The 72,089-nt window shown below is 35.4% G+C and overlaps 1 protein-coding gene across 1 annotated transcript; it reads right to left on the reverse strand.

Moving 5' to 3' along the window:
• Window positions 1-8,242: 8,242 nt before the first annotated feature.
• On the reverse strand, window positions 8,243-39,150 carry LOC139864104 (uncharacterized). Its single transcript, XM_071852686.1, has 2 exons — window positions 38,753-39,150; window positions 8,243-8,627 (listed from the first exon to the last, which is right to left on the reverse strand). The coding sequence occupies exons 1-2, from the start codon at window positions 39,148-39,150 to the stop codon at window positions 8,243-8,245; spliced, it is 783 nt and encodes a 260-aa protein (XP_071708787.1).
• Window positions 39,151-72,089: the final 32,939 nt, after the last annotated feature.

Genomic DNA, 72,089 nt, shown 5'->3' on the forward strand with positions numbered 1-72,089 from the left:
CTATCGGGCCCAACAAGCCCCCATCCAAAGTACCGGATGCTTTAGTACTTCGAAATTTATATCATGTCCGCAGGAGGATCCCGGAATCATGGGGATATTCTTATATGCATATTGTGAATGTCGGTTACCAGGTGTTCAATCCATATGAATGATATTTTTGTCTCTATGCATGGGACGTATATTTATGAGAAATGCAAATCTTGTGGTCTATTAAGATGATGGAAATGATTATTTATGTTAAACTAATGAACTCACCAACCTTTTGGTTGACACTTTAAAGCATGTTTATTCTCAGGTACGAAAGAAATCTTCCGCTGTGCATTTGCTCATCTTAGAGATATTACTTGGAGTCATTCATGACATATTACAAAAGACGTTGCATTCGAGTCGTTGAGTTCATCAAGATTATTATTAAGTCAATTATAGTAAGATATATTACGAAATGGTATGCATGTTGTCAACTTTCGATGTAATGAAAGATTGTCTTTTCAAAAACGAATGCAATGTTTGTAAAATGTATCATATAGAGGTCAAGTACCTCGCGATGTAATCAACTGTTGTGAATTGTTTATAATCGATACGGACTTTGTCCGGATAGATTAGGATGGGTCTTCACAGTAAGACTTGGTGTTTCCAAGCATCACTTTAGTGTTAGATGAAATGTTTTATGAGGCTATATCGTTTGGCCTTGTGGAATTGCGGGTAGCGCGTGATCGCTAGGAACTTTCGATAAGACAATAAACCGTAAGGTTTGTCGGGTAGGAATGACTTCGGGTCATTATTATGGAGAAATGGGTGACATCGGGTGTATGGAACCCAAAGGTCGAGTTTCTAAATCTCGGTAGAATGCGGTGGGAGTCTGCATGACACTGCGTCAGGTGCCCCTTTATACCTACAAAGTGTGATGTTCAACTCCGGTGATGGTGTGATCATTTTGTGCTTAGGGTGACCGTGAGATACCCTTGGAAGCATCGGAGATTATAATAGTGATCGATGGGTGATAGTAATTCGACGGTGGTGAAAGTCGAAGTTTAAGAGCATTGCGGCCAATACTTCTTATGAAGTGACGGATGAGCGAATCTTTTTGCTCTTAAGTGATAGACGGGTAAAGATAACAGGTGAGTGACAGACTTAATGGTCGGTTAGACCGGAGGTTATGATGAAGTGTTGATATTGTGGTCGATGCATTTACTATATCGGATTGGTCACTCTTCTCCATGAGAGTGAGCAATTGTCGATAAAGGTCCGTTGAGTGGAAGGTCGGGTGATCTCGACTCAGAAGCATGACTAGTTAAACGGAGTGGCATATGCTTAGGCTTAGAGGCGTATGTAGGACTTTGGTGAAGTTCGCTTAGCGAACATTTAAGGCAGTTGATTGTGATTGTGGTATGAAGGTGCGATGTCGTCGCGTGTACCACATTTCAAGTGAATGTGTATGTCGGCTCTGAGATCCTGTAGTGAATTCGTGGTGATTTAGAGTGTATGACCAACGATGAGAATGGTCATATGTTTCATGAAATAACAATTCGGCATGAGGTTATCATCTTGGCAGTGAGAAGGTGGAGTTGAATCCTAAGTGGGGGAGTTTTTACTTCCGTCCGAGGAAGCATTGGTGGTGTTATATATAGTGAAGTGGCAGAGTGTACCGTGCTAAGCCTCAATAGGTATTCGGAGTTCCTAACAAGGAAGAGTGGAGGGTTGTTGATGTCGACTCGAAATCGTGCATTATGATTGTGAGTTACAATTCTGTAACATTACGCGTGAAGATTGTAAAGATGGGGATCAAAGGAAGTGTAAGTCTTCTTATGTAAGGTGGTCGTGTAGTACCAATGTGCGGCATGAGGCCAAATGTGAAGTTTGAGATCTCGGAGTGAGAAAATGAAGTGGTCATTGCAGGTGCTCTCAATATGAAAATCTGGGTTGTCGTGAAACTTGGATAGTATTATTGAATGGGTACGAGTTCGATATCGCGGAGGATACTGTATTTCCCCTGTCGAAAAATGTGATCGTGGAAATTGTCAGTGGATTATTCCACTTTATGAATGATTGTGAGGCGGGGAGTGCCGGTTCTGATTGTCTCACATAGAGACACACGGTTGTTGTTTGTTGCGTGAGTGTGTTCCCTAGTGATGTGACCCATTAGTTACATCAAAATGTCGAGGCCATCCTTAACGGACGGTCTAGGTGCGAGGATTCACCAGGCATTGGTGGATATTATTGTGGGTCGTGCGGTGAATTGCGAATTTGTTGTGATGATAATTCGTTGTTGACGGGATTCTAGTACACGAATAGTTTCCATGCTAGTACTAGGAAGCCGCAATTGTAAGGATGTGTTGGAGGGTTTAGGGGAGAAACCTTGTATCGAGTGTTGGTGTTTCGTCTAACTCATGGTATATTATTGTCGTCTTGAATTAATTCAGTGACGAATGATCGTTGGCGGAGCAAATGATGGGAAAGTTGTGTTCCTAGTATGAGTAGTTGGTGATACCGAAATTTCTTCGTCGAGGAAATAACCCGGTTGTGGCAACGGGGGGAAGTTGGTTCCTGAATCAGAGAACATTCATGAATGACCAGTTGAGTAGTACGTTTATAAACCGATGAAGTACGAAGTTTTAATGAGGCATGGATCCTTCTCGATTTGGATTAATGCAAGACTTGGTTCACGGCGTAGTGGACCTAGTAGATTGCGTTGAGTGATATAGTTATGGATGCAGCTTGTTGTGAGTTTTAGTCGAGAGAACTTGAAGGGTTAATGGTGTTTTCCGTATTTTGACGTTGAGTGTACGAGATACCGCTGGTTGTAGTAATGCACGCTAGTGATTATTAGCATGTGGTGAAATTCTCGGATTAACGGAAGATATTATGGATGTCGAGCCTGGTTGTGTTTCGGCGGATCGTAGGGCGTGGTCCCTATTGTATGTAAGGGTTAAGGCAATGTAGTAATTACCTCTTGGTAAACGATGAGGATCACGGGGACGTGATCTATTATAAGTGGGGGAGAGTTGTAACTCCCCGTTTTCCTTTGGCATGTTGCTTTATTCGACGTACGAAGTCCAAAGGTGCGTATTCGATCTTTATTGTGTTTGACTTTACCCACGTTTGTTTAATCTAGTCATAAAACGAAAAAGGGCCTGAAAACCAAAACTTACGGCTGCAATTTATGGCCTTACGGCCGCAACTTTTGAACAGGGAGACATGTTTCTGAAAACAGCCAAAGTTACAGCCGCAATATTGGGGATTACGGTCGCAATATTGGTGATTACGGCCACAATTTTGTGGATTACGACCGTAATATTGGTGCTGGCAGGTTACGAATTTAACCCTAAATTTGGGGTTTTTAAGGGGTGTTTTGGTCCTTTCATTTAGGGGTCGGGTTTTTGGCCACAAAACTGACCCAAGGCTCATCTAGAGCTCATTTCTTATCCATTCAAACACTCCCAATCTTAGAGAGAGAGAAGAATTCCTAGAGAGAGGAAGCTTGAGTGGGTGAAGATGGTGGTGATTCTTGCCCAAATTGGAGTGGATCTTGGTACATCTTGATGTTCCTAACTACTAGGATTCATTTTGATGCTAAGGTAAACCCTAATCTGAATTGTAAGTGTTTAATTCTTATTTTGAGTTAGGGTTTGAGTTAGTGTTGGGTTATAAACCCCATTTCTCATGAAATTGAGGGTTTTATTGTATGTATTGTGTAAGTAAACACAATTATTGTGGATTTAGGTTTTGATGACGAATTTGAAAGTATTTGTCATGGTTTGGGTGTTAAATCACTAAGTTGTAAGTGTGTTGGTGTTTTGATGTTCTTAAGAACATGTTTGCTAGTCAAAATGGGTGTTGACTTGGTTTGTTGTCAAAATGAGTTTTGAGCCAAGTTTTGGTGAATCAAGTATGTAAATACTTGATTTAGGTGTTAATTAGTGTTTTAGAAATATAATCACTAGCCGTTAGTGATTTTGGGCATTTTTGGGACTTATGTCAAAATGTGTTGACTTTGATTGGGTCAAATTTGGTAATGAGACTAATTTTGAATTAAATGGATGTTAAACACTTTTGTTAAGTGTTAAATGGCGTTTTTTAATGAAAGTAATCGTGGGAAGTGATTTTGGGTTAAAATGGCCTTTTAACAAAAGTTAAAGGTAGTCAAAGCAATATGGGTCAATATTGCAAGTGTTATGATTTTGGTGAACATGGCGTTTGAAATGGTCACTACCTAAGTTGTAACCTAGTGTCGGGACCTAGGTTGGTTTAATTTGGTGTTAAGTATAATTTGGATTAAATTGTACTTTGTAGTGTGGGTTTGAATTACCACCCGTAGTGGTAATTGGTGGAGTCCACTTTAGGTGTCTAAATGGGCGGATTGTGGAGGTAGGTATAAACCCTTAGTTAAGGGTGTTGGCGTCGAATTCTCATGTAGAGAATGTATGTTTATTATGTGTATACCTATATGCGTATTATAGATAAAAGCTTGCTCGATTGCGTTTGGTGGAGATTTCACGCATGGTTTGTAATGCTCGAGTTCATGAGGTGAGTGGAATAATTTTGCGTATACGTATAAAATGTATTTATTTGTGTAGCGTGAGATGTGAAGTGTCGACGTGTTAAGACACCATGTTTCACGTGACGAGTGAAGTGTCGATGTGCTAAGACACCACTTCAGGAATTATGAAGAGTGAAGTATCGACGTGTTAAGATGCCACTCTAAGAAATGTAACGGGGTGAAGTATCGATGTGTTAAGATGCCACCCGAGGTGAAGTATCGATGTGTTAAGATGCCACTCGAAGTAATATGACGAATGAAGTGTCGACGTGTTAAGACATCACTGGGGGTGAAGTGTCGACGTGTTAAGACACCACACGGGGTGAAGAATCGACGTGTTAAGATGCCACCCGTGGGGTTAGTGTACAACGTGTTAAGTGCACTAATGGTTATTACGAACACCGATGGTCTTTCGCGAGTACCATTCCCTTGTACGATTGGTTAACCATAGTTATGTGTTGTAGTGTAGCATATTATGTTTTTCGAGTTATATGCTATTGTTTGTGCTAGCTTGCATATTGGGGATTTAGCATTATACTTTGCGATGATATGCTAATTATATTGCTAGCGGGTATGCGGTAATTGTGTAAGTGATTGCAAGTAAGTAGATTATATATGTATATGTATAATTATTGCATTCACTAAGCTTTATGCTTATCCCTCTCATTGTTTACCTTTTTACAGGTATTGTGATTGCGAAGATAGCTAGTTGTTAGTCTAGATGCGTAGGAGCGCTTGGGCCCGATGGGGTAGCTTTTGGATATTTGGACGCGAATTGGGGATTCGGTAGCCCCCGGGATTTATGCTCTTGGTATCGGGTTGGATTATTGAGTATTAACCCATATTTTTGTATGATTGGGTCATTGTTACAAATACTTTTGTAATGCGTCATTTGTATACCAAGGGTCGTTATAAATTGTTAAACGTATCGAAATGTTATGTAATATGAACGTATGAATTGGACCTAACTTATATAAAAAAAAAATATAGTGCTATGTTTTTGGTAAACGGAATCGGGGTCCTTACATATAGCCGCCATTTCTCTGCGTTCTTCAACTAAGTTTAGATTTTCACGCAGTTCTTCGCTATTGCTACTTTCCTCAAAGGAAGCTATGCGCATAGTTGGCACATTTATTTCGGCGGGTATTACAGCCTCGGACCCGTACACCATGCTGAAAGGTGTTTCATTAGTTACGCCTTTTGGAGTTGTGCGGTGTGCCCACAATACGTTAGGCAGCTCATCTATCCAACTCCTTCGACACAATCCAAGCCTTGCTTTGATTCCTAACACAATGTCCCGATTTGTGACTTCACATTGACCATTCGCCTGAGGGTGTGCAACTGATGTAAATGTTTGCTTTATATTCAATTCCTGGCACCAGTCACTGAATGGATTACCTTCAAACTGGGTACCATTGTCGCTTATTATTTCATTTGGTATTCCAAACCGACAGACGATGTTTTCCCATACGAAATTTCGGATTTGCTTGCCTGAAATTGTTTTCAGTGGTTTGGCTTCTACCCTTTTTGTAAAATAATCAATGGCCACTACCAGAAATTTTACACCCCCAGGTCCTGCGGGAAATGGCCCCACTATGTCGATTGCCCATTTGCAGAATGGCCATGGAGACGCGACCGGTATCATTGAATGTCGCGGAGCCTTGCTTACCGATGCGTGAAGCTGACACGACTGACATTTACGTATCACTTCTGCAGCATCTCTGTACATTGACGGCCAGTAGTATCCGAGCCGCATTATTTTGGATGCAACTGTTTTGTGTCCTGAGTGCAAAGCGCACATTCCCTCGTGCACTTCCCGTATGATTGACTCCGCTTGAGTTAGATTAAGACACCGCAAATGAGGTCCCAAAAAAGACTTTCTGTATAGAATTCCCTTGTCTAACAGATACATTGGTGCTTTCATCTTAATCTTTCTTGCTTCACTTGAATCTATCGGTAATGTACCTTTGTTTAGAAATTCTATTATTGGTGTCATCCAACTCTGCTCCTCTTCTTCATCTGCAGCCGAAACACTGCCTTCTTTAATAGATTTGACTTTAACTTCTTCAACCCAAATTTCTTTCTGAAAATGACTGAATGTTAATGCGGCTAACTTACTAAGCGCATCCGCCTTTTTATTCAACGTTCTTGAAACCTGAGTTATCTGGAATAAATCGAAGTCCACTGCCAGCTCTTGCACAAGTTTTAGGTATTTTTGCATCGATTCATCACGTGCCTCAAATATTCCGTTGAATTGGTTTTCAACTAACTGCGAATCAACATATACTGACAGTTCTTATCTCCAGATACTTTGCTACCCGCATCCCAGATAACAACGCTTCATACTCAGCTTCATTGTTTGTGACGGGGAAGCTAAATCGCAGCGCAAAGGTATATTCTTCTCCCTCTGGACTTTTTAGGACTATGTCTGCCCCTGCGCCTTCTGGACCACAAGCCCCAGCGGAGGTGGTATTTCTTTTGATTCATGCGAGACTTCGATATCCCCAGCTGTTTCAGCCAGATAATCTGCTAAGACTTGTCCTTTTACCGCACTTCTTGGTGAGAAGCTTATCTCATGCTCTCCCAATTCAATAGCCCATTTGGCCATGTGACTAGAATTTTCTGGTTTATATAGCACCTGCTTTATTGGCTGATATGTTAGGACCATTATTGGATGCGCTTAGAAATATCTCCTTAAGGGTCTAGCAGTATGCACAAGTGCATAAACTAGTTTTTCAATTGCAGGATAGTTTAATTCGCTTCCTTTTAAAGCTTTGCTAACAAAATATACAGGCATTTGTACCTGTTCCCTGTTCGCTATCAATACTGAACTTATTGCTTCTTTCGATGCCGCTAAGTATAGTATCAACGTTTCTCCCGCAATCGGCGCAGTCATTGTTGGCAACTCTTTCAGCAACTTTTTCATTTCCTGAAACGCCGATTCTGCTTCCTCCGTCCACTTGAAATCCGTTTTCTTTAAGCAATTCTTCAGTGTTAAAAGGGGAGTGATCTCTCTGCGGATTTTGATAAAAACCTTGTTAATACCATCAACTTACCTGTTAAACTTTGCACCTCCTTTTTATTTCTAGGTGACGGCATATTCTCAATTGCCTCTATTTTCTTTGGGTTTGCACGTATCCCGCGCTCAGTTATTATATGAACAAGAAACTTTCCTTCTTCTTCTCCAAAACTGCACTTCGACGAGTTGAGCTTCATATTAGTCTTTCTTAGCGATGCAAACGTTTCTAATATGTCTTCCAGTAGACCTTGCTCTGTTGTGCTCTTTATGACTAAGTCATCAACGTATGCTTCTAAATTTCTGCCAATCTGACCTTTCAAAGCCTTGTCTATTACGCGTTGGTACGTTGCTCCGGCATTTTTTAAACCAACTGGCATCTTGGTATAGCAATATATGCCCTGGCTTGTGTGAAAAGCAGTTTTATCCTCATCGTCTGCTACCATCTGTATATGATGGTATCCTTTGTACGCATCCAAAAAACATTTGTATCGGAAGCCAGCTAATGACTCAACTTTCCAGTCTATTTCTGGTAGAGGATAATTGTCCTTGGTACATGCTTTATTGATATCCATGAAGTCAACACACATGCGCTAAGACCCGTCAGGCTTTTTTACCAGTACAGGGTTTGCTACCCTTGTTTGGTACCTTACTTCTCGTAATATGTTTGCTTTGACCAACTTATCGACTTATGCCTTCAACCATTCCCTTCTTTCTGGTGCCATGCCACGTTTCTTTTGTCGCACTGGCGTCAAACTTGGATTTTCATTGAGTTTATGCTCAGCAATTTCTCTTGGCATGCCCGTCATGTCTGCTTCTTTCCATGCAAAGACATCCGTATTAGAAGCTAATATATTATGAAGCTTAAATTTTGTCTCATCTGACAATCCTCCGCCGATTTTAATTTTTTGTTCTGGATGTCGCGGATTTGCGATGATCATGCAGCTTCGAAGCTGCTCTGCCTCACTTGGCTGTTTTTCTGCTTGTTCCACAGCCGCGACGCTTGCATCTTGTTTTTCTGACCTTATCGTTGCAATTCCTAATGGTGTTGGGAACTTGATGAAAGGACCCGTCCTAATCCATTTAGACGAATACATTACATTTGGTTACATCGTGAGGTACTTGACCTCTATATGATACATTTTACAAACATTGCATTCGTTTTTAAAAGACAAACTTTCATTACTTCAAAAGTAGACAGCATGCATACCATTTCCTAATATATCCATATAAATTGACTTAACAATAATCTTGATGAAATCAACGACTCGAATGCAACGTCTTTTGAAATATGTTATGAATAACTCCAAGTAATATCTTTAAAATGAGCAATTGCATAGCGGAAGATTTCTTTCGTACCTGAGAATAAATGTGCTTTAAAGTGTCAACCAAAAGGTTGGTGAGTTCATTAGTTTATCATAAATAATCATTTCCATCATTTTAATAGACCACAAGATTTTCATTTTCCGTTCTCATAAATATACGTCCCATGCATAGAGACAAAAATATCATTCATATGGATTGAACACCTGGTAACCGACATTAACAAGATGCATATAAGAATATCTCCTATCATTTCGGAAAATCCTTCGGACATGATAAAAACAACATCGAAGTACTAAAGCATCCTGTACTTTGGATGGGGTTCGTTAGGCCCAATAGATCTATCTTTAGGATTCGCGTCAATTAGTAGATCAGTTTACTAATTCTTAGGTTACCAAGCAAAAGGGGCATATTCGGCTTCGATCATTCAACCATATAATGTAGTTTCAATTACTTGTGTCTATTCCGTAAATCATTTGTAAAAGGTGCGCATGTATTCTCAGCCCAAAAATATAAAGGGTAAAAAGGCAAATGAAACTCACCTAATGTATTTTGTAGTAAAAATACATATGACTATATTGAACAATGCAGGGTTGGCCTCGGATTCACGAACCTATATCATGGATATATATTAACACACATAATTTTAATAGAACAAAATTATATATATATAAGAATTTATTAGTTGTATCATTTTTATATTAGTAACATATATGTTTATATATGTTACATATATTTATTTTATATATTTAAAATAGTTAAAATACTAATTTGTAATGTTATATGTATTTAATACATTTTGTACATATATGTATATATATCTTTTGTTTTTTAAAATTATATTAATACTAAAATAATATTAGAAATGATAAAATAATAATAATGATAATAGAGTTAAAAATGATACTTTTAATATTAATGATAAAATGATAACTTTAATAAAAATAATACTTTTAATAAAAATGATAATTTTAATAATAATGTATACTAATAATAATAATTCTAAAAATAATGATTTTACTAATGATAATAATAATTAGATTTAATAATGATAATATAAAAAAAAAATTTGTTATACCATTTGTTATCATAATAACATGTCATCGTGATCATCATGTATATCATCATCACAACATCACAAGCATCATAATCATCATTTGAAATCATTCATCATCACATCCTAATATCATCATCTTTCATCCTATGCATCATTAATACTATCATCATCTTCATGTAGCTTATTATTAATAACATCATACTTCATTATCTACCATACGTACCATCATCTTATATCATCATCATATGCTTATATCAACATCATTCTTCGACATAAACTATCCTTACGTATAAATCATCATCTATTTATTTTACTTATGTCTAGACTTATTATTATCATAGTTTTGAATCAAACCATCGGACCAGGAAACTGAATGGTGAGTTTTTGAAACCCGTGGCCCAAGTTTGGAATTCTAGCCCAACAATGCAAACAAACCTCACGGGCCAACTAACTACATCTAGCCCAATATGAATTTTTAGAATAATTGGAATTTTGCCTGGAACTGTTACGATAAAAAAATAAAACTGTGAACCTCAACCGTAATCCAATGCTCTCGTTCACCCTAATGGCTTTTACTAGTTTTCATCATCTATCATCTTCATTATCATTTGCGTTTCAATTTCACCATTCGAATCATTATCATCGTTATCATCTGATAAGAAATCATCATCAAATATCATTGATCTTCATAGTCACTGTATCAATATCTTCATTATGACCACGATCATCATCCGTTATCAATAAAGCTCATCAACATATCTGTATCCTCATCATACGAATACCATCATATCATCATCATATCGACATCATCACATAAGATCACAACAATCTTCCATTTTCATTATGATCTCATCGTGACATCATTACAGTCATCGTAATAGTAAACAGGAAAAGCAAGATAACAGCGAGTATAGCAGCCTTGATCGAGCAGTTTAGTTGTTGGGTGGTTTTGTTCGAAGTTTATGATTATATAGGCTGTAGTTCTCGAAGTAAAAAGATAATGATTATAAATAAGGGTGATTTGGGTTTCGTTTTGCAGCACAACATTATCTTTAATCTATTACTAAAAGAAGCCCAAAAGAGATACGAACCTCAGCCCTACAACAAATGAGATGCTGGCCCAATCAGAAAAAGTAGGGTGAGATCTCGTGAAGGAATACAACTGGAATAAAGATTCATATTTGCACATGGGTAAGAGGAGAGTTGGTATTTTTGCTGACCCACAGACTTTCCACCAAAACCATCACTTTCCTTTTAATCAATAATGCATTATCATCTCATCATCATTGTCAATTGTTACAGTATAAATATCAATTCTACCTGCTTTTCGTGACAGAACAGATAATCAGGAAACAAAATTATGCGAGCTGTTGTGACATAATTTCGAAAAAGAAAGAAGTGGTGAGTTGTAACTTGTTCTTTAGACAGGAAGGAGAGAAAGAGAGAGATATATGGAGATGATGGTGATTCAATGATGGTCTACATGATGAAGATGGTGATAGGGTGGAACCATGGTGAGGGTCTAGGTTGTTATGTGATTAAGTGGTTCGAAACAGAAAGCAAACAAGAGAGGGAGATAGAGAGAGAGAAGAGTGAGAGGGTGAATGTGATCGAGTTTTTCACAGTTACAAAGAAAAAAAATGCAGTAGTATCCATGTGAAGGCAACGTGGTTTGTGATGGTTTACAAACAAGAAGAGGAGAGAGACAAAGGGAGGAAAGGATGGTAGTTGTCCATTATTTACGGTGGTGATTGGAAGGTGGCGGTGGAGATGGCAAAAGATGGTGGCGAGTTTGTTGTGGTGGCCGGTGAATTGGTGTTGATTCCATGGTGTGGTTGTGAAGGGTGTTGGGTCGAACACGGGATAGAAAAGATCGAGTGGTGGCTGTGGGAGAAATAAAATGATTTTTATAATCAAACAAAGACAAACCGCTATATATTAATTGATGGATCTAGTAACCGACAATTGTAAATACACACATTCACGTGTATATCTATAAAGTGAGAAATGATTTTAGAATTAATAAAATGCTAGAGTTTAAGTAATTTGTTTGTAGAATAAGATACACAGGCCGTGTACTTAAACTGGTGTTAAGCGATGAAATGCGTGGGGCTATCGTGTGAAGGGTTTATGTTGGTGTTCAAGTTACCATGATAGATGAGTAATGAAAGAAGTGTTCTTGAGTTTGATTTTAAATAGTAGTAGTAGTTTAGGTGGTGAAGTGATTTGCAGAATAGAAATAGGAGAAGGAGAGTAATATATATATTTTTTCAATCTATATATCACCTATCATATATCATTTTCTTATACTTTATAGAGGTCAAAAGTAAATAGTACTATGCACATAATGAGATGAAACTTTAAGAAAACAGTAAAGCCATCGATTGATTTATTTGTTTGATTATACCGACAATTTTCACGGACTGTGTATTGTGCACTATTTAAAATTAGTGGCGGATAAAAGTTTTCGGAAAAAATCCCAAAATTTTAAATTAACTATATTTATTTATTTTAGTCATTATGGTATAAAATTTAATCATTAATTCAAAAAAATAAAAATTACATCAACTGTCCCTCTCATTTATGGAAGAAATATAAAAAATGTTAAAACTTAACAAATAGTTCCTAAATACATTTTAAATAAGCCTAAAATTTATAGAACTCATTTTCGGATCACCGATTATTTTAAAATAATATTAGTTCTTATTTTACTCATGTAATATCCATCGAATGTTAATTAAGTGAAATTAGTCGTTTACTAAATAGATTCGAAATTGCAAAATATATATTTAATATACATTATTTATATATATAGACATGTTTTTAAATAATAATTATCATAGTATCATAATTAAATTTAATAAGAACAATATATAATATTTCAGATTAATATATGTAAATATATATATACACACACACATATCTATCTACAATTAAAGGTTCGTGAATCATCGGAAATAGTCGAAGTTAAGTGAATATATCAAACAGTTCAAAATTTTTGAGACTCAACTATACAGACTTTTCTTATCGTGTCAAAATATATAAAGATTAAAGTTTAAATTTGGTCAAAAATTTTCGGGTCGTCACAGTACCTACCCGTTAAAGAAATTTCGTCTTGAGTGTGGTCATCATGGCTAACAATAAAAATGTTTTCATGACGAATAGAAGTTGATAAATAGAGTTTTATCATTACCGAGTAATATAGATTAAACGATTCGGTTACTTGAAGCGTATGAGTGAAGCTATCGTAAAAGAATTGAAATAAGCAAGGTAAAGATTAGTATTAACTTTTGACAGAGTCAGGGTTGAATTCCGGAATTCAAGGTATTTAAAGAAAATCTTTGAATCTATAATATATGATTCTTCGATGAATAAGGAAATCAAGATCTCTTTAATTAAATGCAGTAATCAGCCCTGATTGCCCTGTCGGATATTTTCATTATAAATTAACCTCATCTGTTCCACTACTTTCACAATTCCTATACTTTCTTTCTTATTTCACACATCTAAAAGATTGTGAAAATGCTTAATCCAGTTCTAATCCTTAATATTTTTCTAATTAACATTTCTGTCATCCTCTTTTTTAATCTTCCACCAGAAGAATTTGTTTACTTATACTATTATCTTGGGGTGATACAATTCTTAATTATACCGTGTCTTTATACTGCTATTCGTATTAATATCCATTGTTTGTAATTTCCGCGTTGTTGTTGGGTTTTATATCTCCCCTTATATTTCGATGTCCCTGCTTCTGTCTCCTATAATCATTGTCATCCACAGTTAATGCTCTCTCTTGTTTGCTGCGATTTATACCCCCTTTCTCTTTCGGAGCTTCATGCTTTTGTTTTCTTGTCGTAGGTAATGGTCCAGAATTCATAGATATGGAGTTTCGATTGAATCTGCCTAATGTTCTAAGAGAGAAATTGTAATGACACGATCTTGATTGTTAAATTACCAGAATTCGAGAGAAAAGATAAAACTATCAAGAAAATAGGTTCCTGATATGTTTATAGAATAGATAGAATGTAACAGTCGTGTAACATGGCACATAATGATGTTATGATCTGTGTATCATCAAGTTCCATTAGAAACTCAGCATGACTTACTGTAATATAATCACGTTGATCAAGTGTCATTATATTATACTAACTCATGCTTCAGCTCTCAACATTACTTCAAAAATATTCATAGTTTAAACTCGAAAGTTTATAGAATATATAAACTAACAGTTTCTATATGATGTAACACTGATAGCACGAAGAGATTTAATGATTTCAGATAAGAATAGTTATGAAAATATCTTCAGAAATATGGAGGATATTTATAATGAAAGATACTATGATATCTTGGAATTTCTAATATCGAAGGATGGTGAAGAAAATTTGTCCGCAAGAGTTTGGAGTCAGAAGTAAGGTATTCGCTAAAGATTTCATTAGAAACAAAATCATCAGGATTCTTAATGTACTAGTTTAGTCCTTGTGATTTATTCAGAGACTCCTTCGTAGTTTGCTCAATCAGTTTTTTAGTTTCAAACTTTTTCTGAGCTTTGCCAACATACAATTCTTTATCATCAACTTTTGGCTGTTGAGGTCGTTTACAGTTTTTGTTGCTGCATTCAACTTTTCAAAATTCAGAGCATTAATTCGCAGACTGGGTGCTTTTCAGAATTTTAGAATGGAAGATCATAATTCTAAGAGATAATTGTTATATGTACACATATAACTGTTCATGTAGACATGCTGTGAAATTTCAAAATACTGATTACTGATTCTCGGTAATTGGTATGGCAATTATCGTTACAAGATGCGGATAGGGTTTTGATAAATATAATGATTTTTTGAAAAGTCAAAAATCAACGAAGTTGTTGGTAAGTTTACTGCTAATGTGGTGAGATATAAACGGCTTCTTCGGTAACGATGATGAATAAGGTAATCATATATCAAAATTATAATAAGGTTGATTCGAATGAAAAGTCGAAGTTGACTTGTTGAAGCTGTGACAAAATTTGCTACTTTGAAAGGAATTACCAAGTTATTTTGGGTAATAATAATACTAAAGGAATTAGCACAGATACGTGTTAAACGTTTACTCAGGTTCCAAGAGTTTTCAAGTGCATAACTATATGCATCAATCTCTCCTTACGTAGATGAAGTGCGTTTGGTTCATCCTCTCGATTGAGGTGTTTTCAAGAATTATGAAAGGTTTGAACGCAGATTGTAATCGTCAAGATACAAATGAGGTTTAAGATGAAATCAAGTGGCAAACTTGGAGAAATGTTTTCATATGTTATAATCAATATTTTAATTCATTTTAATTATCCAATGTTATTAGTCTATAGTCGATAGTCCACAGTTAACAGTCCAATACTTCATATATAGTTTAATATACAATATTCGAAGTAATTAATACGTATCGTGATCCGTGTACATGTCTCAGACTCGATCACAATTCAAAACTATATATATTATTGTAGAATCAACCTCAATCTTGTATAGAGAACTCGATCATTACTGCATATAGAGTGTCTATGGTTATTCCAAATAATATATATAGATGCGTCGATATGATATGTCAAAACCTTGTATGCGTGTCCCGATATTTAAAATGCGTAAAATAACAGTATTTAAATGAAGATAAATAAAGTGCGTAAAATAAATAACAAAAATTAAATGACGATAAATAAAGTGCGTAAAGTAAATAACATAAATTAAATGACAATAAATAAAATTGCGAGAATTAAATTGCGATAAAATAAATTGCGATAATTAAAATGTAATAAGGAATTAGCAGTTAGCTAGGAACAGTTAGCTAGATTTTGTTAGCGTGGATTCTTAACCAAATTTCTCATAGTTAATTTGTTTGTTTCTAACAAATTTTATTTTTGCCCAATGTTTTCTTTATTATGCCACTTGTTAGATTCTGGTAAGTCAAAATCTAAATATGAAATTGAATGAAAAGGGTTATTCTGCGGTGAACGGATACGTATATCTTGTGGATGTAAGTAGGATAGTAAATGATTGTTGAATCAGATTCGAAGAATGTACAGTGTAACTTTTTAATGTGAAATCTAAATATTTCTCGGTTATTACCTACCCGTTCAAATATTTTCACCATTAACAGTTTGTACAAAAGAATTTTTAATTACAATCTTTATGAAAATATACTTACATATATATATTTTCTTCAGATGTAATATAGATTTAATAAGTTAATATGATATTAAACTCATTCGATTTACCGTTAGAACATGAATATATAATCTCTAAAACATTAGAGATTACATAATCGCCATGTCAAACGAAGATAAAATAGATAGAACGATACGTAGAATGAAGATAATCGATGTAGAACAGATATGTAGATTGATGATTATGCTTGAGACGTGTGATGTTGAAACTTAGGTTGTTGGTGGCACTGGTGTTGATGCCGGTGATGTTGCTGAAGCTGGTACGTTTTGCACCATATTCTCCAAATTGATTACTCGAGCGCGAAGCTCGTTGACTTCTTCCATTATTCCGGAATGATTGTCGGTTGGAACGAGCGGGTGAATAAGGTTTAAATTTGTGAATAGACTATAATCGTGATGAGCTACCCTGGAAATGAGGCTGAAATTGGTGTTTCGGATAAGTTCGCTGGTAAGTGCATCAGGTTCTTCGTCAAGAGGTGAATTTGGTTGATGGAAAGGATCACCTTCTTTTTGTCTCCAATTATTAAGTAGGCTACGAACCCATCAAATGAATTGGTTGATTCGTTCTAGTGACACTGCTTTCTGAGCTTAGGTGAAACTCCATATCGAAATAGCTGTCGGAATTCGAGGAATTCGAACTGGTTGAGGGATTCATTTCGTACGATCAGATGAAGGATTTTCGATAAGAAATAGATTATAGGATGTAGATTAGTACCCTGCAATACATAATTTACATATGCATATATAATACTAAAATCCCATAAGTTAAGGAGGAATCTACGGAAGCTGTCAGACAAAGGTAACAATAACAGATACGCTAATATTTGAATTTATCTATACACTGTCTATGCAATAGAGGTAGTAAGACGTGTCTAGACTTTAAGGATGATAAGCAAATAAATTTTTTTTGACACAAAATGATAAGCAAAACTTTTGACATGCAAACACGGTCAAAGTCCAGACCCACTAATGTATCTAAACAACTATCTGTTAGACACACTAATGCAAGACCTGGTTCGCTAAGACCACCGCTCTGATACCAACTGAAAGGACCCGTCCTAATCCATTTGGACGAATACATTACATTTGGTTACATCGTGAGGAACTTGACCTCTATATGATACATTTTTACAAATATTGCATTCGTTTTTAAAAGACAAACTTTCATTACTTCGAAAGTTGAGGGCATGCATACCATTTCCTAATATATCCAACTAAAATTGACTTAACAATAATCTTGATGAAATCAACGACTCGAATGCAACGTCTTTTGAAATATGTTATGAATGACTCCAAGTAATATCTTTAAAATGAGCAATTGCACAGCGGAAGATTTCTTTCGTACCTGAGAATAAACATGCTTTAAAGTGTCAACCAAAAGGTTGGTGAGTTCATTAGTTTATCATAAATAATCATTTCCATCATTTTAATAGACCACAAGATTTTCATTTTCAGTTCTCATAAATATACGTCCCATGCATAGAGATAAAAATATCATTCATATGGATTAAACACTTGGTAACCGACATTAACAAGATGCATATAAGAATATCCCCTATCATTCCGGAAAATCCTTCGGACATGATAAAAACAACATCGAAATACTAAAGCATCCTGTACTTTGGATGGGGTTCGTTAGGCCCAATAGATCTATCTTTAGTATTCACGTCAATTAGTTGACCGGTTTACTAATTCTTAGGTTACCAAGCAAAAGGGGCATATTCGGCTTCGATCATTCAACCATATAATGTAGTTTCAATTACTTGTGTCTATTCCGTAAATCATTTATAAAAGTTGCGCATGTATTCTCAGCCCAAAAATATAAAGGGTAAAAAGGCAAATGAAACTCCCCTAATGTATTTTGTAGTAAAAATACATATTACTATATTGAACAATGCAGGGTTGGCCTCGGATTCACGAACCTATATCATGTATATATATTAACACACATAATTGTAATCGAACAAAATTATATATATATATATATAAGAATTTATTAGTTGTATCATTTTTATATTAGTAACATATATGTTTCATATATTTATTTTATATATTTAAAATAGATAAAATACTAATTTGTTATGTTATATGTATTTAATACATTTTGTACATATATGTATATATATCTTTTGTTTGTTAAAATTATATTAATACTAAAATAATATTAGAAATGATAAAATAATAATAATGATAATAGAGTTAAAAATGATACTTTTAATATTAATGATAAAATGATAACTTTAATAAAAATAATACTTTTAATAAAAATGATAATTTTAATAATAATGTATACTAATAATAATAATTCTAAAAATAATGATTTTAATAATAATAATAATAATAATAATAATAATAATTAGATTTAATAATGATAATATAAAAAAAAATTTGTTATACCATTTGTTATCATAATAACATGTCATCGTGATCATCATGTATATCATCATCACAACATCACAAGCATCATAATCATCATTTGAAATCATTCATCATCACATCCTAATATCATCATCTTTCATCATATGCATCATTAATACTATCATCATCTTCATGTAGCTTATTATTAATAACATCATACTTCATTATCTACCATACGTACCATCATCTTATATCATCATCATATGCTTATATCAACATCATTCTTCGACATAAACTATCCTTACGTATAAATCATCATCTATTTATTTTACTTATGTCTAGACTTATTATTATCATAGTTTTGAATCAAACCATCGAACCAGGAAACTGAATGGTGAGTTTTTGAAACCCGTGGCCCAAGTTTGGAATTCTAGCCAAACAATGCAAACAAACCTCACGGGCCAACTAACTACATCTAGCCCAATATGAATTTTTAGAATAATTGGAATTTTGCCTGGAACTGTTACGATAAAAAAAATAAAACTGTGAACCTCAAACGTAATCCAATGCTCTCGTTCACCCTAATGGCTTTTACTAGTTTTCATCATCTATCATCTTCATTATCATTCGCGTTTCAATTTCACCATTCGACTCATTATCATTGTTATCATCTGATAACAAATCATCATCAAATATCATTGATCTTCATAGTCACTGTATCAATATCTTCATTATGACCACGATCATCACCCGTTATCAATACAGCTCATCAACATATCTGTATCCTCATCATACGAATACCATCATATCATCATCATATCTACATCATCACATAAGATCACAACAATCTTCCATTATCATTATGATCTCATCGTGACATCATTACAGTCATCGTAATAGTAAACAGGAAAAGAAAGATAACAGCGAGTATAGCAGCCTTGATCGAGCAGTTTAGTTGTTGGGTGGTTTTGTTCGAAGTTTATGATTATATAGGCTGTAGTTCTCGAAGTAAAAAGATAATGATTATAAATAATGGTGATTTCGGTTTCGTTTTGCAGCACACCATTATCTTTAATCTATTACTAAAAGAAGCCCAAAAGAGACAAGAACCTCGGCCCTACAGTAAATGAGATGCTGGCCCAATCAGAAAAAGTAGGGTGAGATCTCGTGAAGGAATACAGCTAGAATAAAGATTCGTATTTGCACATGGGTAAGAGGAGAGTTGGTATTTTTGCTGACCCACAGACTTTCCACCAAAACCATCACTTTCCTTTTAATCAATAATGCATTATCATCTCATCATCATTGTCAATTATTATAGTATCAATATCAATTCTACCTAATTTTTGTGACAGAACAGATAATCAGGAAACAGAAGTATGCGAGCTGTTGTGACATAATTTCAAAAAAGAAATAAGTGGTGAGTTGTAACTTGTTCTTTAGACAGGAAGGAGAGAAAGAGAGAGATATATGGAGATGATGGTGATTCAATGATGGTCTACATGATGAAGATGGTGATAGGGTGGAACCATGGTGAGGGTGTAGGTTGTTATGTGATTAAGTGGTTCGAAACGGAAAGCAACCAAGAGAGGGAGATAGAGAGAGAGAAGAGTGAGAGGGTGAATGTGATCTAGTTTTTCAAAGTTACAAAGAAAAAAAATGCAGTAGTATCCATGTGAAGGCAACGTGGTTTGTGATGGTTTACAAACAAGAAGAGGAGAGAGATAAAGGGAGGAAAGGATGGTGCTTGTCCATTATTTACGGTGGTGATTGGAAGGTGGCGGTGGAGATGGCGAAAGATGGTGGCGAGTTTGTTGTGGTGGCCGGTGAATTGGTGTTGATTCCATGGTGTGGTTGTGAAGGGTGTTGGGTCGAACACGGGATAGAAAAGATCGAGTGGTGGTTGTGGGAGAAGTAAAATGATTTTTATAATCAAACAAAGACAAACCGCTATATATTAATTGATGGATCTAGTAACCGAAAATTGTAAATACACACATTCACGTGTATATCTATAAAGTGAGAAATGATTTTAGAATTAATAAAATGCTAGAGTTTAAGTAATTTGTTTGTAGAATAAGATACACAGGCCGTGTACTTAAACTGGTGTTAAGCGATGAAATGCGTGGGGCTATCGTGTGAAGGGTTTATGTTGGTGTTCAAGTTACCATGATAGACGAGTAATGAAAGAAGCGTTCTTGAGTTGGATTTTAAATAGTAGTAGTAGTTTAGGTGGTGAAGTGATTTGCAGAATAGAAATAGGAGAAGGAGAGTAGTATATATATTTATTCAATCTATATATCACCTATCATATATCATTTTCTTATACTTTATAGAAGTCAAAAGTAAATAGTATTATGCACATAATGAGATGAAACTTTAAGAAAACAGTAAAGCTATCGATTGATTTATTTGTTTGATTATACCGATAGTTTTCATGGACTGTGTATCGTGCACTATTTAAAATTAGTGGCGGATAAAAGTTTTCGGAAAAAATTCCAAATTTTTAAATTAACTATATTTATTTATTTTAGTCACTATGGTATAAAATTTAATCATTAATTCAAAAAAATAAAAATTACATCAACTATCCCTCTCATTTATGGGAGAAATATAAAAAATGTTAAAACTTAACAAATAGTTCCTAAATACATTTTAAATAAGCCTAAAATTTATAGAACTCATTTTCGGATCACCGATTATTTTAAAATAATATTAGTTCTTATTTTACTCATGTAATATACATCGAACGTTAATTAAGTGAAATTAGTCGTTTACTAAATAGATTCGAAATCGCAAAATATATATTTAATATACATTATTTATATATATAGACACGTTTTTAAATAATAATTATCATAGTATCATAATTACATTTAATAAGAACAATATATAATATTTCAGATTAATATATATAAATATATATATACACACACATATCTATCTTGTAACAACCCCAAATCCATTTACCGAAAACGAAGCACATTTTTTTTTATAAGTTAGGTCCCATTAGTACGCAATAATTTCAACTTTGTTTTAACCAAAAACATAATATCGTGACGTTGCGTTTAACAACATACAATGACCCTTGGTTCCCAAATGACACCTTACAAAAACATTTGTAATAATAATCCAATCGCACAAAAACGGGTTAATACTCAATAACCCAACCCGATACCAAGAGCATAATCCCGAGGACTATCAAATCCCCCCATTCCGCGTCCGAATATCCAAAAGCTAATCCTCCATGCTTAAGCAACGTCTATCAATCCTAGTCTAGCAACTAGGTAATTCCGCATCAATAATACCTATAAAAAGGTAAACAACAAGAGGGGTAAGCAAAGCTTAGTGAGTGCAATAATTATACATACACATATATAACCCATCTATTTGCAATCGCACCCACCAAATACCTCATACGAAAATATAACTCAAATAGCATGCCGTCATACTCATAATGCTAACAACTCGTACACTATCACAACGCCACATTAGCATATACTTAACACAATATATATAAACGTATAGCATGCTAAACAAAATCCAACAACATAATATGGTTAACAATAATGCTATGGTGCTACCGGCTCGTGGTTCACACCATATGCATTTGAGTCTCACTCGTTTATAGTGCTACCGGCTCGTGGTTCACACTTTTTTATAGTGCTACCGGCTCGTGGTTCACACTTCGATGCTACCGGCTCGTGGTTCACATCTCATTTTATAGTGCTACCGGCTCGTGGTTCACACTTGTTTATAGTGCTACCGGCTCGTGGTTCACACTTGATGCTACCGGCTCGTGGTTCACATCATGCTATGGCACTACCGGCTCATGGTTCATACCATAACATTCACAAATAAACACGCCATATACATATACGCATAATTATTCCACTCACCTTGGAATGTCCGCACAAGTCATGTATAACATGATCTCCGTCCTCAAATCTGAGCAAGTAACCACCTATATCACACATAGGTACAATATACACATAAATAGCCATTCTCTAAAAGAGAACTCGACACAAACATCCCTTAGCCGAGGGATCAAACCTTGCTCGCCAAAACCCGCCCATTTAACACCTAATGGACACAAACCAATTACCACTTCGTGTGGTAATTCAGACCAACACAACAAAGTACAATTCAACTCAAATCATACTTTACCCCAATTAGACCCAACCTAGGTCTTAACACTAAATTACTACTTAGGTAGTAATAATTTCAAATGCGAATTACACCAAAACCCCAACACGTGCAATATTGACCCATATTGCTTTTGACCATGTTTGACTTATGTTAAAATATCATTTAAACCTCAATTTACTTCTCGCGAGTAATTACATCCAAACACCGTTTAACACTTAACAAAAGCGTTTAACATCCATTTAATCCAAATTAGTGTCATCCTCAAATTTGACCCAATTCCAATTTACCCATTTTGACCAAAGTCATAAAACGCCCCATAATCACTAACGACTAGTGATTTTATTTCCAAAACACCAATTAACACTTAAATCAAGTATTTACATACTTGATTCACCAAAACTTGACTCAAATCTTAGTTTGACACTAAATCAAAGTCAACACCCATTTTTGACCAACTAACATGTTCTTATGAACATCTATGCACAAACACATTTATAATCTAGTGATTACACCCAAAATCATGACCAAATTCGTCACCAAACCCTAACCCACCAATAATGGGTCAAAACCCATCTACTAACCACAACAAACCCATTTCACAACCATTAAAGGGTTTCTAACAAAATCAAGCTCAAACCCTAATTTGAATATCAAAATCAAATAATGAAATTCGGAGTTAGAGCTTACGAATACTACCAAAACGTAGCCAAGAACGAGATGAACAACTTTAATACTCGCGACTTGACCCGATTCACCCTTCTTCTTCCTCAAACCAAGTTCTCTCTCTCTAGAACTCTCTTTCTCTCTCTAAATTGAATGTGTGTAGTTGAGAGAGTGAGAAATGAGATAGGGTTGAGCTTTGGATCAGTTCTTAAGGCCTCAAACCGTCCACAATGTGAAAAGACTAAAACACCCCAAAATATACCCTTAGAAACGGGTCAAGAAAGTCAATTCAGCGACTTTGTCGCGTTTCGCGACAGTTTGTCGCGTTTCGCGACACCTAGGACGCGACAAACTCACCCAATACGCAATAAAGTGGTCAGGTGGGGGATTTACAAGCCGTCGCGTTTCAACCTAATCTATCGCGTTTCGCGACGCACCAGAATGCGATACAAGTGCTCCAAACGCGATACCTTCAGCTCTTCAATCGAATTTCAGTTTCCAGCTTCAAATTAAAAGTTCAGGGACTGAGGTTGACAAATTCTGATTCTGATGTAAATTCTGAAAATGCATAAGTGTTAGGTTCACTTTTAGTGGCGCTTTCTGATGCACACATTTACTGACACTTTCAGGAACATTTTCTGATGCACAAAATTCAGGATCTTACAACTCTCCCCCACTTAAACTGGATCACGTCCCCGTGATCTCCGTCACTTAACCAACCGGACCCACACTCAATGGTCCTCCGACATACCTCCAAACTCGATGTCCATAACAATTTTCCATTAACCCGAATATCTCACCACACGCTAATAATCACTAGCGTGCATTACCGCAACCAGCGGTATCCCATACGCTCTACGTCCAAAATACACACTTAGGAAATACGGAAAACACCATATATTCCTTCAAAATCTCTCGGCTATAACTCGCAAGAAACTACATCCATAACCATATCACCCAACGTGATCTACTAGGTCCACTACGTCGTGAATCAAGTCTCGCATTAATCCAATCGAGAAGGATCCATGCCTCATTAAAACTTCGTACTTCGTCGGTTCATAAACACATCACATCGTCGGTCAATCATGAATGTTCTCCATATAAAGAGCCAACTTCCTCGTCTCCACCATCAGGCCATTCCTTCAACGAAGAAATTTCAGTATCCCCAAATAATCATATTGGGAACACACCCTTCCCATCAATCGATCCGCACACGACCATCAGTCTCTGGATTAATCCAGGACGATAACAATACACCACGCGCTAAACAAATCATCAACACTCGACACAGGGTTTCTCCTCCAAACCCCTTCTGCGCAACCACACAAGACGGCCCCCTAGTACTAGCATGGAAACTATTCATGTACTAGAATCCCGTCAACAACGAATTATTTTCACAACAAATTCGCAATTCGTCACACGACCCATAAAATATTCACCAACGCTGGGTGAATCCTCCTACCTAGACCGTCCATTAAGGATGGCCTCGACATTTCAACGCAACCGACGGGTCGCATCACTAGGGCACACACTCTCGCAAACAAACAACAACCGAGTGTCTCTATGTGAGACAATCGAAACCGACACTCCCCGTCTCACAATCATCCATAAAGTGGAATAATCCACTAACAATTTTCCAAGAACACATTTCCCGATAGGGAAAAATACAGTATTCACCATGATACCGAATTCGTTCCCATTCAATTATACTGTTCAAGTTTCACGACAACCCAGATTTTTTTACTACGAGAGTACCCGCAACGACAGCTTTATTCTCTCACTCCGAGATCTCAGACTTCACATTTGGTCTCATACCGCACTTCGGTACTACACGACCACCTTTCATAAGAAGACTTACACTTCCTTCGATCCCATCATCACAATCTTCACGTATAACATTCCGGAATTGTAACTCACAATCGTAATGCACGATCTCGAGTCGACATTAACAACCCGTCACTCTTCCTCGTTAGGTACTCCGAATACCTATTTAGGCCTAGCACGGTACACTCTGATACTTGGGTATACAATACACCCCCGAATCTTTCTCGGGCTGCAGTGAAAACTCCCCCACTTAGGGTTCATCTCCACATTCTCACTGCCAAGATGATAACATCCCACGGAATCAAAATTCCACATCACACATGACCATTCTCACCGTTGGTTATAAACACCAAATCACCGTAAATTCACTTTAGGCTCTCAGAGCCGTCATACAAAATTACCAGAGATGTCGTACACGCGACGAAATCGCACCTTCATACCACAAATCACAATCGACTGCCTTAATTGTTCGCAAAGCGAACTCCACCAAAGTCCCACATACGTCTCTATGCCTAAGCATACGTCACTTCGATAATCAGTCGTGCATCTCAGTCGAGATCACCCGACCTTCCACTCAACGAACCTTTACCAACAATTGCTCACTCTCATGGAGAAGAGTGACCAATCCGACACAATAATTGCATCGACCGCAATATCAACACTTCATAGGAAGTATTTAATGTAATGCTCTCTAACATCGACTTTCGCAACCACCGAATTACTATCACCCGTCGATCACTATTATAATCTTCGATGCTTCCAAGGGTATCTCACGGTCACCATAAGCACAAAGTGATCACACCACTACTGGAGTTGAATATTACACTAGCAGTTATAAGAAGGCACCTGACGCTGTGTCATGCAAACTCCCTCCATAATCTACCAAGATTTAGAAACTCGATCTTTGGGTTTCAGACACCCGATGTCACCCATCTCACCACAATAATGACCCGAAGTCATACCTACCCGACAAACCTTGCGGTTTATTGTCTTCTCAAAAGTTCCTAGCGATCACTCGCTAGCCACAATTTCCACAAGGCCAAAACGATATAGCCTAACGAAACCCTTCATCTACACTAAGGAGATGCTTGGAAACACCAAGTCTTACATCCTTCCATACCTCGATAAAACCACTACTACAAGGGATGTTCCATTAGGAATGTTACCCTATAATCCACAACACACTAACGCAACCGTCGTCATACGGGTCCCACTCCCATGAGCTTAATGACCCAAAGACTTCCCGATTCACCAATTCCAAGGCGACTCACAATAAGAATCCTAACACGATTCTCTAACCACACACTCTACCGAGTGTAACTCAAACCACAATCATTAGACTTGTCGCATTCCATTACGGAATTCAAGTCCTCGTCGCACACACGCACACGTAAATTGGTCATCCTAGTTACGATGGGTAACTAAAACCAATAACAATCTCAACAGTGCACCCACTACTTAGGGTGACTAAGCACGCACTAAACTCGTGAGTTTGCTCACTCACCTTAGCTAATCGAAACCACCGTAACAACTTCCCGACTCACAAAGAACCCGATGTGACAACAAGCACATCACCCGGGACCACTATATCCTAAGAACCAATAAAAGATTCCTAACTCGTCCCGACTCTACCCCAACCATGCCACGTTTCCTCCATTCGGTACTCGTCATGTCATGCTTGATGTCAAGATACACTTTCGTAATAATGGTGATCAATCACTATTATAAATGCATACCTTACCATTTTTACATGGTCACGCAAAGTACTTTACCTGGACTGACGCAACATTCACACAAGATAACACGTGATGACTCCTAGTACCCGAATGACCAAAGTCCTTACCGCGAACTTGATCACTCAAAACTGCCAATTATTCGAATCTCTCCAATAGATTCGTCCCTAGGACACCGCACAATTAGATACCTATATATATATACACATATATACAATATAATAATAAATATACACAAGTACACCGCAACACAAGTTAACCTACAACCTATGTGACTATCACTAAACAACGTTCAAGTCCGCCTACTTACATTTGGCACTAGCTATCTAAGGCATACATTTTCTCACGAAATAAGGCCCTACATAATCACAATTTGGACAAACACAAGTCCTAGTTAGTCACCTACTCTAAGGCACTAACAAATATTAATCCAGCCTGTATTCCTACAAGTCCCGCAAATAACGCACATCCGTCAAAAAGTCTAAGACTAGGCACCTATTCCAAGGTCACCTAATTCCTTTAAACCATGCTCTGATACCACTTGTAACAACCCCAAATCCATTTACCGAAAATGAAGCACATTTTTTTTTATAAGTTAGGTCCCATTAGTACGCAATAATTTCAACTTTGTTTTAACCAAAAAAATAATATCGTGACGTTGCGTTTAACAACATACAATGACCCTTGGTTCCCAAATGACCCCTTTCAAAAACATTTGTAATAATAATCCAATCGCACAAACACGGGTTAATATTCAATAACCCAACCCGATACCAAGAGCATAATCCCGAGGACTATCAAATCCCCCCATTCCGCGTCCGAATATCCAAAAGCTAATCCTCCAAGCTTAAGCAACGTCTATCAATTCTAGTCTAGCAACTAGGTAACTCCGCATCAACAATACCTATAAAAAGGTAAACAACAAGAGGGGTAAGCAAAGCTTAGCGAGTGCAATAATTATACATACACATATATAACCCATCTATTTGCAATCGCACCCACCAAATACCTTATACGAAAATATAACTCAAATAGCATGCCGTCATACTCATAATGCTAACAACTCGTACACTATCACAACGCCACATTAGCATATACTCAACACAATATATATAAACGTATAGCATGCTAAACAAAATCCAACAACATAATATGGTTAACCATAACGCTATGGTGCTACCGGCTCGTGGTTCACACCATATGCATTTGAGTCTCACTCGTTTATAGTGCTACCGGCTCGTGGTTCACACTTGTTTATAGTGCTACCGGCTCATGGTTCACACTTGTTTATAGTGCTACCGGCTCGTGGTTCACACTTGATGCTACCGGCTCGTGGTTCACATCATGCTATGGCACTACCGGCTCGTGGTTCATACCATAACATTCACAAATAAACACGCCATATACATATACGCATAATTATATCACTCACCTTGGAATGTCCGCACAAGTCATGTATAACATGATCTCCGTCCTCAAATCTGAGCAAGTAACCACCTATATCACACATAGGTACAATATACACATAAATAGCCATTCTCTAAAAGAGAACTCGACACAAACATCCCTTAGCCGAGGGATCAAACCTTGCTCGCCAAAACCCGCCCATTTAACACCTAATGGACACAAACCAATTACCACTTCGGGTGGTAATTCAAACCAACACAACAAAGTACAATTCAACTCAAATCATACTTTACCCCAATTAGACCCAACCTATGTCTTAACACTAAATTAATACTTAGGTAGTAATCATTTCAAATGCCAATTACACCAAAACCCCAACACGTGCAATATTGACCCATATTGCTTTTGACCATGTTTGACTTATGTTAAAATATCATTTAAACCTCAATTTACTTCTCACGAGTAATTACATCCAAACACCGTTTAACACTTAACAAAAGCGTTTAACATCCATTTAATCCAAATTAGTGTCATCCTCAAATTTGACCCAATTCCAATTTACCCATTTTAACCAAAGTCATAAAACGCCCCATAATCACTAACGACTAGTGATTTTATTTCCAAAACACCAATTAACACTTAAATCAAGTATTTACATACTTGATTCACCAAAACTTGACTCAAATCTTAGTTTGACACTAAATCATAGTCAACACCCATTTTTGACCAACTAACATGTTCTTATGAACATCTATGCACAAACACATTTATAATCTAGTGATTACACCCAAAATCATGACCAAATTCGTCACCAAACCCTAACCCACCAATAACGGGTCAAAACCCATCTACTAACCACAACAAACCCATTTCACAACCATTAAAGGGTTTCTAACAAAATCAAGCTCAAACCCTAATTTGAATATCAAAATCAAATAATGAAATTCGGAGTTAGAGCTTACGAATACTACCAAAACGTAGCCAAGAACGAGATGAACAACTTTAATACTCGCGACTTGACCCGATTCACCCTTCTTCTTCCTCAAACCAAGTTCTCTCTCTCTAGAACTCTCTTTCTCTCTCTAAATTGAATGTGTGTAGTTGAGAGAGTGAGAAATGAGATAGGGTTGAGCTTTGGATCAGTTCTTAAGGCCTCAAACCGTCCACAATGTGAAAAGACTAAAACGCCCCAAAATATACCCTTAAAAACGGGTCAAGAAAGTCAATTCAGCGACTTCGTCGCGTTTCGCGACAGTTTGTCGCGTTTCGCGACACCTAGGACGCGACAAACTCACCCAATACGCGATAAAGTGGTCAGGTGGGGGATTTCCAAGCCGTCGCATTTCAATGAAACAACCCAACCCGTATTAAAACCGGCCCATAAAAATTTTTCCTTTTAATACGCGTTAAATTATACTTTAGGTCCCATTACACATATTCCAAAACGTATTTGTTATCAAAGTAAGTTCATCGAACTTAAAACATACATTAATGATTTAAACTCCTTAATACAATGGTTCATTAATTAAATCGTAAACCGGTTATAATCATTATGACCCGACTAGTTACGTTTACACAAAACCGAGCATGGTGATTTGGGACTACGCTACCCAAATCCTAATCGAGTCCAAAAGCAAGATCTTCTAAAGCAACCTAGCCGAGATCTCTAATTCCCAAGCTTACCCGAGCCGCCAAGCATGCGAACCTATAAAAATATCAACAACGAGAGGGTAAGCTAACGCTTAGTGAGTGAGAATATACTACATACATATACATGCATAAAATGGACACGCCACAAAATAGCAAATACCGCGTACCGGAGCATCCAAACATAAAGGAAAGCTAGTCTAAGCATACCGTAAGATCACTAAGCAATGAGCTAAAGATACATCAACAAAATATAAGTTTGCCAACAACGATGTGAACAATGCCAATAAGCTACACCCGGAGGGTTAGCTACAACACGACAATATAACATTATATGTATACAATATATATGTATATATATGTATATATCTCTCGAATAACATAATTTGCTTACGCTTACAACACAATAACCATGGTTAACCAATCGTACAAGGGAACGATACTCGTAAGAGACCGTCGGAGTTCGTAACATCCATTAGCGTTACTTAAACACCGCGTAATCACTAATCCCCCTGGTGATGTCTTAAACACCGCGACTAATTCACCCCCATGACAATGTGGCGTCTTAAACACCGCGACGAATCCACACGTCAATCAAAATAATGAGTGGTGTCTTGAACACCGCGACAATTCCACTCCCATGACAATGTGGTGTCTTAACCACCGCGACAATACCACATGCCAATCAAACAATGAGTAGTGTCTTAAACACCGCGACACTACTACTCGTTACTTAGAATGTGGTGTCTTGAACACCGCGACAATACCACATTCATACTACACAAATAAATACATTATATACGTACACACATAATTATTCCACTCACAATATTAACCCTTCGCCATTGGGGTTATATAATCCACATCACACGCCCATGTGATAGAGTACACGCAAGGTGTGCACCTCGTCAAAGATGGTCAACCAAAACGCACAACCGTGCCAATTGGACCTACACACAAGTCCATCAATCCACCTATATGTGAAGTGAGCTCTATAACCGAGAACCACTTCACCCGACCCGCACCCATCCTACACATACATATGCATATAGGATATTAACACTCACCTTAAGCCTTGATGAATGCAACCAAGTAATCCGCAACTCGTTAATGGAAAGTACCTATTCCATTATCACAAATTCAACAACACACTTAGATTGGATTTACAAACCAACCCAATTTGACACTTGGTGCAAATTCGACCCAAATGTAATTCCAAGTACAAACCGCGCCCAAACTAACCAATAATTACTAACACGGGTGAAAATGGTCCTAATATGCCAAGTAAACCCAAACACAAGTGTTAAACACATGTCTCACCCATTTTGACACCAAAACCCTAATTTTGACCCATTAAGTCAAAATCTCTCCGTTTACAAGTCTTGACACCAAAACACATTTAACTCGGTTTAATACTTCAACTTAATCCATTTTAAGTTTATAAACCTTAATAAATCAACAATCGGGTCAAAATCATCACCAAACCCTAATTTTGGCTCTAGTCAAAATTAGTCAACTCCAAGAACCCTAAATGTCCCCAAAACCTCAATAATCACTAATACTAGTGATTATACACCATTTACAAGTCTTACAAGCATGAACTTGCACACCAAACCCAAAACCCGACATTAACAACAAAAAACCCGAATCTTGGTGTTAACCTTCAATTAACAACTAAATGGGTTTCACCTATGAATCATACAATCAAAAGCCCTAAACTTGAATGATGAACACGAAAATGAATTTCGGAGTTAGAGCTTACCACTAGTATCACCGTGTAGCTAAGAACGAGGAGAACACACTTGTCAACTACGCCAAGGATCAACTCCCGATCCTTCCTTTCCAAAAATCCTTTTGAAATCAAATGGGTGTTTGAGTTTGAGAGGAAAAAAGAAAAGAAAAGGGAAATTAAAATGAGAAATGAAATGAATGGATGAGGTTAAATCCTCAAATCTGGCTCAAACTCGAAAAGACCAAATTGCCCTTGAACTTCATTTAAATTTACAAGAATCTGGTGCCAGTTCACACCATTCGCCGCGCCGCGGCCTAATTCGTCGCGCCGCGACGATTGCCTCGAACTGGTGACTTTGTTAACAAGCTTTCTGATCTGGATTTATTTGAAACGCCGCGTCGCAGCTCCCTTTGTCGCGCCGCGACACCCAACGTAGCCTGACACATTTTCTCGCATACAAGACTTTAACACCCAAACATGTATCGAACCCTTCATACGCCTGTCGTACATACACAATACACCTATAAATCATGTACGGGGAAAAACGGGGTGTTACAACTCTCCCCCACTTAGACTCGATCACGTCATCGTGATCCTTGTCATTTAACCAAACGGACCACACTTCACGGTCCTCAAACATAAGTCCAAACCGACTTTCCTAAGCAATTCTTCCCACTGAATTGCCTTTAATAACTAAATCGTCACCCGTGATTTATCAAATCCACAATCCGAGCACTAAAACCATGCTCATTCCCTAACATCGGGAAAACTCAACCAATCTCGTACAGAGATATCAACCCCTTAGCGTACCCTTACCGAGTACAACGCTAGAAGCAACCAAGTCTCAACCTAAGGTCAACAATCCGAAACGATGAAGACCGAACCAACGAATCCTGACGGATAACACCAATCACTAAACATCCCTTGTAGTGCGCAATACGATCAATACGCAACTATCGTAACATCATAATCAAAAGGCTAAAACCGATAGCGCCCAAAACGACTATGAAAACGCCAAATCCAAAGGTGTACAAAATCGACTATCGTCACACCCGTAACAACACGTGAGCGAAACACGGCTATCGCATCACTAATCATACCACATGGTCCTCGCGACCCCACCATCGGCGTATAAAAACACCCGATCGATCACACAACACGGTCCTTACGACCCCACCATTGGTGTATAAAACAACCAACAGATCAACATCACGGTCCTTACGACCCCACCATCGGTGTATAAAACAACCGATAGATCACACAACACGAAGGCTGGCCGAAAACACACGCGCCTTAGTGAATCCGAACTACACGCGATTCACTACCATGATGAAGTCAGCGAACCCAAATATCATGCTTCACTAATCAATAATCCCATGATGAAGTCAGCGGACCCCGAAGGTCATGCTTCACCAATCTCAACACCGGATGAAGTCAGCGGACTCCGAAAGTCATGCTTCACCGATATAACACCTCGCTCATGATGAAATCAGCGGACCCCGAAGGTCATGCTCCACCAATCGCATACTCCCATGATGAAGTCAGCGGACCCTAAAGGTCATGCTTCATCAATCACCAATACCATGATGAAGTCTGCGGACCCGAAAGTCATGCTTCATCAATCAACGCCCTTTTGGCCTCGAACGACGAGTAGCGTAACATCGCGCTCTGCTACGCCATAGTGAATCCTAACGGATACCACTAACCATTCACATACACGAGCAAGAACCACCTATATCAAACATAGGCACAAAACAATTATTCTCTAGAAGAGAATCCGACACACACCTCCCTTAACCGAAGGATTTCACCTTGCTCGCCAAACACGTCCATTATCTCTCAATCGAGATTTACCACATTACCACCTCGGTGATAAATCAAATCCAAACCATAAGTACAATTTATCCGAAATTGTAATCTACCACAAATCGACCAAAATCAGGTCTCGACAACATTTTCCGGATCTACCAAAAGCATCATCCGAAATCTCACACTAAAACTTCCTCGTGCGGGAGTGTAACTCCCCCATTTGGAACTACATCCCATATCCACAACTCGTACAACCGTACAATGCTACCTAAGGTAGACTTTACAAAGATTGGGCTCACACGACCCGTCACCATATCTTGCTCCAGCCTTGAGCACACAAAGGATTTCAATCAATCCTTAAACACTTCGAGCAAAAAGTGTACCACGATTACACAAACCATACCTTCGCAATCATCCAATTGCTTTAGTTTGTCAAATTCCACCTAGTCACTCATGTACCTAAGGATTTCACTTCGGTACCCTAAGTACAATGTAACCGCAACATAATCGGAGTCGAACACCACGCTAGTAGGTATAAAAGAGGCACCTAATGTCGCGTCATAAAGACTCCATTACCAACATACATCGAGATTCAAAACACTCGATCTCAAGGGTTTCAGCCCACCCGTCGAACCTCACGGTTCATCGACATCAACACAAAAGCGAACACGCGCTTAACAACCGAACACCAACCCATTTCCATGGCTTGGTAGAAACATTTTACAAATATCAAGGAATGCTTGGTTACACCAAGTCTAACGCCCTTCGCCCGTCAATCAAAACGTCGTCATAGGGTACTTCCATTAGGAACGTCACCCATATCAATAACATGCACAACACAATGCATTTAATAAACTCAACTTCAAACGGCACTTAATAAATAATCAAAATACATATTTATTAAAAAGAAACGTACCTTAACGTCTCCTTGCCGGCCCCGTCCCCGCTAACTTGGGACATTCCGACTTACGATGTCCTTCTTCTTGGCAATTGAAGCACACCATGCCATCGCCTTTTGGTACCGAACATTCCCACAACTTGTGACCCCTTATGCCACAATTGTAACATCTAGACGCACTAGAATCCAATATACCCGTCCGTGTACCACCCGTGCTCACACTCGGACCCTTAGTCCTCTTACTCAGAGCACCATGCGAAACAACCCTTCTCTCGCTCGAAGGTTCACCCTTCTTTGATCGTGAATACGACTCGAAACCTCTAGCCACGGCGAATAATTCCGTAAACGATTTCGCGTGACCCCGGCTAATCTCATTCTTCAAGTCATCATTCAAGGTTCGATAGAAATCCTCCATCAACAACCGATCATTCCCTAAATACTCCGGGCAAAAATGAGTCTTCGCCATAAAGGTCGTCTTGAGAGTATTCAAATCCATAGATCCCTGTTGCAAGTTTCGCAACTCATCACGCAATTCCGACAAGTCGGCCGAAGTTCGGAACTCCTCGAAGAATTCCTTCTTAAAATCGTCCCACGATAATGCCATAAACGGCTCACCACCGACAAGATCAATCTTACCATCCAACCAATCCTTCGCCCTACCCCGCAATAAACTAGTAGCGAGTCTTGTCTTTTTCTCGGGAGGGCATTCAATAGTACGAAAACACTCTTCAACATCCGAGATCCAAGTTGTGCTTACTAAAGGATCCGGTTTCCCGTCGTACATCGGAGGTTTAGTCTTCATGAAGCTCTTAAGACAATGCTCCATTTCTCCACCATTTCAAAATTCAGAATACTTCCTATCCGTTTCTTCTCGAAACGCACTCATTTGCTCCGCAACGGTGGCCGCAACTCTAGCGTTAAACTCAGCGTCGTTCGTCTCGATCCCATTTCCCGTCGCCATTCTAAGGAATGCAAAGCGGTTAGACCATGAACGTGTAAATCACACGCACAACACCGCCCCATCTTGCTAAACATTTGTCGTACATCACTTGCTAGACACGATTTGCACCCGTAATAAGGTTTGCAAGTCCTTATTACGCATACACGCTGTATCGACTCGTTAGTACAACAACCGTCTCGCTCGATGATATATGCAAACACAACAAAATTCTACGCGATATAAACACACGCGAGAATTATTATCACATCACAATAGCATATTAATAATATTCGCATTACTAATATAAACGTTAGTCAACCTATAAACAAGGCACTAGCTAGAACCCATTCCGACCCGTACTCCTACAAGTCCCGCAACAAATTAAGCACACACAAAAGTCTAAGTCTAGGCACCTATCTCAAGTCACCTAAATCCCTTAGACCATGCTCTGATACCACTTGAAACAACCCAACCCGTATTAAAACCGGCCCATAAAAATTTTTCCTTTTAATTCGCGTTAAATAATACTTTAGGTCCCATTACACATATTCCAAAACGTATTTGTTATCAAAGTAAGTTCATCGAACTTAAAACATACATTAATGATTTAAACTCCTTAATACAATGGTTCATTAATTAAATCGTAAACCAGTTATAATCATTATGACCCGACTAGTTACGTTTACACAAAACCGAGCATGGTGATTTGGGACTACGCTACGCAAATCCTAATCGAATCCAAAAGCAAGATCTTCTAAAGCAACCTATCCGAGATCTCTAATTCCCAAGCTTACCCGAGCCGCCAAGCATGCGAACCTATAAAAATATCAACAACGAGAGGGTAAGCTAACGCTTAGTGAGTGAGAATATACTACATACATATACATGCATAAAATGGACACGCCACAAAATAGCAAATACCGCGTACCGGAGCATCCAAACATAAAGGCAAGCTAGTCTAAGCATACCGTAAGATCACTAAGCAATGAGCTAAAGATACATCAACAAAATATAAGTTTGCCAACAACGATGTGAACAATGCCAATAAGCTACACCCGGAGGGTTAGCTACAACACGACAATACAACATTATATGTATACAATATATATGTATATATATGTATATATCTCTCGAATAACATAATTTGCTTACGCTTACAACACAATAACCATGGTTAACCAATCGTACAAGGGAACGATACTCGTAAGAGACCGTCGGAGTTCGTAACATCCATTAGCGTTACTTAAACACCGCGTAATCACTAATCCCCCGGGTGATGTCTTAAACACCGCGACTAATTCACCCCCATGACAATGTGGCGTCTTAAACACCGCGACGAATCCACACGTCAATCAAAATAATGAGTGGTGTCTTGAACACCGCGACAATTCCACTCCCATGACAATGTGGTGTCTTAACCACCGCGACAATACCACATGCCAATCAAACAATGAGTAGTGTCTTAAACACCGCGACACTACTACTCGTTACTTAGAATGTGGTGTCTTGAACACCGCGACAATACCACATTCATACTACACAAATAAATACATTATATACGTACACGCATAATTATTCCACTCACAATATTAACCCTTCGCCATTGGGGTTATATAATCCACATCACACGCCCATGTGATAGAGTACACGCAAGGTGTGCACCTCGTCAAAGATGGTCAACCAAAACGCACAACCGTGCCAATTGGACCTACACACAAGTCCATCAATCCACCTATATGTGAAGTGAGCTCTATAACCGAGAACCACTTCACCCGACCCGCACCCATCCTACACATACATATGCATATAGGATATTAACACTCACCTTAAGCCTTGATGAATGCAACCAAGTAATCCGCAACTCGTCAATGGAAAGTACCTATTCCATTATCACAAATTCAACAACACACTTAGATTGGATTTACAAACCAACCCAATTTGACACTTAGTGCAAATTCGACCCAAATGTAATTCCAAGTACAAACCGCGCCCAAACTAACCAATAATTACTAACACGGGTGAAAATGGTCCTAATATGCCAAGTAAACCCAAACACAAGTGTTAAACACATGTCTCACCCATTTTGACACCAAAACCCTAATTTTGACCCATTAAGTCAAAATCTCTCCGTTTACAAGTCTTGACACCAAAACACATTTAACTCGGTTTAATACTTCAACTTAATCCATTTTAAGTTTATAAACCTTAATAAATCAACAATCGGGTCAAAATCATCACCAAACCCTAATTTTGGCTCTAGTCAAAATTAGTCAACTCCAAGAACCCTAAATGTCCCCAAAACCTCAATAATCACTAATACTAGTGATTATACACCATTTACAAGTCTTACAAGCATGAACTTGCACACCAAACCCAAAACCCGACATTAACAACAAAAAACCCGAATCTTGGTGTTAACCTTCAATTAACAACTAAATGGGTTTCACCTATGAATCATACAATCAAAAGCCCTAAACTTGAATGATGAACACGAAAATGAATTTCGGAGTTAGAGCTTACCACTAGTATCACCGTGTAGCTAAGAACGAGGAGAACACACATGTCAACTACGCCAAGGATCAACTCCCGATCCTTCCTTTCCAAAAATCCTTTTGAAATCAAATGGGTGTTTGAGTTTGAGAGGAAAAATGAAAAGAAAAGGGAAATTAAAATGAGAAATGAAATGAATGGATGAGGTTAAATCCTCAAATCTGGCTCAAACCCGAAAAGACCAAATTGCCCTTGAACTTCATTTAAATTTACAAGAATCTGGTGCCAGTTCACACCATTCGCCGCGCCGCGGCCTAATTCGTCGCGCCGCGACGATTGCCTCGAACTGGTGACTTTGTTAACAAGCTTTCTGATCTGGATTTATTTGAAACGCCGCGCCACGGCTCCCTTTGTCGCGCCGCGACACCCAACGTGGCCAACCACATTTTCTCGCATACAAGACTTTAACACCCAAACATGTATCGAACCCTTCATACGCATGTCGTCCATACACAATACACCTATAAATCATGTACGGGGAAAAACGGGGTGTTACATTCAACCTAATCTATCGCGTTTCGCGACGCACCAGAACGCGATACAAGTGCTCCAAACGCGATACCTTCAGCTCTTCAACCGAATTTCAGTTTCCAGTTTCAAATTAAAAGTTCAAGGACTGAGGTTAACAGATTCTGATTCTGATGTAAATTCTGAAAATGCGTAAGTGTTAGGTTCACTTTTAGTGGCACTTTCTGATGCACACATTTACTGACACTTTTAGGAACATTTTCTGATGCACAAAATTCAGGATCTTACATATCTACAATTAAAGGTTCGTGAATCATCGGGAATAGTCAAAGTTAAATGAATATATCAAACAATTCAAAATTTTTGAGACTCAACTATACAGACTTTTCTTATCGTGTCAAAATATATAAAGATTAAAGTTTAAATTTGGTCAAAAATTTCCGGGTCGTCACACTTGACAAGGCCATGCACCGTTGATGGGATAACTGCCAATTTTTGCAAAGTTGTGCGTCCTAAAAGCGCATTATATTTTGAGTAAGACATTACAACAGAAAATTCTACTGTTGTACTTCTTACTAACTCCTTATTATCATCATCGACCAGCTCTAGTTCTAATTCAATGATCCCGATTGGCCATGCGGACTCCCCAGAGAATCCTGATAATGCGGTGTTAGGGGCTACTAGCTTGGCTCGCACAGCCCCTGGCAGCAAGCGAAAACAATGTTCGTACATTATATCAACACCACAACCGGTGTCGATGTGCATTCGCTTGATGATGTACCCGCAGCTTTTAACGCGTCCCTTAATTGTGATGGGTGCATCCGAGGATTCTTGCGCTATGGCTGGGAACATGATGGGAGTGTTTTCCCATTCTTCAGATACTTCTAGCTTGCGTCTCTGATTTGCTTATCCGCTGGTTACCATATTTATGGTTTTATCCGTTTCCTTTCCCCCATTCTTCTATTGCCACGTATATTCTTTTTCACCTTTTGGCTTATCATTTGCTGCTCTTGCATTTTTCTTCAGGTGTTGCAATCTTCCTATTTTGAGTTCAGCAACTACCTTTTCGATTAAATGCCGACATTCGTTGGTTTCATGACCGTAATCTGATGGAATTCAACATAACAACATGTTTATAATGTCAACATAATCACAAAGGCATTTTATGATAGTTAAAGAAAGCGGAAGCATGATAGTTTATAAAAACAAGTTTATATGTTAAACCATTTTGAATGAATTCCATATTGTTATCGAGTCTTGAAACATATGCTTACATATAAGAACAAGGAAGTAAGATATATACCTCCTCAAGTGTGTTTGAGGGCTGTTTTCAAAAGAGCAAGATGATGATGAAAATGATGAATGAAAGCCTCTAACTTGAAGCCTCAAATGTGAAAATACGTCAAGCTTTTGATGCACCAACACCACCTTTGATAAGTTAGGATTTTAGACACTTGAATGACCAAAATTACCAAGCTAAAACCTCTCCTTTTTACTCAAATATTTCGGCCAGCAAGCTGTTAGGAGAACAAGAGAGAGTTTTTGAAAAGCTAAGTGTGTTTTTGAGTCAAAATCTTTGGTTAAAGAGAACTAGCATGCACTTGAAGGATGTGTCTTTAAAAGTAACAAAACAAGCATGGGTTGGACCTCCTTGGAGTCCCCAAAACCGTCCACCACCATGGGAGGTTTTAAAAAATTAATTATTTTATAAAACTTGATATAAAACCATGCATTTTATTAAGTTACTTGCATAATTTATAAACCTTTTATAAAATATAAAACAATATAATTATTTAAACCTATAAATAATTAAATATAAATTATCCAAATAATTTATCTCAAGTGATAATATATTAGAAAACCGATTTTCTAAAGTTCAAGTGTCGCGTATTTATTTAACGTTCCAATCGTTAAGATTAAATACATTTAAAGTGTCGGTAAGCTTGTTATTGGGTATGACCCGACTTGGATCATAACACATTAGCCACATTAATTTAATATGTCTCTCGGGCATACGAAATACCTTCAATCTCCCACTTGCACGAGAAACATCAAAAATTAATGCAAGTGATGGATACCACCTAACGACCATCCATCACCCCCAATATATTATGACTTTGTGCCATTCAATAACATCATCCTTTTCGAGTTCCCATCTCGAATATGAATAGGTGAAACTTTCATTTATCCTTTTGTCCTAGATGTTATGTCAAATCCAAGAGATACAGAGTGATCACTCTCTTCTAGATTTAACTTTATTAGGCCTTAGACATCTGACTCTCAACGAATAAGAGGGACAAATTCCATCTTGACTACATACGTCCTAGATATATACTTTGCATTATACCTGAGCTCTTCCTTTTGAACTACCATATTTCAGGATAGCGAAGGAAAGAATCAAGGCACAATACTTGGTAAATATCCGAACCCAATATGTATCTCAGGTTAGAGGATACAATGATATTCGCCTTTACTCAAGATTACATGTGATCAACCACAAAGGCTCCATTTAGTAGATCTTGAGGCCGGGTCTTCCAATATTTGTATCCCACAAATATCTATGAACCTTGGTTGCAACCTTGCCCCACATTCATCCCGTGAATTTATACCAATCCAAGTTCATAATAGTCTAAACCTCACACTTGTTCCCACAAATGTGATCGACTACAGAATTTAGAATAATTACTTATTCATGGATAAAATATGCAAAATAAGAACATGACTCAAGATTAATAAATTAACACCATAATTATATTAATGAGTTTGAACCACTTCGTTCCATTACAATACATAAAACAGATCACAACCAATCACTAGAATATCGAAGCCCTAATGCACTAACATGCCCTTGATGTTTTGCACCATGTAAGTGCTTCGTGAGTGGATCTGCTATATTAAGATCTGTGTGAACTTTGTGAGTACATATCTTTCCCTTTTCAACTTCATCCCTTATGTAGTTGAATCTCCGCTCAATGTGACGGGTCTTTTGGTGAGCACGAGGTTCTTTGATTTGAGCAATCGCACCCTCGTAGTCACAAAAGATCTCAAGAGGGTCCTGAATGGAAGGGACTACTCCTAAGTCGTCGATGAATTTCTTCATCCATGCAGCTTCCTGAGCTGCCAATGAGGCAGCAATGTACTCTGACTCTGTAGTGGATAAAGCAACAACATCCTATTTTGAACTCTTCCAAGAGACCGCACCTCCATTTAATGTGAAGACATAACTGGATTGTGATCGAGAATCATCTCGATCAGTTAGGAAACTCGCGTCCACGTAACCTTTTACAGCGAGTTCCTCCTCACCAGACCCATATATTAGAAACATATCCTTAGTCCTCCTATGGTATTTCAATATACTTTTGACAGCAATCCAATGACTGTTTCCTGGGTTATTCTGGTATCTACTTGTCAGGCTAAGAGCGCATGACACATCCGGTCTAGTGCATATCATTGCATACATGATTGACCCAATGGCAGACGCATATGGAACTTTCTTCATTCTCTCCTGTTCATCTTTCGTGGTGGGGCACTGAGATGAACTAAGGAGGGTTCCTCTTTGAATAGGTACCAAACCTTTCTTAGAGTTCTCTATCTTGAACCTTTTCAAGATCTTTTCAATGTATGCTCTTTGATTCAAACCTATCAATTTCTTGGATCTATCTCTGTAGATCCCAATCCCTAAAACGTATTGTGCTTCTTCAAGATCCTTAATGGAGAAGCATTTACTTAGCCAAGTTTTAACACCTTGCATTACCGGAATATCATTTCCAAATAACAATATATCATCCACATATAGTACAAGGAACATGATAGTGCTCCCACTAGCTTTCTTGTATACACAAGCTTCATCACCATTTTTAATGAAGCCAAATTTCTTGGCCTCCTCAATAAAACGATGATTCCACATTCTAGATGCTTGTTCCAATTCGTAGATTGACTTCTTTAACTTGCATACCTTTTTAGGATATTTCGGATCAACAAAACCTTCAGGCTGAACCATATAGACATCTTCCTCAAGATGTAAATTTAGTAAAGCGGTCTTGACATCCATTTGCCATATTTCATAATCATAAGGAGCAGCAATGGTAAGTAATATCCTAATAAACTTTAGCATTGCCACAGGCGAAAAAGTTTCATCATAGTCAACCCCTTGAGTTTGAGTGAAACCTTTTGCTACAAGTCTAGCTTTATATGTATCCAAGTTTCCATGTATGTCAGTTTTCATTTTGAAAAGCCATTTACAATCAACTAGCCTTGAGCCAGTAGGTTGTGCAACAAGTTCCCAAACTTGGTTGTCATACATGGATTGCATCTCAGCGTTCATGGCTTCCTGCCATTTATCTTTATCAATCATTGATAAAGCATCTTGGTAGTTTGATGGTTCATCCAAATCCACCACATAGCAACCATCCATGAGAAACCCATATCTCTCGGGAGGATTACTAATCCTACCAGATCTACGAACGTCATGTATACTTTGATCATCCATTTGATCATTCTCAACATTTTCATGTTGAGTGCTAGTGTCAACCAATTGTGTATCATCTACTTGATCTTGAACCTCTTCAAGATCTATCTTCCTTTCACTATTACCTTCCATTAGGAACTTAGTTTCAAGGAATTCAGCCTTTCGAGCAATAAATACATTTTGTTCGGATGGATCATAGAAATAGTATCCCATATCATCCTTGGGATATCCTATGAAGATACACTTCGTGGATCGAGCATTCAACTTATTAGGGACGTAACGCTTAGGATAAGCTTCACATCTCCATACCTTTAAGTATGATAGAGATGGAGGTTTTCCAAACCACATCTCATGAGGAGTTCGTTCCACTTTCTTGGTTGGAGCCATATTTAGAATACGAGCCGCGGAGCATAGATAATAACCCCAAAATGATAGAGGTAACGAGCTTCTAGCCATCATAGATCAAACCATATCCATTAGGGTTCGGTTCCTCCTTTCGGAAACTCCATTAAGTTGGGGTGTTCCAGGAGGAGTGAGTTGCGAGATAATCCCACAAACTTTAAGATGATCTTGGAAAGCATCACTTAGGTATTCACCTCCTCTATCGGTATGAAGTACCTTGATTGTCTTATTGAGTTGATTTTGTACTTCTTTTTGATATTCCTTGAATGCTTCAAAAGTTTTGTCCTTATGTTTTAACAAGTAGACATATCTGAAACGACTGAAGTCATCAATGAAGGTAACGAAGTATATTTCACCATTCCTAGTTATGGCCTTAAAGGGTCCACATACATCCGAATGTATTAATCCCAATAAGTATTTAGCCCTTTCATAGGTCCCTTTGAAAGGTGCTTTAGTCATTTTCTCTTGTAAACAAGATTCACATACATCAAACGAGTCTAGTTCATTTGATTTCAAAAGTCCATTCTTTTGAAGTGTATGCATTCGATTCTTGTTTATGTGACCAAGGCGACAATGCCATAAGTAGGAATCACTCAAATCCCTTTTGAGTTTCTTGGTGTTTGCATGGAACATTGAGCTATTGTATGATGTGTCGTCATGAACCAATTCATAAATACCATTCGAAGGCGAAGCCTTAAAATAGAACACATTATCTAAAGAAACATGGATATCATCATCAATAAAATTGAAATCAAAACCACATTGTCTTAAACGGGAAATAGAAATAATGTTTCGAGTCAAATCAGGAGCATACAAAACATTTTTCAAAACAAGATCCAACCCAGTTTGTAGCTTTAAAACAAAGTCTCCTTCAGCTTCTACGTGCACCTTTGCACCATTTCCCATGAAGAGACTTGTATTTCCCGCTTCTTGTTTACTTCTTTTGAACCCCTGCAATGAATTGCAAATATGAGTTCCACATCCTGTGTCTAATACCCATGTATTAGAAGAAGTAATACTAAGCTCAATGTATACCATATATATATTACCTGAGGTTTGCCCTGCATCCCTCTTTTCTTTCCACTCCTTTAGGTAGATCGGGAAGTTGCGTTTCCAGTGACCCATCTCACTGCATCCAAAGCACGGATCTTCCTTGGGGTTTGCTTTACCGGCAACCTTTTACTTTTTGTTCTTGTTGGTTGGGGTAACCATCTTCCCCTTTCCCTTGCCCTTGCCTTGGTAGGCGGGTCCTTTCCTCTTAGCCACCTTTGGCTTAGAAGTGTTATTGTTTTTGGACCCGCCTTCATTGATCATAAGCACGGGTGAAGCCCTTTTACCCATGCTTGCTTCGACCGTCTTAAGCATGGCATGTAACTCGCCAATGCTCTTATCCCAACCATTCATATTGTAATTCATTATGAATGTGTCAAACCTTTTTGACAATGAGTTGAGAATAAGGTCCGTGGTTAATTCATTAGACATGTTGCAATTTAGATGGTTCGCTCTATCAATTAGGCTTTTCATCTTAAGGACATAAGATGAAACGGATTGGGAGTCGTCCATCTGACATGCATGAAGCGCTCGAACCGTTTCGAAGCGCTCGACACGAGCTTGTTGAAGGAACATCTCCTTTAATTGTGTGATCATGTCATATGCACTATGATGCTCGAAGTGTTTGAAACCCTAGACTTACTGGAGAGTCCGATCACCCTTGATTTTTGTCACTCTTACTTCCTCCACCCATTCTTGCTGACAAATTAAAACCTAAAAGTGACCGATTAATTAAACAAAGAAGTTTTACGGTAAAAAGATACGTATAAATTATACACAACATAAATTCCTATATTGTTTGTTTCATAAAACCGATCCCACGGATGGTGCCAAATGATCAAGCATATTTTCACGAGGTCAAGGTGAACTTACGCTTAAGTTCGTAATAGGGTTTAAGGACTAACAACATTCGGACCTCCAACACTTAGTCGTGGATAACCCACATCGGTATCGTTTCGATTCCGACAGGGTGGTCGGTTTGAGAGTCCACCAACAACCTAGCATACGAGGTTGAGTGTGAGACGACCCGACCCAATCCATAGGGACGAATACAATAACATATGATTACATCGCGAGGTACTTGACCTCTAAATGATACATTTTACAAACATTGCATTCATTTTTAAAAGACAATCTTTCATTACATCGAAAGTTGACATGTATGCATACCATTTCATAATATCCAAACTATAAATGACCTAATCTGTCATTTACTTAATAATAATCTTTAATGAACTTCAACGACTCGAATGCAACGTCTTTTGAAATATGTCATGAATGACTCCAAGTAATATCTTTAAAATGAGCTAATGCACAGCGGAAGATCTCTTTCAAACCTGAGAATAAACATGCTTTCAAGTGTCAACCAAAAGGTTGGTGAGTTCATCAGTTTATAGTAATCATTTCATTTTCATCATTTTAATAGACCACAAGATTTCATATTTCCAATTCTCATAAATAAACGTCCCATGCATAGAGACAAAAATATCATTCATATGGATTGAACACCTGGTAACCGACATTAACATTATGCATATAGAATATCCCCATCATTCCGGGATCCTCCTTCGGACATGATATAAATTTCGAAGTACTAAAGCATCCGGTACTTTGGATGGGGCTTGTTGGGCCCGATAGATCTATCTTTAGGATTCGCGTCAATTAGGGTGTCTGTTCCCTAATTCTTAGATTACCAGACTAAATAAAAAAGGGCATATTCGATTTCGATAATTCAACCATAGAATGTAGTTTCACGTACTTGTGTCTATTTTGTAAATCATTTATAAAAATTGCGCATGTATTCTCAGCCCAAAAATATAAAGGGTAAAAATGCAAATGAAACTCACCATACTGTATTTTGTAGTAAAAATACATATAACATCATTGAACAAGTGTAGGGTTGGCCTCGGATTCACGAACCTATATTAATTATATATATTTATATGACGGTCAATATTTGTCTAACAATTTAGGCCAAGTCATAGTGTACCACAATCCTAATGCTCGAGTCTGACTCAACAGTATAGTAACATGTTATATTACCCATGCTCATTTAAAATTCTAGTAAAAGGTGACGTGTGAAACAACGTAACACAAATGGTATCATAATCATAAAATAGTATTTTAGTATTTAGAGAAAGTCAACACGAAAAAATTAACTGAAAAGTTAACGGGAAAAGTCAAAGTTCAAGGTCAAAAGTCAAAGGTTAAAGTAAAAACGAGGTCGCATGCAAAAATACAATAACTTATACAAAAATGATTTTTTTCGGTCAAACATGCCTAAACGACCACTTCAGCGATTTTTAGAAAAATTATCGAAACTCCGATTGATAAACGGCCAAAGATAAAAGTTACACATTACCAAAAAGATTAAGCATAAATTTTTACAGAAGTAAACTAAATCTAGACAACTCGTAGTTGCCAACGCGGTTTCGGCGTTTCAAAGTTAATTTTTCAGCTTTAATAAATTTACAAAAGTGACCGAGTAGCCTACTTTGGAGATTTTTAGAAAATTCCTCGAAACTCGGATTGACAAATGGTCAAAGCCTTCAAATTCTCGTTACTACAAAGATATAACATGATTTTTGGCAAAAGTAAACACACATCAGGCCGACCATGAAAACTGATACAAAACTGACATTTTTAATAAAAAAGTTTCAGCTCTTTTTAGAATTTTAAAATGTGACCAAACAGTCAACTTTGACGATTTTTAGAAAAATCGTCGAGACTCGAATTGACAAACGGCCAGAGTCGTTTGTTAGACCTTACAGCAAAGAATTCAGTGGTATTTTTGTTTTAATCTGAAACAACGCAGATCAGTAAGAATTTCATTTTCCGTATCGACGTTTCATCAAAATTTACAAAACTTCTTTTATCCATAACTTGACAACCGTTCAACGAAACGAGACGTGCTTTATATGAAAATTCATCTACTCGACGAGTAGAATACAAATAACCACTTTTTATTACCCAGAAAATTAGTTCACTAATTATTAACAGCATTTTTAATTACGAAATTAATTGTTTAATTCATAACTTTCTAACCGTTCATCGAATCCATTCGATATCTAAATGAAAAGTTTTTAATTTTTCGCTAGCTTTCCAAAGACATGCATATTTTATACCTTATTTTATCCCTAGTATAACAACCTTTAAGATTCAACATAACTTATCTAAGGGCAATATCAAATATACAAATATGCATAATCCTATTTTCTCGAGCACTAGTCAGGGATACACTATTGGTATATAAAAATTAAATTATGAGTACTCACGTATCAATATTGAGATCCAATATTGTAGGAAAGGTACGTAGACGCAACGGAGATGACAAACACTAAATTGACCTCATGAGCATACCCATGGACCATACCTATCACCTCCATAGCTATAACCCATAATTTCCTTAGCCCTATCCTACTCATAAAACTTGTCTTGAAATGACCCGCTCATGACCTCGTCGTAATATTTTATGTATAATACTAATAATATCGCTCCTACTAATAATAATAATAAGTTTAATAATAATAATAATAATAAATAATAAATAAGTATGTATATGTATATTTAGAGAAAATGAGCTCGAGATAGATAAAAAAAAAAAAAATTGGTACGCTTGATATATATAGCAATTTGTAAATCTCACCAACTACCTAATCTATCCGTAATTTGGGGCATTATTAAGTTTACATATCATGTGGAAAAAAAAAAACGTGGGAATGATTATATTATATAATATTTAATATAATATATTTAATTTATATAATTAATTATATATTATATTATATTTACGCTCATGGTACAAATATAATTTTTACAAAAATGACACGGACGTGGTCTCACGACTCATGTACCACTTTATGTTTTTCGGGCGCACTTTCGTACGTTTAGAAAACTAGCCTTTTACGTTACGCGACGTGTACCTTTTTCAAAAATTAGACTTACTCATCAATAAATTTCCTTTATAAAAATATAACTTATAAAATTGAGCGTTGTGGTCATTTACTTCTATAAATCAGTGACTCGTTGTTTGTCAAAATATTTTATTTTAAATTAAACGTTTTGTGACATGTACCTTTATTAATAATTAGACTTAATTTAATTAAAAACTAACTCACTTAAAGTGTAACTTTATCTTTTAAGTATTTTGATCATTTCCTTTTATAAATCCTAGTCTCATTGTTTATCAAAACATATATAATAATATTAATTTAAATCAAAACGTTTTATGACTAGTTTGATATTGTAATTCATCTTTTTGTAACATATAAATATATTTTTATTTAAAATATATAAACTTGTACATATTGTATATCATGGAAGTATTAATAAAATAGTATAATAATTAGTTTTTGAAAACTAATAATAGTTCAAAGTTTATTTTAAATTCGTTTAGGAAATCTTATAACACGTAACATTTACACTCTAAACCTATAATTCCTTTATATGCTAACGTTTATTTTAGTTTCCTTAACCTTTCTAAATAAAATAACTTAGTACCGATCGAATCAAATAACAAGGGTTATGAAATTCAATCCTCCACCAACTTTTGTCTAATCCCCAATAATTAACACTTTTGTTCTTATATACAATCACTTTTCCAAATATTCCGAATACCGTTAAAAGTAAGGGTTTTCTAATTCAAAGTGGACCTCATAACAGAGACTCTTCATCCTAATTCAATGTATCTTATGAATCAATCATTTGTTATTTTCATCTAAACATCGATAAGCATAATAAATTTTATTTTGAAACAAAATACGTTCTTGTAAAATATTATATATCTAATACCTTGTTAACGCCTTCACTTATTAAGTATTTATTATATACACATAGATGTTCGTGAATCGTTAGGCATGGTCAAATGGTAACTTGATTACATGAATATAGTTTCAAAGCTTTCGAGACTCAACAATACATATTTTGCTTATCGCGTCGGATATATATAAAGATTAAAGTTTAAATTTGATCGGAAATTTCCGGGTCATCACAGTACCTACCCGTTAAAAGAAATTTCGTCCCGAAATTTGATAGAGGTCGTCATGGCTAACAGTAAGAGTGTTTTCATGACGTATATGAGTTGATAAATAGAGTTTTATCATCATGGAGTAATATGGATAAAACAATTCATTTATGTGAAGATTACGAATGAAGCTATCACATAGGATTGAAAATGAATAAATACTGGTTTGACTTAACCGACGGTGTAGTCAAGATTGATTTCCGAAATTTAAGGAATTTAGAAGAAGATCTCCGTAATAAGATTTGATTCATCGGTAATTAAGGAGATTAGGATCCTCTTTGGTTATACGCGATAATCTGCTTCGATTGCTCTGTCTATAAATCCACCCCCTTTGTTTCCTTACAACTCACACCTTCCATTCTTTCTCCCTCAGTTCATACTTTAAAGTATTCATCAATATGCTCCATCCCATCCTGATCTTTGATATCCTTTTAACGTTCATATCTGTCATTCTTCTTTTTAATCTGCCAACAGAAGAATCTATTTACTTTTACTATACTCTAGGGTTTATAGTGTTTTTAGTTCTCCCGTGTCTTTACATTGCTATATGCATCGATATATACGGGTTGTAATTTCCGGGTTGTTGTTAGATTTTTACACCTTCCCTTATATTTCGATGTCCCTGCTTCTGTCTTCTATAGTTATCGTCATCCATAGTTAATGCTCTCTTCTATTTGCTGCGGTTTATACCCCGAATTTCTATTTCGGAGCTTTGTCCTTTCGTTTCTTCTTCTTGCGATTAAATAGCTCTCGTAATGGTCCGGAATTCGTATGTATGAATTTCAGAAGGAATATAGTAATTGTTCTAAGAAGGAAAGGGCAATGGTAAATCCTGATTTGTTAAATTACCAGAATACCCCGAAAAAGACCGAATCATCAAGAAATAGTTCCTTGATATGTTTAGAGATTAAGTAGAATGTAAGAGTCGTGTAAATGGTATATGATGACGGTATATTCTGTGAATCATCACGTCCATTAGAAACTTAGCATGAATTACTGTAATATAATGACGTTGATCAAGTGTCATTATATTATACTAACCCATGCATCAGTTCCCAACACTACTTCAAAAACATTCATATTTGAATTTTTCAGAATTTAGAAACTAACACAGTTTCTTTTATGTTGCAGGTATTACGGAGAGATAAATGATCTCAGTTAAGAATCGTTGTGATAATATCTCCAGAAATATGGAGAATATGTATAATGAAAGATACGAAGATATCTTATAATATTTAAGGTGAGATGATGATGAAGAATATCTGTCTGTGAAGGTTTAGAATAAGAAGTAAGGTGTTTGCTAACGAGTTCAGCAGGCACTGATTTATTTGGATCCTTTGAAGGCAGATTCAGTCTCTGTGATTTGTCCACGGCTTCCTTCATACTTTGCTCAATCCGTTTTTCAGTACCAAATCCTTTCTTTTTCTGAGCTTTACCAACTCACTATCTTTTATCATCAAACTTTTGACCGTTCAGATCATCTACCATTTTATTTTTATTTTTTTTTATGTTTCCTCTGCATTTAATGCTATAATATCTGAATCACTGGTTATCAATTCGAGATGGGTTCAGAAGAATCGTGTTTTAGATGATTAAACGCTGGTGGTAATATGGTGGAATATGAAAGGTTCCCCAGTAATAATGACGAAAAGGCAACGTATCTAACAGGGTTATAATAAGACTGGCCTGACTGCAAAATCGAAGTTGACTTGCTGGAGCTGTGACAAAATTGGCTACTTTGAAAAGGAATCGAAATGTTGTTTTTGCAAGAAGAATTCGACGCAGGTACATGTTAGATTATGACTTTGGTTTCGAGAGTTTTTCAGGTACAAAACTTCGGGTAACGTGTGGTTGGATCATCATCTCAATTGTTTATTATTTGATGTGTCTTCTAGAATTTCGAAGGGATTTAATTGCAGATTGTCATAGTCAATATCCAAATGATGAAATCGTCCTAAATCCCGAATGATTTTTCATATCCATCTTGTGTGTTACGATTAAAAGTGATGTTCTATCACAGTTTTGAAGTCAAAGTATAGCTTTGAAAAATGTAAAGATCTAAGAGTGATGATTTTGGTTGTATCTCGAGTTGAATTCTGAAATTCCCAAAATCAGAATATGTAATTAGATTCGAATGAGTATGGTTGTTTTGATTTCTATAGAAGAATGTAAATTGGTTTAGTTGATGATTATTGAATCAGAATTGAAAAATGTAACATATTAATTGTGATTTTATATATCTCTCGGGTATTACCTACCCGTTAAAAAATTTCACAAATAATATTTTGAACAAGAATTCTCATTACAATCTTTATGAAAATATATGTGGGTATATTTTCTTCAGATGTAGTACAGATTCAATGAGTTAATATAATACTAAGCTCATTTGATTTTCGGATTGAATTAGAAATGAATTTTCTCTAAAACATTAGAGATTACATAATCTTTGCGAAGTATTTCACTAATGTAATCAATGCTTCAATGTTTATATGTATTTTCTTAGTGAATCATGCTGATGCTCATAGAACTCTTGCTAACTTCGCAAGATACGAATATTGTTTTCCCGTAAATTTCGGGTATATCGTAGATGAAAGTGTATAATCAAACATGTTATTGAATGATACACTTGATTTATTATGAACCAGAGTTCATTAGATTGAAACAGAGATTGTGGTTAACGATGATTAAGTTGTTAATGAAGGATGTACATCATAAGATATTAGTTATATGAATTTAAACGAGTAGTATCTACTCTTTTTCAATTCATACTTAATAGCTTAGTACAAAAAGATTTATTATAATTCCAGAATTCATATATATAAAATATATAACAATTCTTCAGAAGGAATGAGTTAATACTATATAACTCGTTGATACAACATATTCGTTGTTGATTGGTAACGATTTCCACAGTGATTCTTGAACTGATGGGATTTGTGATGTCATAGGTGTTGCTGATTCTGACGATGCTGACGTTACTGACTATACTGGTGATGCTAACGGTACTATTGCTGCTGATGATACTTCCGGTAATTGCTAGTGATGCTTGTATAACAAGTAAATCGCGCACCATCCTTGTTAGGGTTTCGATTCTACCTTGACTCATTTTGGTTCACTCATCTGATTTAGGGTTAGGGTGGAAATAGATAATCTCTAAGACTTTAGAGATTACATAATCGCCGTAGAATATTCCTCCGATGAAGTTATGAATCAATACTTCATCGTTTGTTGTTGTTGGTACTCCTTGGTATCTTTGGTGCGTGTGATGTTGATATCCGAGGTATAGATTATGATGTTGAGGCGTGTGATGCGAATGTGATTGTTGATGATGGTAATGGTACTGTTGGTGTTAATGATGATGATATCGTTGATGCCGGTGATGCTGCTGATGTCTAGAGTATTGAGGTTTGCGATGTTGATGTTACTGGCGGTACTGATTATGCTGCTGGTGCTGCTGATGGTGTTTGTAATCCTTGCACCATAAGCTCCAAAGCCGTCACGCGTGCGCGAAGTTCGTTAACTTCTGCTAGTACACCGGGATGATTGTCGGTTGGGACGAGCGGATAAATAAAATATAGGATTTGATGTAGGATATAATCGTGACGAGATACTCTGGAAATGAGAGAGAAAATGGTTTCACGAACAGGTTCACCGGTAAGTGCTTCAGGTTCATCGCCAATAGGGCAATTTGGTGGATGGAAAGGATCACCTTCTTCTTGTCTCCAATAATTGAGGAGGCTACGAACCCATCCCCATTTCATCCAGAATAGATGATGACTGATTGGTTGATCCATTCCGGTCACACTATTTTCGGAGCTCGAATGGAAATCCATATCGACATAGCTGTCGAAATCTGAGGAGTTCGAACTAGATGCGGAATCCATCTCGTATGATCAGAGAAAGAATTTTGGTATAAAATAGATTGTAGAATTTAGATTTGGTATTCCTCAATACATAATTTACATATGTATATATAATACCAAAATCCCATAGATTTCGGAGAATCTTTGAAAGATGTTAGTCAAAGTTCACAGTAATAAATACGCTAAGATATTAATTAGCAGATATGCTAAGATGTGAATTTCGTCTATACGCTGTTATGCAATAAATGCAGGAAAACGAGTCTAGACTAAAGATGATAAGCAGATAATTTCCTAAGGATGATAAGTAGATGATTTCCGACACAAAATGATAAGCAAAACTTTTGACATGCAGACACGGTCGAAGTCCAGACTCACTAATGCATCCTAACATCTTATCAGTTAGACACACTAATGCAGACCTGTTTTGCTAAGACCACCGCTCTGATACCACATGAGACGACCCGACCCAATCCATAGGGACGAATACAATAACATATGATTACATCGCGAGGTACTTGACCTCTAAATGATACATTTTACAAACATTGCATTCATTTTTAAAAGACAATCTTTCATTACATCGAAAGTTGACATGTATGCATACCATTTCATAATATCCAAACTATAAATGACCTAATCTGTCATTTACTTAATAATAATCTTTAATGAACTTCAACGACTCGAATGCAACGTCTTTTGAAATATGTCATGAATGACTCCAAGTAATATCTTTAAAATGAGCTAATGCACAGCGGAAGATCTCTTTCAAACCTGAGAATAAACATGCTTTCAAGTGTCAACCAAAAGGTTGGTGAGTTCATCAGTTTATAGTAATCATTTCATTTTCATCATTTTAATAGACCACAAGATTTCATATTTCCAATTCTCATAAATAAACGTCCCATGCATAGAGACAAAAATATCATTCATATGGATTGAACACCTGGTAACCGACATTAACATTATGCATATAGAATATCCCCATCATTCCGGGATCCTCCTTCGGACATGATATAAATTTCGAAGTACTAAAGCATCCGGTACTTTGGATGGGGCTTGTTGGGCCCGATAGATCTATCTTTAGGATTCGCGTCAATTAGGGTGTCTGTTCCCTAATTCTTAGATTACCAGACTAAATAAAAAAGGGCATATTCGATTTCGATAATTCAACCATAGAATGTAGTTTCACGTACTTGTGTCTATTTTGTAAATCATTTATAAAAATTGCGCATGTATTCTCAGCCCAAAAATATAAAGGGTAAAAATGCAAATGAAACTCACCATACTGTATTTTGTAGTAAAAATACATATAACATCATTGAACAAGTGTAGGGTTGGCCTCGGATTCACGAACCTATATTAATTATATATATTTATATGACGGTCAATATTTGTCTAACAATTTAGGCCAAGTCATAGTGTACCACAATCCTAATGCTCGAGTCTGACTCAACAGTATAGTAACATGTTATATTACCCATGCTCATTTAAAATTCTAGTAAAAGGTGACGTGTGAAACAACGTAACACAAATGGTATCATAATCATAAAATAGTATTTTAGTATTTAGAGAAAGTCAACACGAAAAAATTAACTGAAAAGTTAACGGGAAAAGTCAAAGTTCAAGGTCAAAAGTCAAAGGTTAAAGTAAAAACGAGGTCGCATGCAAAAATACAATAACTTATACAAAAATGATTTTTTTCGGTCAAACATGCCTAAACGACCACTTCAGCGATTTTTAGAAAAATTATCGAAACTCCGATTGATAAACGGCCAAAGATAAAAGTTACACATTACCAAAAAGATTAAGCATAAATTTTTACAGAAGTAAACTAAATCTAGACAACTCGTAGTTGCCAACGCGGTTTCGGCGTTTCAAAGTTAATTTTTCAGCTTTAATAAATTTACAAAAGTGACCGAGTAGCCTACTTTGGAGATTTTTAGAAAATTCCTCGAAACTCGGATTGACAAATGGTCAAAGCCTTCAAATTCTCGTTACTACAAAGATATAACATGATTTTTGGCAAAAGTAAACACACATCAGGCCGACCATGAAAACTGATACAAAACTGACATTTTTAATAAAAAAGTTTCAGCTCTTTTTAGAATTTTAAAATGTGACCAAACAGTCAACTTTGACGATTTTTAGAAAAATCGTCGAGACTCGAATTGACAAACGGCCAGAGTCGTTTGTTAGACCTTACAGCAAAGAATTCAGTGGTATTTTTGTTTTAATCTGAAACAACGCAGATCAGTAAGAATTTCATTTTCCGTATCGACGTTTCATCAAAATTTACAAAACTTCTTTTATCCATAACTTGACAACCGTTCAACGAAACGAGACGTGCTTTATATGAAAATTCATCTACTCGACGAGTAGAATACAAATAACCACTTTTTATTACCCAGAAAATTAGTTCACTAATTATTAACAGCATTTTTAATTACGAAATTAATTGTTTAATTCATAACTTTCTAACCGTTCGTCGAATCCATTCGATATCTAAATGAAAAGTTTTTAATTTTTCGCTAGCTTTCCAAAGACATGCATATTTTATACCTTATTTTATCCCTAGTATAACAACCTTTAAGATTCAACATAACTTATCTAAGGGCAATATCAAATATACAAATATGCATAATCCTATTTTCTCGAGCACTAGTCAGGGATACACTATTGGTATATAAAAATTAAATTATGAGTACTCACGTATCAATATTGAGATCCAATATTGTAGGAAAGGTACGTAGACGCAACGGAGATGACAAACACTAAATTGACCTCATGAGCATACCCATGGACCATACCTATCACCTCCATAGCTATAACCCATAATTTCCTTAGCCCTATCCTACTCATAAAACTTGTCTTGAAATGACCCGCTCATGACCTCGTCGTAATATTTTATGTATAATACTAATAATATCGCTCCTACTAATAATAATAATAAGTTTAATAATAATAATAATAATAAATAATAAATAAGTATGTATATGTATATTTAGAGAAAATGAGCTCGAGATAGATAAAAAAAAAAAAAATTGGTACGCTTGATATATATAGCAATTTGTAAATCTCACCAACTACCTAATCTATCCGTAATTTGGGGCATTATTAAGTTTACATATCATGTGGAAAAAAAAAAACGTGGGAATGATTATATTATATAATATTTAATATAATATATTTAATTTATATAATTAATTATATATTATATTATATTTACGCTCATGGTACAAATATAATTTTTACAAAAATGACACGGACGTGGTCTCACGACTCATGTACCACTTTATGTTTTTCGGGCGCACTTTCGTACGTTTAGAAAACTAGCCTTTTACGTTACGCGACGTGTACCTTTTTCAAAAATTAGACTTACTCATCAATAAATTTCCTTTATAAAAATATAACTTATAAAATTGAGCGTTGTGGTCATTTACTTCTATAAATCAGTGACTCGTTGTTTGTCAAAATATTTTATTTTAAATTAAACGTTTTGTGACATGTACCTTTATTAATAATTAGACTTAATTTAATTAAAAACTAACTCACTTAAAGTGTAACTTTATCTTTTAAGTATTTTGATCATTTCCTTTTATAAATCCTAGTCTCATTGTTTATCAAAACATATATAATAATATTAATTTAAATCAAAACGTTTTATGACTAGTTTGATATTGTAATTCATCTTTTTGTAACATATAAATATATTTTTATTTAAAATATATAAACTTGTACATATTGTATATCATGGAAGTATTAATAAAATAGTATAATAATTAGTTTTTGAAAACTAATAATAGTTCAAAGTTTATTTTAAATTCGTTTAGGAAATCTTATAACACGTAACATTTACACTCTAAACCTATAATTCCTTTATATGCTAACGTTTATTTTAGTTTCCTTAACCTTTCTAAATAAAATAACTTAGTACCGATCGAATCAAATAACAAGGGTTATGAAATTCAATCCTCCACCAACTTTTGTCTAATCCCCAATAATTAACACTTTTGTTCTTATATACAATCACTTTTCCAAATATTCCGAATACCGTTAAAAGTAAGGGTTTTCTAATTCAAAGTGGACCTCATAACAGAGACTCTTCATCCTAATTCAATGTATCTTATGAATCAATCATTTGTTATTTTCATCTAAACATCGATAAGCATAATAAATTTTATTTTGAAACAAAATACGTTCTTGTAAAATATTATATATCTAATACCTTGTTAACGCCTTCACTTATTAAGTATTTATTATATACACATAGATGTTCGTGAATCGTTAGGCATGGTCAAATGGTAACTTGATTACATGAATATAGTTTCAAAGCTTTCGAGACTCAACAATACATATTTTGCTTATCGCGTCGGATATATATAAAGATTAAAGTTTAAATTTGATCGGAAATTTCCGGGTCATCACAGAGTGGCCCGAAGACATGAAGGTTTTATAGTTTGAGACAAACCTAAAATTCTTAGAGATAGTATGAAGCTTTGTCCGTACGACAAAGATTTGTATGCTGTGGTTTACGTATGAGTAAACGAATGAACGTGTATATGTTTTAGGGTTTATGATCTATGTATTTATAGGCTCACGAATTAGGGTTTTAATAGAATCTCTTCCCTAATTAAATGCCATCTTATCCAAACTAACTTTCGTTATTTAAGGAAAAGAATCCGAATTGATTATACCGTACATCTTCTAGAATGTGCTGGACCCTTATGCAAGTATACGAAACTTACATCAGATGATATAGGCGCATAGAGTGCGGCTATACCCGTGCCATATCTCTAACATGACAGTTTTGTGTGCGGTTTAGGGCTTTGTATGCGCATCCGCATTGTCCTGCGGATATGCGTATCATTATAGAGTAGTTATCCATATTCATTAACCTTGGACATTTCGTACCACTTTCAGATTCACTCTCAGCAAAGAGTAATCGTTGAGTCATACTCGTGATACTCTGAACTAACGGTGCAGCCAACGCATAATCGTTTGTGTAGTGACCCGAACTTTTACATGATTATATATTATATGAGATTAATATTTACATGAATAAATGTTTCCAACATGTTAAGCAATCAAACTTGTTAAGACTTGATTAATTGAAACGGATTTTGTGTTAACATTTAACCACCCAGTTTGTCCGATGATTCACGAACGTTATAACTTGTATATGACATGATATTACATATATGAACATATATATATGTTTAACATGATGAAAAGATAATTAAGTATCTCAATATGTATATTAACAATGAACTTTATACATAAAACAAGACTACTAACTTAAGAAATTCAAAACGATATCTATACGTAACGATTATCGTTGTAGTAACGTCTTAATATTTATATATCATATTAAGATATATTAGTACATCATGTTATCATGATAATGTAACAATTTAACATTTCATTGGTGTGATGACCCGGGAATTTCCGACCAAATTTAAACTTAATCTTTATATGATTTCGATATGATAAGCAAAGTTTATAAGGTTGAGTCTCAAAAATGTTTAAACTGTTTCATATATTCAATTGACCTTCGACTGCTCTCGATGATTCACGAGCAATTAATTGTAAATAGATATGTGTATATGTATATATAAATAATAATTCAAAATATAATTTGAAGTATTATATGTTATTGTTATTAAAAATTGATAAAATAAAAATAGGATATTATAATAATTATTATTTTAAACTATATATATATATATATATATATATATATATATATATATAAAGTATATTAAAAATAAATATTAAATGATTGTAAAACTCGTTTATCATTCGATGGCTATTTAAATGAGTTAAAACAGAACTTATGTGGTTTTAAAAAATAAACGGTGATTCGAAAATGAGTTTTATAAATTTTAGGCTTATTAATAATATATTTAGAAGTTATTTTTTGAATTTTAAAACTTTTCATATTTTACTTGGGGTTGGGAGTGAAGGATTAATGTAATTTTTATTTAACATTTAATAACCGAATTTTATACCATAACTACTGAAATAATTAAAGAAACTTGATATAAAAATTTGGGATTTTTCTGAAGACTTTTTATTCGCCACTGAGTGAACAACGGGAACGATATAATATCTTAAATCAGTCGGTGGAAGATGCCAACTCTGGCTGCTTACTGTTCTTCTTTCATATTCACACGTTTCCTTAATTCTAAGATTCAATTATTATTATTATTATATTATTATTATTATTATTATTAATCCACTAACTCATTCTATATATAATATATAGATACTACGTACATAAGGAAATAGATATATCCCACCAGATATCATCACCAACTCACAACCATCTTCACCACTTTATTTTTTTATTTTAACCATCAACCATTGCTATCTCCTACAACCAACACCCGACACCCTATCACTACTCAAGTGAACCAACACCACCCCATCGTTCAACCATCTTTTTCTCCTTCGATCACCAACCTGTTCACTTGTGCTACTGCTTCAACTTCTCGTTACAAACTGCCGCGTTTATTTATTTATGTTTCAATCAAAGCCACCGAACACCACTATTAACAATCACCATTCGTTATATATATATATATATATATATTTTTTTTTTACTTACTTTCATGAACCATATCCAATTCACCATCTTCCTTCTCGTTTCTAGTTTTATCGACACAATCATCAAAACCCACTTCCACCACCGTCAAGACCACCATGAACAACCACCACTACAATCATCATCGTGATGAATTTTTTTTCTCTTCTTTCTTTTCTGTCCGAGAACATGTCACAACTGACATCGAACCACTTGAAATTGTTGTTGTTACTACGCTAAATCATCACCACCATTCGGGTCACTTACTTGACCGAGAACCACCAAACGTTCATCACCTACACCACTTATCCACCATCACTACATCACCTCTAAACAACCACCGCCATTCCTTTATCCTTCTCCCTATTGTTACGGTTTTAGACAACCATCACCTTGAAAACCCACCACTTCGCTACAGTGTTTAACCGAAAAGGTTGATGGAGTGTCGGTGAGTGGAGAGCTGACTAGATAACGACTGTATTTATTGTCATTTAAAAAGCCAAACCATGATCTACTATTTGCTTATGACTATCAAAACCGTAAGCCTTTTTGGATATATTCGGGCTTCTCTCATTTTTTTAATGGACTAAGTTCTTGGGCTTTTATTGGACTTCAAAAGTCATGATAATAATAAGATGATAAATATGATGGACATAATATAGATGAAGACTATCTTCTGTATGTATATATTTTGTTTTCGCAAACAATGGTGATGACTTCTATGATATTGATACCATGATGATAATGGGTATGATGGTTAAGGCGAGTTGATGATGTTTGTGTTGATACAAATATGACAAGGATATGAATATGATAAATGATACGAAGCATAATAAATAAATACATGAAATAATAAATGATTTATGATGATTATGATCACAAAATAAAGAATGATGATAAGAATTATGATGATGCTTCGGTTATGATCATGATTCTATGATAAAGATGTGTTTTGATGATGATGATGATGATGGCGAGTAGATACAAAAGATAAGATGATGATAGAATTAGAAAACAAGTTAAGAGAAAATAAGCCGTGTGCTACTTTAGAAAAACAAACTAGCTCAGGTGGTTTAAGGGTGTGGATTGGGAACGAGAGGTTTCGGGTTCGAGCCCGAGCTGAGGTGTTATTTTTATTTAAAGGGCATATTCTTGCGGTAGCTATATCTATTATTATTATTATTATTATTATTATTATTATTATTATTATTATTATTATTATTATTATTATTATTATTATTATATTTATTATTATTATAAAAATTATCATTTTTAAATTATTACTATTATTATTATTATTGATAAAAGTATTTTTATTAAAATTATCATTTTTTTATTATTATAAGTATTATCATTAAAAACATTATTATCATTATTATCATTATTTATAACATTATTATTATTATTATTATTATGGTCATTTTTATTATAATTATTATTACTAGTATTATTATTATTATTATCATAAAAAGATACAACTCTTACTTATTATTTGTTAATATTATTTTATCAAATAACTACTAGTTATATAAAACTATACTTAATACATAAAACATAACTATATTTTTATTTAAAATATATAAAATGAATATATTTCGGAAACATATAAGTAATTAATATAAAGAAGATATGACTAATAAAAAGATATAGATATATTCAATTTCAATTATATGTGTTAATAGATATACAATTGATATAGGTTCGTGAATTCGAGGCCAACCCTGCATCGTTCAATATCGTCATGTGTATTTTTACTACAAGATACAATACTGTGAGTTTCATTAATCCCCTTTTAAATGCTTTTGCAATATATATTTTTGGGCTGAGAATACATGCGCAACTTTTATAACTGTTTTACGAAATAGACACAAGTAATCAAAATTACATTATATGGTTGAATGATCGAAATCGAATATGCCCCTTTTTATTAAGTCTGGTAATCTAAGAATTAGGGAACAGACACCCTAATTGACGCGAACTCTAAAGATAGATCTATCGGGCCCATCAAGCCCCATCCAAGGTACCGGATGCTTTAGTACTTCAAAATTTATATCATGTCCGAAGGAGGATCCCGGAATGATGGGGGATATTCTTATATGCATATTGTGAATGTCGGTTACCAGGTGTTCAATCCATATGAATGATATTTTTGTCTCTATACATGGGACGTATGATTATGAGAAATGGAAGTATGAAATCTTGTGGTCTATTAAAATTATGAAATGATTCTTTATGATAAACTAATGAACTCACCAACCTTTTGGTTGACACTTTAAAGCGTGTTTATTCTCAGGTACGAAAGAAATCTTCCGTTGTGCATTTGTTCATTTTAGAGATATTACTTGGAGTCATTCATGACATATTTCAAAAAAGGTTGCATTCAAGTCGATGAGTTCATCAAGATTATTATTAAGTCAATTATAGATAAATATATTATGAAATGGTATGCATGCCGTCAACTTTCGATGTAATGAAAGTTTGTCTTTTCAAAAATGAATGCAATGTTTGTAAAATGTATCATATAGAGGTCAAGTACCTCGCAATGTAATCAACTGTTGTGAATCCTTTATAATCGATATGGACTTCGTCCGGATGGATTAGGATGGGTCTTCACAGTTGGTATCAGAGCGGTGGTCTTAGCGAACCAGGTCTTGCATTAGCGTGCCTAATTTATAGTCATTAGGATGCATTAGTGAGTCTGGACTTCGACCGTGTCTGCATGTCAAAAGTTTTGCTTATCATTTTTATCGGAAAATATCTGCTTATCATCCTTAGGAAATTACCTACTCATTATTCTTAGTCTAGACACATTTTACTGCATTGACTGCATGAATAGTGTATAGACAAAATTCATATCTTAGCGTATCTGCTACTTCATATCTTAGCGTATCTGTTACTGTAACTTTGTCTGACAACTTCCGTAGATTCCTCCGTAACTTATGGGATTTTAGTATTATATATGCATATGTAAATTATGTATTGCAGGGTACTAATCTACATCCTATAATCTTTGTCTTATCGAAAATCCTTCATCTGATCGTATGAGATGAATCCTGCAACCAGTTCGAGTCCCTCAGATTCCGATAGCTATTCCGACAGCTATTCTGACATATATGTTCACCTAAGCTCCGAAAACAGCGTCACCAGCATGAATCAACCAATCAGCCATTATCAAATTCATCTGATGGGTTCGTAGTCGACTTAATTAATGGAAACGCGCAGAAGGCAATTCCTTCCACCAACCGAATTCACCTCTTGACAATGAACATGAAGCGTTTACCGGCGAACCTATTCGAGACACCATTTTCAGTCTCATTTCCGGGGTAACTCGACAAGATTATATTCTATCCACAATTCTGAACCTTATTCATCCGCTCGTTCCGACCGACAATCATCCTGGAGTAATAAGTCAACGAACTTCGTGCTCGAATAATCAATTCGGAGAATATGGTGCAAAATGTACCAGCTTCAGCAACATCACCGACACCAACAGTACAATCAATAACAGCACCAGTACCATCAACAATCCATGCTTCAATATCATCATACGTACTTTGAGTATGATCTTCGTTCTACGTATCGTTCTACCTCATTTATCTTCGTTCGACATGGCGAATATGTAATCTCTAAAGTTTTAGAGATTATTTATTCTAGTTCCAACCGAAAAGAAAATGAGTTTAATATCATATTAACTCATTAAATCCTTGAATACATCTGAAGAAAATATATATGTATATATGTTTTCATAAAGATTGTAATTAAAAATTCTCTTGTACAAACTGTTAATGGTGAAAATATTTTAACGGGTAGGTAATACCCGAGGACTATTTAAATTTCACATTAATAAGTTACAATGTACGTTCTTCGAATCTGTTTCAACAAGTCATTTACTATCCTACTTACAACCACCGATATACGTATCCGTTCACCGCAGAATAACCATTTTTATTCAATTTTATATTTGGATTTTGACCTATCAAAATCCAACAAGTAGCATAAGGAAGAAAACATTTGACAAAATAAAATTTGTTAGAAAAAAACAAACTAACTATGAGAAATTTTGTTAAGAACTCACGCTAACGAAATCCTAGCTAACTGTTCCTAGCTAACTGATTACCTTTTATTTATCGCAATTTATTTATCACAATTTAATTATCGCAATTTACATTCTCGCAATTTTATTCATAGTCATTTAATTTCTGTTATTTACTTTACGCACTTTATTTATCGTCATTTATTTTCTGTTATTTATTTTACGCACTTTAAATATCGGACACGTATACAAGGTTTTGACATATTATATCGACGCATCTATATATATTATTTGGAATCACCATAGACACTCTATATGCAGTAATGATCGAGTTCTCTATACAGGGTTGAGGTTGATTCTACAATAATATATATAGTTTGAGTTGTGATCGAGTTTGAGACGAATACGAGTCACGATACGTATTAATTAATTCGAATATTATATATTAAATTATATATTTATTTTTGAATTGCTAACTGTGGACTATCAATCAAGGACTACCAACATTGAACAATTAAAATGAATTAAAATATTGATTATAACATATGAAACTAAACAAATTCTCAAGTTTGCCACTTGATTTCACCCTAAAATCTCATTTGTATCTTGAAGATTACAATCCGCGTTCAAATCTTTCATAATTCTTGAAAACACCTCAATCGAGAATATGAACCAACTACACTTCATCTACAGAAGGAAAGATTTATGCATATAGTTATGCACCTGAGAAACTCTCGGCAAACTGAGTAAAAGTTTAACACGTATCAGATCCTTTGGCATTTATTAGCAAAAATAACTTTGCGATCCCTTTTCAAAGTAGCCAATTTTGTCACAGCTCCAGCAAGTCAACTTCGACTTTTCATTCGAAGTAGCCTTACTATAATCCTGATATATACGATTACCCTTTTGATACCGAAGAATTCTTTTATATTCCACCATAGTACCAGCAGACGTACCAGCAACCTCGTTGCTTCTTGGCTTAAATCTCTCTGACAAATCATTATATTTATTCATTGAAACCCTATCTTATACTCATCCGCATCTTGTAACGAGAACTGCCATACCAATTACCGGGAATCAGCAATCAGTACATTGAAAACTCACAGCATATCTACATCAACAGTTATATGCATGAAAATTATCTCTTAGAATTATGATCTCTCATTCTGAAATTCTGAAAAGCACCCAGTCTGCAAATCAATACTCCGAATGTTGAAAAAGCTGAATGAAGCAGCAGAAACCGTAGACAACCGTAACTGACCTTAATCATCAGAAGTTGGATGATAAAAAAAAATAATATGTTGGAAAAGCTCAGAAAAGTTGGAACTGGAAAACGAATTGAGCTAACCACGAAGGAGACCAAGGATAAATACAAGGACCATACCATATATTCAAAGAATCCAGGTAATTCTGGATCCGATGAAACTTTCAACAAATATCTTGCTCAGTACTCATGTTAAAATCTTGCGGAAAATCTTCCTCATCAACCATCGAACTTAGAAATTCCAAAATATCATCATAAATATCTTCGATATTTCTGAAGATATTTTCATAAATATTCTCGTCCAAAATTATTTATCTCTTCGTGCTATCTATATTACATCATAAAGGAAACTACTTTAGTTTCTAAAATCCTTTAAAATTCGAGTTTAAATTAAGAATGTTTTTTTTAGTAGTGTTGGGAATTGATGCATGAGTTAGTATAATATAATGACACTTGATCAACGTGATTATATTACAGTAAGTCATGCTGAGTTTCTAATGGAACGTGATGATTCACAGATCATAATGTCATCATGTGCCATGTTACACGACTCATTCATTCTACTTCACCTCCGAACATATCATGAAAATATATTCTTGATAGTTCTATTCTCAGTGATTCTGGTAATTTGACAAATCAAATCGTGCCATTACAATTTTCTTCTTAGAATATTAACAATGTTCATTCCGAAGTTTATATCTGCGAATTCTGAACCATTACAAGCGGTGTTTAATCGCAAGAAGAAGAAACGAAGGAACAAAGCTCCGAAATAGAAATTGGTGTATAAATCACAGCAAATAGGAGGAAGTATTAACTGTGGATGACAATGATTATAGGAAACAGAAATAGGGACATTAAAATATAAGGGGAGATATAAAGCCCGATAACAACACATAAATTACAAACCGTGTATATCAATGTTTATCGCAACATAAAGACATGGGAGAATTAAAAATACTATAACCCCAAGGGCAAAGTAGAAGAAAGCAGATTCCTCTGGTGGAAGTTGGAAAAGGAGAATGATTGTTACGATAGTAAGGGTGAAGACAAGGATTAGAACTGAATTAAGCATTTTCACAACCTTTTTGATGTATGAACTAAGAAAGAAAGTATAGGAATTGTGAGAATAATGGAACGGAAGAGCTTAATTTATAATGGAAATATCAGACAGAGTAATCGAGGCAGATCACCATAATTAATTATAGAGATCTTAATTTCCATAAATCCCGAAGAATCAAATCTTATAGATTTAGAAGATTTTCTTTTAAATCCCTGGAATTCCGGAATTCCACCAAGACAACGTCAAAAGTAAAGAAACACCTTATTTTCTAAATTCAATCATGACTACGTCAAAAGTTAAATTTCTATCTCAATCTTTTGTGATAGTTTCATTCGTACTCTTCGAATAATCGAATTGTTTTATCCATATTACTCAATGATGATAAAACTCTTTTGATCAGCTCATATTTGTCAAGAAAACATATTTATTGTTAGCCATGACGACCTCACTCAAATTTCGGGACGAAATTTCTTTAACGGGTAGGTACTGTGATGTCCCGGGAATTTCCGACCAAATTTAAACTTAATCTTTATATGATTTCGATATGATAAGCAAAGTCTATAAGGTTGAGTCTCAAAAATGTTTAAACTGTTTCATATATTCAATTGACCTTCGACTGCTCTCGATGATTCACGAGCAATTAATTGTAAATAGATATGTGTATATGTATATATAAATAATAATTCAAAATATAATTTGAAGTATTATATGTTATTGTTATTAAAAATTGATAAAATAAAAATAGGATATTATAATAATTATTATTTTAAACTATATATATATATATATATATATATATATATATATATATATATATATATATATATATATATATATATATATATAAAGTATATTAAAAATAAATATTAAATGATTGTAAAACTCGTTTATCATTCGATGGCTATTTAAATGAGTTAAAACAGAACTTATGTGGTTTTAAAAAATAAACGGTGATTCGAAAATGAGTTTTATAAATTTTAGGCTTATTAATAATATATTTAGAAGTTATTTTTTGAATTTTAAAACTTTTCATATTTTACTTGGGGTTGGGAGTGAAGGATTAATGTAATTTTTATTTAACATTTAATAACCGAATTTTATACCATAACTACTGAAATAATTAAAGAAACTTGATATAAAAATTTGGGATTTTTCTGAAGACTTTTTATTCGCCACTGAGTGAACAACGGGAACGATATAATATCTTAAATCAGTCGGTGGAAGATGCCAACTCTGGCTGCTTACTGTTCTTCTTTCATATTCACACGTTTCCTTAATTCTAAGATTCAATTATTATTATTATTATATTATTATTATTATTATTAATCCACTAACTCATTCTATATATAATATATAGATACTACGTACATAAGGAAATAGATATATCCCACCAGATATCATCACCAACTCACAACCATCTTCACCACTTTATTTTTTTATTTTAACCATCAACCATTGCTATCTCCTACAACCAACACCCGACACCCTATCACTACTCAAGTGAACCAACACCACCCCATCGTTCAACCATCTTTTTCTCCTTCGATCACCAACCTGTTCACTTGTGCTACTGCTTCAACTTCTCGTTACAAACTGCCGCGTTTATTTATTTATGTTTCAATCAAAGCCACCGAACACCACTATTAACAATCACCATTCGTTATATATATATATATATTTTTTTTACTTACTTTCATGAACCATATCCAATTCACCATCTTCCTTCTCGTTTCTAGTTTTATCGACACAATCATCAAAACCCACTTCCACCACCGTCAAGACCACCATGAACAACCACCACTACAATCATCATCGTGATGAATTTTTTTTCTCTTCTTTCTTTTCTGTCCGAGAACATGTCACAACTGACATCGAACCACTTGAAATTGTTGTTGTTACTACGCTAAATCATCACCACCATTCGGGTCACTTACTTGACCGAGAACCACCAAACGTTCATCACCTACACCACTTATCCACCATCACTACATCACCTCTAAACAACCACCGCCATTCCTTTATCCTTCTCCCTATTGTTACAGTTTTAGACAACCATCACCTTGAAAACCCACCACTTCGCTACAGTGTTTTACCGAAAAGGTTGATGGAGTGTCGGTGATTGGAGAGCTGACTAGATAACGACTGTATTTATTGTCATTTAAAAAGCCAAACCATGATCTACTATTTGCTTATGACTATCAAAACCGTAAGCCTTTTTGGATATATTCGGGCTTCTCTCATTTTTTTAATGGACTAAGTTCTTGGGCTTTTATTGGACTTCAAAAGTCATGATAATAATAAGATGATAAATATGATGGACATAATATAGATGAAGACTATCTTCTGTATGTATATATTTTGTTTTCGCAAACAATGGTGATGACTTCTATGATATTGATACCATGATGATAATGGGTATGATGGTTAAGGCGAGTTGATGATGTTTGTGTTGATACAAATATGACAAGGATATGAATATGATAAATGATACGAAGCATAATAAATAAATACATGAAATAATAAATGATTTATGATGATTATGATCACAAAATAAAGAATGATGATAAGAATTATGATGATGCTTCGGTTATGATCATGATTCTATGATAAAGATGTGTTTTGATGATGATGATGATGATGGCGAGTAGATACAAAAGATAAGATGATGATAGAATTAGAAAACAAGTTAAGAGAAAATAAGCCGTGTGCTACTTTAGAAAAACAAACTAGCTCAGATGGTTTAAGGGTGTGGATTGGGAACGAGAGGTTTCGGGTTCGAGCCCGAGCTGAGGTGTTATTTTTATTTAAAGGGCATATTCTTGCGGTAGCTATATCTATTATTATTATTATTATTATTATTATTATTATTATTATTATTATTATTATTATTATTATATTTATTATTATTATAAAAATTATCATTTTTAAATTATTACTATTATTATTATTATTGATAAAAGTATTTTTATTAAAATTATCATTTTTTTATTATTATAAGTATTATCATTAAAAATATTATTATCATTATTATCATTATTTATAACATTATTATTATTATTATTATGGTCATTTTTATTATAATTATTATTACTAGTATTATTATTATTATTATCATAAAAAGATACAACTCTTACTTATTATTTGTTAATATTATTTTATCAAATAACTACTAGTTATATAAAACTATACTTAATACATAAAACATAACTATATTTTTATTTAAAATATATAAAATGAATATATTTCGGAAACATATAAGTAATTAATATAAAGAAGATATGACTAATAAAAAGATATAGATATATTCAATTTCAATTATATGTGTTAATAGATATACAATTGATATAGGTTCGTGAATTCGAGGCCAACCCTGCATCGTTCAATATCGTCATGTGTATTTTTACTACAAGATACAATACTGTGAGTTTCATTAATCCCCTTTTAAATGCTTTTGCAATATATATTTTTGGGCTGAGAATACATGCGCAACTTTTATAACTGTTTTACGAAATAGACACAAGTAATCAAAATTACATTATATGGTTGAATGATCGAAATCGAATATGCCCCTTTTTATTAAGTCTGGTAATCTAAGAATTAGGGAACAGACACCCTAATTGACGCGAACTCTAAAGATAGATCTATCGGGCCCATCAAGCCCCATCCAAGGTACCGGATGCTTTAGTACTTCAAAATTTATATCATGTCCGAAGGAGGATCCCGGAATGATGGGGGATATTCTTATATGCATATTGTGAATGTCGGTTACCAGGTGTTCAATCCATATGAATGATATTTTTGTCTCTATACATGGGACGTATGATTATGAGAAATGGAAGTATGAAATCTTGTGGTCTATTAAAATTATGAAATGATTCTTTATGATAAACTAATGAACTCACCAACCTTTTGGTTGACACTTTAAAGCGTGTTTATTCTCAGGTACGAAAGAAATCTTCCGTTGTGCATTTGTTCATTTTAGAGATATTACTTGGAGTCATTCATGACATATTTCAAAAAAGGTTGCATTCAAGTCGATGAGTTCATCAAGATTATTATTAAGTCAATTATAGATAAATATATTATGAAATGGTATGCATGCCGTCAACTTTCGATGTAATGAAAGTTTGTCTTTTCAAAAATGAATGCAATGTTTGTAAAATGTATCATATAGAGGTCAAGTACCTCGCAATGTAATCAACTGTTGTGAATCCTTTATAATCGATATGGACTTCGTCCGAATGGATTAGGATGGGTCTTCACAGTTGGTATCAGAGCGGTGGTCTTAGCGAACCAGGTCTTGCATTAGCGTGCCTAATTTATAGTCATTAGGATGCATTAGTGAGTCTGGACTTCGACCGTGTCTGCATGTCAAAAGTTTTGCTTATCATTTTTATCGGAAAATATCTGCTTATCATCCTTAGGAAATTACCTACTCATTATTCTTAGTCTAGACACATTTTACTGCATTGACTGCATGAATAGTGTATAGACAAAATTCATATCTTAGCGTATCTGCTACTTCATATCTTAGCGTATCTGTTACTGTAACTTTGTCTGACAACTTCCGTAGATTCCTCCGTAACTTATGGGATTTTAGTATTATATATGCATATGTAAATTATGTATTGCAGGGTACTAATCTACATCCTATAATCTTTGTCTTATCGAAAATCCTTCATCTGATCGTATGAGATGAATCCTGCAACCAGTTCGAGTCCCTCAGATTCCGATAGCTATTCCGACAGCTATTCTGACATATATGTTCACCTAAGCTCCGAAAACAGCGTCACCAGCATGAATCAACCAATCAGCCATTATCAAATTCATCTGATGGGTTCGTAGTCGACTTAATTAATGGAAACGCGCAGAAGGCAATTCCTTCCACCAACCGAATTCACCTCTTGACAATGAACCTGAAGCGTTTACCGGCGAACCTATTCGAGACACCATTTTCAGTCTCATTTCCGGGGTAACTCGACAAGATTATATTCTATCCACAATTCTGAACCTTATTCATCCGCTCGTTCCGACCGACAATCATCCTGGAGTAATAAGTCAACGAACTTCGCGCTCGAATAATCAATTCGGAGAATATGGTGCAAAATGTACCAGCTTCAGCAACATCACCGACACCAACAGTACAATCAATAACAGCACCAGTACCATCAACAATCCATGCTTCAATATCATCATACGTACTTTGAGTATGATCTTCGTTCTACGTATCGTTCTACCTCATTTATCTTCGTTCGACATGGCGAATATGTAATCTCTAAAGTTTTAGAGATTATTTATTCTAGTTCCAACCGAAAAGAAAATGAGTTTAATATCATATTAACTCATTAAATCCTTGAATACATCTGAAGAAAATATATATGTATATATGTTTTCATAAAGATTGTAATTAAAAATTCTCTTGTACAAACTGTTAATGGTGAAAATATTTTAACGGGTAGGTAATACCCGAGGACTATTTAAATTTCACATTAATAAGTTACAATGTACGTTCTTCGAATCTGTTTCAACAAGTCATTTACTATCCTACTTACAACCACCGATATACGTATCCGTTCACCGCAGAATAACCATTTTTATTCAATTTTATATTTGGATTTTGACCTATCAAAATCCAACAAGTAGCATAAGGAAGAAAACATTTGACAAAATAAAATTTGTTAGAAAAAAACAAACTAACTATGAGAAATTTTGTTAAGAACTCACGCTAACGAAATCCTAGCTAACTGTTCCTAGCTAACTGATTACCTTTTATTTATCGCAATTTATTTATCACAATTTAATTATCGCAATTTACATTCTCGCAATTTTATTCATAGTCATTTAATTTCTGTTATTTACTTTACGCACTTTATTTATCGTCATTTATTTTCTGTTATTTATTTTACGCACTTTAAATATCGAACACGTATACAAGGTTTTGACATATTATATCGACGCATCTATATATATTATTTGGAATCACCATAGACACTCTATATGCAGTAATGATCGAGTTCTCTATACAGGGTTGAGGTTGATTCTACA

This window comes from Rutidosis leptorrhynchoides, chromosome 8 (assembly GCF_046630445.1).
Source record: "Rutidosis leptorrhynchoides isolate AG116_Rl617_1_P2 chromosome 8, CSIRO_AGI_Rlap_v1, whole genome shotgun sequence".
NCBI lineage: Eukaryota > Viridiplantae > Streptophyta > Magnoliopsida > Asterales > Asteraceae > Rutidosis > Rutidosis leptorrhynchoides.

What these genes read in the sequence shown, in the direction of transcription:
- LOC139864104 (XM_071852686.1), bottom strand. Translation starts at nt 39,150, where the DNA reads ATGTTCCCAGCCATAGCGCAAGAATCCTCGGATGCACCCATCACAATT. An exon ending in ACGGTGCATGGCCTTGTCAA is followed by an intron (nt 8,628 to 38,752) that starts GTGTGACGACCC and finishes TAAATGGATTAG; the next exon opens with GACGGGTCCTTTCATCAAGT.